General features: G+C 46.9%; 1 protein-coding gene across 2 annotated transcripts; it reads right to left on the bottom strand.

Moving 5' to 3' along the window:
• Positions 1–3,735: 3,735 nt before the first annotated feature.
• On the bottom strand, positions 3,736–41,816 carry LOC137307458 (proteolipid protein DM alpha). Of its 2 annotated transcripts, none has more exons than XM_067976815.1 (7): positions 41,748–41,816; positions 20,106–20,292; positions 18,428–18,584; positions 13,493–13,661; positions 12,564–12,637; positions 11,686–11,751; positions 3,736–4,134 (listed from the first exon to the last, which is right to left on the bottom strand). In XM_067976815.1, exons 1-7 carry the CDS (start codon positions 41,749–41,751, stop codon positions 4,009–4,011), a joined length of 783 nt encoding a protein of 260 aa, XP_067832916.1. In that variant the 5' UTR covers positions 41,752–41,816; the 3' UTR covers positions 3,736–4,008. The 2 variants fall into 2 exon arrangements, with proteins under 2 accessions (XP_067832916.1, XP_067832917.1); XM_067976816.1 differs by lacking the exon at positions 3,736–4,134 and adding an exon at positions 10,801–11,291.
• Between the last annotated feature and the right edge of the window lie 30,273 nt (positions 41,817–72,089).

The raw sequence follows: 72,089 nt of genomic DNA on the forward strand, positions 1-72,089 counted from the left end.
GCGATTCCACAACCAACGGATCAGATCAAAGCTCTGCAGTCCTGCCACATCCAGTCGTGAATGGTGGTGGACAATTAAATAACTAATTGGAGGAGGAGGCTCTGTAAACATCCCCATCCTCAATGATGGCAGAGTCCAGCGCGAGTGCAAAAGACAAGGCTGAAGCGTTTGCAACCATCTTCAGCCAGAAGTGCCGAGTGGATGATCCATCTCAGCCTCCTCCCGATATCCCCACAATCACAGAAGCCAATCTTCAGCCAATTCGATTCACTCCACGTGATATCAAGAAACGGCTGAGTGCACTGGATACAGCAAAGGCTATGGGCCCCAACAACATCCCAGCTGTAGTGCTGAAGACTTGTGCTCCAGAATGAGCTGCGCCTCGAGCCAAGCTGTTCCAGTACAGCTACAACACTGGCATCTACCCGACAATGTGGAAAATTGCCCAGGTACGTCCTGTCCACAAAAAGCAGGATGAATACAATCCGGCCAATTACCACCCCATCAGTCTACTCTCAATCATCAGCAGCAAAGTGATGGAAGGTGTCGTCGACAGTGCTATCAAGCGGCACTTACTCACCAATAACCTGCTCACCGATGCTCAGTTTGGGTTCCGCCAGGACCACTCGGCTCCAGACCTCATTACAGCCTTGGTTCAAACATGGACAAAAGAACTGAATTCCAGAGGTGAGGTGAGAGTGACTGCCCTTGACATCAAGGCAGCATTTGACCGAGTGTGGCACCAAGGAGCCCGAGTAAAATTGAAGTCAATGGGAATCAGGGGGAAAACTCTCCAGTGGCTGGAGTCATACCTAGCACAAAGGAAGATGGTCGTGGTTGTTGGAGGCCAATCATCTCAGCCCCAGGACATTGCTGCAGGAGTTCCTCAGGGCAGTGTCCTAGGCCCAACCATCTTCAGCTGCTTCATCAATGACCTTCCCTCCATCATAAGGACAGAAATGAGGATGTTCGCTGATGATTGCACAGTGTTTAGTTCCATTCGCAACCCCTCAAATAAAGAAGCAGTCCGAGCCCGCATGCAGCAAGACCTGGACAACATCCAGGCTTGGGCTCATAAGTGGCAAGTAACTTTCGCGCCAGACAAGTGCCAGGCAATGACCATCTCCAACAAGAGAGAGTCTAACCACCTCCCCTTGACATTCAACAGCATTGCCATCGCCGAATCCCCCACCATCAACATCCTGGGGGTCACCATTGACCAGAAACTTAACTGGACCAGCCATATAAATACTGTGGCTACAAAAGCAGGTCAGAGGCTGGGTATTCTGCGGCGAGTGACTCACCTCCTGACTCCCCAAAGCCTTTCCACCATCTACAAGGCACAATTCAGGAGTGTGATGGAATACTCTCCACTTGCCTGGATGAGTGCAGCTCCGACAACACAAGAAGCTCGACACCATCCAGGACAAAGCAGCCTGCTTGATTGGCACCCCATCCACCACCCTAAACATTCACTCCCTTCACCATTGGCGCACAGTGGCTGCAGTGTGTACCATCCACAGGATGCACTGCAGTACCTCCCAAACCCGCGACCTCTACCACCTGGAAGGACAAGAGCAGCAGGCACATGGGAAAAAAACCAACCGCACGTTCCCCTCCAAGTCACACACCATCCTGATTTGGAAATATATCGCCGTTCCTTCATCGTCGCTGGGTCAAAATCCTGGAACTCCCTTCCTAACAGCACTGTGGGAGAACCTTCACCACACGGACTGTAGCGGTTCAAGAAGGCGGCTCACCACCACCTTCTCAAGGGCAATTAGGGAAGGGTGATAAATGCCGGCCTCGCCAGCGACGCCCACATCCCATGAACAAATAAAAAAAACCATGATCAGTTTTTAAGGGCCCACATTCCTCTTTTCCCTAATGTAATTGTAATAATATTGTGTGTTGATTTTGATATCCCTTTCAAGTTTCTTTTCATACTACTTTTCGTAGCTCTTACTATCTGTTTTGTCACCCTTTGCTGTACTTTGTATCTCTCCCAGTCACCAGGATCGGAGCTATTTTTCACATTTTTCTTTTAGTTTTATGTTTTTCCTTACCTCTTTTGTCGTCCACGGCTGCTTTTTTTGGCAAGTTCAGCTCTTGCCCCTAGGGGTATAAAGTGGTTCTGGATCACGTTAAATTCTTCTTTTGAACACCTCCCAACTTTCCTTTAACTCCACTCACTTCCTCCAGAGGAAAGGTATCGCTTTGGGAACCCACATGGGTCCAAACTAACGCTGCCCATTTGTCGGACGTGTCAAGCATTCTTTATTCCAGCCTGACTCAGCCCGAGAGAGCAGATGAAACTAACTTTGTTGAGTTGTGTCATGACTTTAGCCTGCAGGCTCTTTGAATAAAGATTTGTTTGTATCTCCCTCTCATATTCCTGTCTTTCATTCTCAATCCTCTTTCATCCCCCGCAATTAATGATCTGTGTCATGCACCTTTTTTAATGCATTTGAATAATCTGGAGAATGCACCTCATGCAGTTTTTTTGTAAGACTAAAAGAAACAATTAATACTCAACATCTTTCTTCCAAAACCTACACCCTCAATGCTCACACCCTCTACCCCTCACAGCATAGTGGCAGTAGCTGGATGGTGGGTCATGGGGTCAGGTCAGGCAGGTGGGGTTCACCTCTGGTAAAAGGGAAGGGTTCAGACTGCTTATGGGATTGACCCCAGAACCCAAGAAACTATTGCGACAGGCCCGAATTTGTATCACAGCATTCTCGCTCAAACCTCCCCCGCAAACACCCCTTCCCTGCTTTTATCTGAATTATGCCCCTCTTGACTGTTCCCCTTTTACTTCTCCTGTTTGTCTCCTTTTGATTTTACTTCTCTCCAGTGTTCCCAGTTACATTTCTATCTCTCTCGTGCCTTCTTTCACTTCTATATCCCCTGGGATCTCCTTTTTTAGTTTGATTGGTCCCCTTTAACACCTCTCGGCTGTTCTCCCACAGTGGAGTATTTGACTGGTAGTTCCTAGTTACCTTCTCTTCCAACACTGCGCTCTCCCACTGGAATCCCATCACCTCCTTTGCCGGATGACCGATGCTGGGTGTCTGCCTCTCGGTGTTTTGGGATTTATTTACAGGATGGTGAGAGTGACCCTAAGGGGGAGCTCCCCAAGAGTTATAGAATAGGTCCTGCTTTGGACTCTTTTAAAAAAAACATTTGTTATTAACCAATCTTGTGTTTCCAAAATACCCAAACTGACTATTGGATGAGTAGATATGGGCTGGACAGACGTGTCCACCATGGCTCAGTGGGCAGCATTCTCTCTCTCTCTCTCTCTCTCTCTCTCTCTCTCTCGTCTGAGTCAGACGGTCGTGGGTTCGAGTCCCACTCCAGAGACTTGAGCACAAAATCAGGCTGACTCTCCAGTGCAGTACTGAGGGAGGTGCCATTTTTTTGGATGAGATGTCAAACTGAGGCCCCATCTGCCCTCTCAGGCGGACGTCAAAGATTCCATGCCACTATTTCAAAGATGAGCAGGGGAGTTCTCCCCGGTGTCCTGGCCAATATTTATCCCTCAACCAACATCACAAACAGGTTATCTGGTCATTATCACATTGCTGTTTGTGGGTTCTTGCTGTGCACCAATTGTTTGCCGCTTTTCCTACATTACAACAGTGACTACACTTCAAAAAGTAGTTCATTGGCTATAAAGTGTTTTGGGATGTCCTGAGGTCATGTAAAGTGCTGTAGAAATGCAAATCTTTCTTTATTTTCTTCCAAAGATACAATATTTTAATCTGCATCAGGCAGTTGAGAGGCCTCCATTGGTGGACAGGTTATTTTAATTTCTACACAATAACAGCCAGGCTTGGGCCAAAGCTTGCTCAGGGAGACTAATCCTCACCTCGAGTTCAGAGGTGAAGTTCTCTGTTCATTAAGGTTCAGAATGCCAATGTTGAACAGCAGTAGACTAGAATCCTGACTGGAGCACGTTGTCTTAAACCCAACGTGTGAGAAATCGAACGTCCCGGCCCGTTTTCAGTGGCGAGTCTCCAGCTGACGCAGCTCCTGGCTCTCCTTCGCCCGTAACTCCTCGCACAGTTTGGTTTCGGTAGCTTCCTTAGCGTACGCCCGGTTGGCCGACAGACAGAGCAGGAAGTTGATCTATAAAGAGAGGTGTGGAGATAGTGGGGGAGGGGGGGGGAAATGGGAGACAGACGATGCTCACAGGGACAGACAGACAGACAGATACAAACACGCACACGTGTAACCAGACTTCAGGCCCACACCTGCCTCTGCTCCAGGGGCTGAAGACATTGCTGCACACTCCGTGAATTCGGGATACTGAGTTATGCGGGCGACTTTTTGCGCTCAGCGAAACTTTGGTAATCTTTTACCAATTTTGGCATCAAGGACAGGCCAGGTGCAGAGTGCAGCTCCCTCCCCTCGGCCCCATCAACATGCCTGAGGAGAGTCAGTACCAATGGGGACTGTTCTCACTATAGTCCAGCCTGGCAGGGCCCAGTGAAGAGACAGCTTTGTGCTGTCACTTACTCCCACTATAAACTGGGTCAAGGCTGCCTAACCACACCTAGCCCAGACTGACATTCCCTCTTGCTTGTTCTCAATGAGGTGAGTTTAAAGAAACACGAGCAATTGTGTTTGATCTATTGGGGCAGTGAGTTACACTGGAGATGGATGTGAAAGTGCCTCTTTAACACACACCACCAGGCCTTGTATCTGTTAATAACAACAAGCTGCCCAGCCAAGTACCAAGTACAGTGTGACTTGCCTCTGTCACTTGTGATGAGATACCAGGTGGGAAGTGACTAGAAAAGAGGTGGGGAAAAACCGATCCGAATCAGCTTCACTGTCCCATCAAACACTCCCAGGGCAGGTACAGGGTTAGATACAGAGTAAAGCTCCCTCTACACTGTCCCATCAAACACTCCCAGGGCAGGTACAGGGTTAGATACAGAGTAAAGCTCCCTCTACACTGTCCCATCAAACACTCCCAGGGCAGGTACAGGGTTAGATACAGAGTAAAGCTCCCTCTACACTGTCCCATCAAACACTCCCAGGGCAGGTACAGCACGGGTTAGATACAGAGTAAAGCTCCCTCTACACTGTCCCATCAAACACTCCCAGGGCAGGTACAGCACGGGTTAGATACAGAGTAAAGCTCCCTCTACACTGTCCCATCAAACACTCCCAGGGCAGGTACAGCACGGGTTAGATACAGAGTAAAGCTCCGTCTACACTGTCCCATCAAACACTCCCAGGGCAGGTACAGCACGGGTTAGATACAGAGTAAAGCTCCCTCTACACTGTCCCGTCAAACACTCCCAGGGCAGGTACAGGGTTAGATACAGAGTAAAGCTCCCTCTACACTGTCCCATCAAACACTCCCAGGGCAGGTACAGGGTTAGATACAGAGTAAAGCTCCCTCTACACTGTCCCATCAAACACTCCCAGGGCAGGTACAGGGTTAGATACAGAGTAAAGCTCCCTCTACACTGTCCCATCAAACACTCCCAGGGCAGGTACAGGGTTAGATACAGAGTAAAGCTCCCTCTACACTGTCCCATCAAACACTCCCAGGGCAGGTACAGGGTTAGATACAGAGTAAAGCTCCCTCTACACTGTCCCATCAAACACTCCCAGCACAGGTACAGCACGGGTTAGATACAGAGTAAAGCTCCCTCTACACTGTCCCATCAAACACTCCCAGGGCAGGTACAGGGTTAGATACAGAGTAAAGCTCCCTCTACACTGTCCCATCAAACACTCCCAGCACAGGTACAGCACGGGTTAGATACAGAGTAAAGCTCCCTCTACACTGTCCTGTAATACTAGATTTCACCCTCTCCAGGGCAGACTGCACCATCCCTTCAGTGAGTTACCATTAATTACTGGTGGACAAGGCCTTGGTCAGACCTCAGTTGATTTCCTCATATGGTGGGTGATAGTGAGGCTTTGGAAAGGGTGCAGAGGAGGTTCACTGGACTAATTCCCAGTTTAAAGCATCTTAGTTATCAAGATAGGCTAAAGGAGGTGGGACTCTACACTTTAGAGAAGTGTAGACGCAGGGGTGATCTGATTGTGGTTTGTAAGATGATGAAAGGAATAGATTGTGTTTCAGTTGACAACTTGTTCCAAATAAATCCTTGAGGGGGGATGCGGGTGATAATTTTAAGTTGTACGAGGCCAGATCGAGGTTCGATGTCAGGAGGCGGTTCTTTTCCCCCCGGAGAATAGTGGGCCTCTGGAACAGGCTGCTGTCTTGAGCGGGTGGACGGTGATTCGCTGAATTCCTTCAAGCGAGAGTCGGATCTGTTTCTGTCTGGGGTGGAGATCACCTCGTGCAAAAGGACGATAATGCAGAGAATTATCAGGGCAGAGTGATCTCCTGGACTAGTTTCGATCGTCTAAGGGGGTCGGGGAACTATTTCCCCAAAGTGGCTTTGGTTTATAATCTGGTTTCTCACCTCTCCCAGGAGATCCCATGGTTTTGGGTGGGGTGGGGAGTGTATATATTGTGATACACAAGGTATGCCAATTGTGTGGGATAGGCCCGATAGACCAGAGGGTCTTTTCCCGTCTGTCATTGTTCGGATGAATCAAAGTTCCTCCCATCTCTGATCTCCCTTCTGTAAATCACTTCCCCGCCTTCGGTTCCCCCTCTTCCTCTGCTCACCGTGGGTCTCCTGATTCTTGGAATTTGTCGCACAACAGCTACTGGTGTGAAACCATGAGAAAAATACTCAACTACAGGGACCCGGCCTTGATACGGTCAATACGGGGACCCGGCCTTTACACGGTCAATACGGGGACCCGGCCTTTACACGGTCAATACGGGGACCCGGCCTTTACACGGTCAATACGGGGACCCGGCCTTTACACGGTCAATACCCGGACCCGGCCTTTACACGGTCAATACGGGGACCCGGCCTTTACACGGTCAATACGGGGACCCGGCCTTTACACGGTCAATACGGGGACCCGGCCTTTACACGGTCAATACGGGGACCCGGCCTTTACACGGTCAATACCCGGACCCGGCCTTTACACGGTCAATACGGGGACCCGGCCTTTACACGGTCAATACGGGGACCCGGCCTTTACATGGTCAATACGGGGACCCGACCTTCATACGGTCAATACGGGGACCCGACCTTTACACGGTCAATACGGGGACCCGGCCTTTACACGGTCAATACGGGGACCCGACCTTTACACGGTCAATACCGGGACCCGGCCTTTACACGGTCAATACGGGGACCCGACCTTCATACGGTCAATACGGGGACCCGGCCTTTACACGGTCAATACGGGGACCCGACCTTTACACGGTCAATACGGGGACCCGGCCTTTACACGGTCAATACGGGGACCCGACCTTTACACGGTCAATACGGGGACCCGGCCTTTACACGGTCAATACGGGGACCCGGCCTTTACACGGTCAATACGGGGACCCGGCCTTTACACGGTCAATACCGGGACCCAGCCTTTACACGGTCAATACCGGGACCCGGCCTTTACACGGTCAATACGGGGACCCGGCCTTTACACGGTCAATACAGGGACCCGGCCTTCACACGGTCAATACGGGGACCCGACCTTCATACGGTCAATACGGAGACCCGACCTTCATACGGTCAATACGGGGACCCGACCTTCATACGGTCAATACGGGGACCCGGCCTTTACACGGTCAATACGGGGACCCGGCCTTCACACGGCCAATACGGGGACCCGGCCTTTACACGGTCAATACGGGGACCCGGCCTTTACACGGCCAATACGGGGACCCGGCCTTCACACGGCCAATACGGGGACCCGGCCTTTACACGGTCAATACGGGGACCCGGCCTTTACACGGTCAATACGGGGACCCGGCCTTTACACGGTCAATACGGGGACCCGACCTTCATACGGTCAATACGGGGACCCGGCCTTTACACGGTCAATACGGGGACCCGGCCTTTACACGGTCAATACGGAGACCCGACCTTCACACGGTCAATACGGGGACCCGACCTTCATACGGTCAATACGGGGACCCGGCCTTTACACGGTCAATACGGGGACCCGGCCTTTACACGGTCAATACGGGGACCCAGCCTTTACACGGTCAATACGGGGACCCGACCTTTACACGGTCAATACGGGGACCCGACCTTCACACGGTCAATACGGGGACCCGACCTTCACACGGTCAATACGGGGACCCGACCTTCACACGGTCAATACGGGGACCCGACCTTCATACGGTCAATACGGGGACCCGGCCTTCATACGGTCAATACCGGGACCCGGCCTTTACACGGTCAATACGGGGACCCGGCCTTTACACGGTCAATACGGGGACCCGGCCTTTACACGGTCAATACGGGGACCCGGCCTTCATACGGTCAATACGGGGACCCGGCCTTTACACGGTCAATACGGGGACCCGGCCTTTACACGGTCAATACGGGGACCCGGCCTTTACACGGTCAATACGGGGACCCGGCCTTTACACGGTCAATACCGGGACCCGGCCTTTACACGGTCAATACGGGGACCCGACCTTTACACGGTCAATACGGGGACCCGGCCTTTACACGGTCAATACCCGGACCCGGCCTTTACACGGTCAATACGGGGACCCGACCTTTACACGGTCAATACGGGGACCCGGCCTTTACACGGTCAATACCGGGACCCGGCCTTTACACGGTCAATACCGGGACCCGGCCTTTACACGGTCAATACGGGGACCCGGCCTTCACACGGTCAATACCGGGACCCGGCCTTTACACGGTCAATACGGGGACCCGGCCTTTACACGGTCAATACGGGGACCCGACCTTCACACGGTCAATACGGGGACCCGGCCTTTACACGGTCAATACGGGGACCCGACCTTCACACGGTCAATACGGGGACCCGACCTTCACACGGTCAATACGGGGACCCGGCCTTCACACGGTCAATACGGGGACCCGGCCTTTACACGGTCAATACGGGGACCCGACCTTCACACGGTCAATACGGGGACCCGACCTTCACACGGTCAATACGGGGACCCGACCTTCACACGGTCAATACGGGGACCCGGCCTTTACACGGTCAATACGGGGACCCGGCCTTTACACGGTCAATACCGGGACCCGGCCTTTACACGGTCAATACGGGGACCCGGCCTTTACACGGTCAATACCGGGACCCGACCTTGATACGGTCAATACGGGGACCCGGCCTTTACACGGTCAATACGGGGACCCGGCCTTTACACGGTCAATACGGGGACCCGACCTTCACACGGTCAATACGGGGACCCGGCCTTTACACGGTCAATACGGGGACCCGGCCTTTACACGGTCAATACGGGGACCCGGCCTTTACACGGTCAATACGGGGACCCGGCCTTTACACGGTCAATACAGGGACCCGGCCTTCACACGGTCAATACGGGGACCCGACCTTCACACGGTCAATACGGGGACCCGACCTTTACACGGTCAATACGGGGACCCGGCCTTTACACGGTCAATACGGGGACCCGACCTTCACACGGTCAATACGGGGACCCGGCCTTTACACGGTCAATACCGGGACCCGGCCTTTACACGGTCAATACCGGGACCCGGCCTTTACACGGTCAATACCGGGACCCGGCCTTTACACGGTCAATACGGGGACCCGACCTTCACACGGTCAATACGGGGACCCGACCTTCACACGGTCAATACGGGGACCCGACCTTTACACGGTCAATACGGGGACCCGACCTTTACACGGTCAATACGGGGACCCGGCCTTTACACGGTCAATACGGGGACCCGACCTTCACACGGTCAATACGGGGACCCGGCCTTTACACGGTCAATACGGGGACCCGACCTTCATACGGTCAATACGGGGACCCGACCTTCATACGGTCAATACGGGGACCCGACCTTTACACGGTCAATACCGGGACCCGACCTTTACACGGTCAATACCGGGGACCCGACCTTCACACGGTCAATACGGGGACCCGACCTTTACACGGTCAATACGGGGACCCGGCCTTTACACGGTCAATACGGGGACCCGACCTTCACACGGTCAATACGGGGACCCGGCCTTTACACGGTCAATACGGGGACCCGACCTTCACACGGTCAATACGGGGACCCGACCTTCACACGGTCAATACGGGGACCCGACCTTCACACGGTCAATACGGGGACCCGACCTTTACACGGTCAATACGGGGACCCGGCCTTTACACGGTCAATACGGGGACCCGGCCTTTACACGGTCAATACCGGGACCCGGCCTTTACACGGTCAATACGGGGACCCGACCTTCACACGGTCAATACGGGGACCCGGCCTTTACACGGTCAATACGGGGACCCGGCCTTTACACGGTCAATACGGGGACCCGACCTTTACACGGTCAATACGGGGACCCGGCCTTTACACGGTCAATACGGGGACCCGGCCTTTACACGGTCAATACGGGGACCCGACCTTTACACGGTCAATATGGGGACCCGACCTTTACACGGTCAATACGGGGACCCGACCTTCACACGGTCAATACGGGGACATTTGTGACCATCGCGAGGTCAGGAATGACTCCAACCAGAGTTGGCAGTCCTCCATTCTCCCCTCCCCTCAGGATGAAGCTGTCCAGCTCCCTCGGCTCCAGTGTTGGTCAGTAATGGAGGATGTTCAGTGACTGCCTTCACTGTGGATGGTACCAATACCAGGACAGGAAGAGGAACCCACATCATCGTGACTAGTTCACAGACTCAAACCTTTTTATTTTCACAACTCTTAAGTTCACACGTGAAGCTGGTATAAGCCCAGAATGCACAAACTACATGGTAGATAAACAGAATCTACACTACTTGCAAAAGGAGATGTTTAAAAACAAACAATTTCAAGCCCTGAGATTCTAGATATATTTTCTCTGCTTGTAAAATGGGTTTGAATACACAAGCTTATTTAATACTAAAACCAGCAGTTAAAAAGTTCCCTTGCGTTACACCTATGTCTTTTGCACTACATTACAGTTTGTTTTGGTTTACGTGGAGGTTACGTGATGAGCTCAGGGTCGGTGTGTGGCGAGGGGCAGCTGTTACTGAGGATTCAGAGGGTGTGAGGAGCCACCTAACAGTCCGTGAAGATTCCCAGATTAAAGCTGTGCAAACGAGGCGGAGGAGAGAGGGGGAGAGGTGGGCGCAGTCTGTGCTTAAGTTAGAATTTCGTGCAGCAGTCATCCCGACTCAGAAACTTCAGAACAGCAAAGTTATAGGTGGAGGACATCATGTAGGTTAGCTGAGGTGGTGAGGGAGGTGAGGGGAGGTGAGGGGAGGGTGAAGAAAAAGAACATTACAGTTTGTACAGTATGTGAAAGCCAAATGTGATCATACAAAGACTATCAGCCACATTAACGGGGCCCATTCACCAGCTGTGCACCATCCTCCAGCTCAGAACAGGTTATCCAGCGTAGGTGATGAGCTCTGAACTCAGGCATGTATACATGTGTGTGCACAAATGGAAGTCTGCACGAATCTGCGAGAGCTTGTACACATGTCTGTCTGCGTGCACGTTACTGGTGTATTTTGTGCTCTATCCATCTTCCGTTGTGGTAGCTGAAAGTTTCTCTTATTTTCACACACACAGTAAATCACACTCACTACACCCCGTATATCTCCCCTTGTTGACTTACCAAAGCAATGACAGTAGCTGCAGCCCCCACAAACGTCGCAATGAACAAATGGTAGGTCGACTCCAACTGTACCCAAAACACGGAGAATTACTGGTCAAAGGAGTTCAACGTTAAACACAACACCAACCGAACAAAAGGGTCAGGCTGCAAGTCAGTTGATTATACAAAGGCTTCCCCGCCCCCCTCCCTTCAATTCAGGAGCATCTGGTACTGGCATGTGCCCTGGAGAGTAATTTTATCTGCTCTTTGAGTTATGCATTCTTGGGGTTCGACAGGCATTGGTCATTTCCTGGCAGCTGAGTCAAGTGGGAATCATTCACTTGTGAATTGTTCCCTCTACACTGTCCCATCAAACACTCCCAGATCAGGTACAGCACGGGTTAGATACAGAGTAAAGCTCCCTCTACACTGTCCCATCAAACACTCCCAGGGCAGGTACAGCACGGGGTTAGATACAGAGTAAAGCTCCCTCTACACTGTCCCATCAAACACTCCCAGATCAGGTACAGCACAGGTTAGATACAGAGTAAAGCTCCCTCTACACTGTCCCATCAAACACTCCCAGGGCAGGTACAGCACGGGTTAGATACAGAGTAAAGCTCCCTCTACACTGTCCCATCAAACACTCCCAGGGCAGGTACAGCACGGGTTAGATACAGAGTAATGATGACTCCCCTCATGCACCAGCATGACATTTCCACAGCCTTTGAGTTACAAGCCATTTTGAGGACTAGACTCAAACTCAAAGCCCAAATGGAAGTGAGTGAGTGAGGGGAAGGGTTTATTTTCTCTGCTGCAGGTTTGAGGCATCAGCTTATTGGGTGAATATGTGGAGAGTGGAAGAAGATGTGAACTGATCTGTTCGGATCAGCACCTACCTCCGAGGTGTTACAAGCAGCCGCTAAAGTCAGGCCGCAGATCTTCCCTGGACTGGCATTCCACGGCAGGATCCCTGAAACAACAAGAGGTAAGGAAATGGGGATGAGATCCAGAAAAAGGTACATTATATCCAATGCAATAAAGGTTTTAGGTTCTGATACAAGCTGGTTGTTGAGTTTCCTTCACACCTTTATTGGATGACTGCAGTACAAACCAGTTCACCATCAGAACCCAACTGAGCTCACCAACCAGAAAGTCACATGAACATTAGGAGCAGGAGGAGGCCATTCAGCCCCTCGCACCTGCTCTGCCATTCAATTAGATCTTGACTGGTCTGTATCTTGACTCCATCCACCCCGCTTTGCTCCATATCCCTTACCTAACAAAAATCTATCAATCTCACTGTTGTAATCTCCAATTGACTCCCAGCATCCAGAGTCTTTTAGGGGAAGATCTGGGTTCCAGATTCCACTACCCAATGAAAGGCCACTGCAATCTCAACCTCTAACACATTCTTTCCCAGGACCTTAATGTTACGCGACACCTCCCTCAATCGTTCCTTCCTCTTATAATCTTAAGGCTTTAAAACCAAAGCTCCTCATCCTCTGACTGCTACTTCTTGATTGACCAGGTGATCTTTTCTGCTGTGTTTAACGCTGCTGATGTCCAGCGCCATGGTCCCTGGCTCTTCCCCTTTGTGCTATCCTGCACTATACAATGTTAGCCATTCCCCCTGGGGGTGTCCTGTACTGTGGCATGTTGACCCTTGCCCCCAGGGTATCCTGTACTGAGAGACAGTGACCTTTTCCCCAAGGGTGTCCTGTACAGTGAGGCTTGTGCCCGTAGGGCACGTGTGCCCACAAGGAAAAAAGTCATAATATTATTTTAAGAAATGTTTTAAACTTTTAAAAGTGGCCCGATTCCATACCGTACTGCCTGGCATCCACACAGATATCATCGAAGCTTATGCCAGTATCGGGCACATTCTTGACCAGCTGGCAAGCGGACCACATAGTGTAGTAAATGTAGACCGGTAACGCAGAGATGGCGAAGACTCCCATCCAGGTCACGCCCAGGGCATAGGTCAGGAAGATGAACTACAAGAAGAGGAGAGGTCAGTGGGAAACATGGCTGAGATCAGCCCGACATGGGGAGAGAAACTGTGCTGGAAAAACGTTATCCCACCCAGGAAACCTCTCAATAATCCAACCGTGCAGAATGGAACTGGACAATCGCAATCACTACACAATTAGACCTTGAACTGGCATTAAAGTCGAAAATGGGTCAAAATGTACTTTAAATAAGTCAGTTATTGGGTGTAATCTTCACCCCTGCAGGACTCACCGTCAAACACGAGCTTGAAGCCAATTACAAGCTAGGCCAAGGTGTTCAGGTGCAATGGTTCAGTTTTTTCTTCATACTGCAAAAGGAGCTTTATCAAAGAGGTTTACTAAACAACACCCCACAGAACAAGTAGGGACAAAGGACCCATTAGATACATTGTACATAGGAATTGCTAGACGAGAAAGACCACGGTCCATCCTGGTAGTCACATGATACAACGATAATGGAGTTGTTGATTAATCACAGCAATCAATCTCCAACAGGCCCAGACATGAGTTGAGGAAAGCCCCCAGTGGGGGAGAGCACAACTTCAAATTCACCTTTTTACTCCCGAGCATGCTACACTGACCACATGTTATGTCTGAAATTACTCAGATACTGAGTCCCAAAATATTATTTTCGGAAAGAAATCTCTCTAATTTGCTCTTGAATGAATCGATACTAACTGATTCCACCATCTCCCCAGGGAGCCTGCTCCATAGATTGACCACTCCCTCACTGAAATATTGTTTCCACAGATTAGTTTTGAATTTTCCCCCTTCAAACACAGGCCGTGTCCTCGGGTTCTACTGTTCTGGACAGGGTGAAACAGCTGGTCACGGTCCACATTATCCAGTCCCTTTAGAATCCGATAAACAGCATCACATCACCTCTCAACCTCCTCTTTTCCAGTGAGAACATGCCCTTTATTGGGCCATTTCTAATCATTTTTATAATTTGTGGCTGGATCTGATGGGAGGAAACTTTGAATCCAGAGCATGGACTTCAGATACTAGGCCCAGGCAGGAATATCCATGGGTTACGCAGATAGTGGGGGGATGACGTAGCTTGAGGCTGGGCTCATATACAAGGCTACCCTGCACAGGGAAGGGCTCTATCAAAGAAGATTTAACTTTAAAACAATACCTTGACTTCCCCCAAAGGTTCAGTTGGTCGAGAGCAGAGAGAGGGAACGTTCCAAACCAGAAGTCCCAGTGGCCATCCTTAGTCTATGCTGAAGTAGTTGATATCAGCTGGGTCACTACATTGGCCTCAGTGCCCATCGAACCTCACTGACTCTTGTTTTGAGGAGGTGACATCCCAAGCAGACAGTGGGAAAACCATGTGATGTGATGTGCTAGGATGTGCTAGATTCCCAAAGGGCCTTTGATAAAGTTCCTTGTGAAAGGCTGCGAATTGATTTCAAGAGCAGTGGGAATTCAAGGTAAATTCTGGGTGGGGACAAAGAATTGTTTGAAAGGGGTACTTGTTAGGATGTGATGTCAGGGTGGTGGGAGCGGAGGGGTGGAGTGGAGTGGCCCCAGTATTTGATGCTGGGACCCCTAGCTGTTCCTAACTTTAGATATGCAAACCCAATACAAACTGGCCAAGATGGCATACAGTAGAGTCCCCACTATGCATAGTGGGCGTGTTGGTGTCGACATGATTTGTCCACTATAAATGATATAACCTGACAGCCGAGGTCCTGGGTGTGGCCAGCAACACACCAGGGGCAAGAAATTCAGCTGCACCGAAAGCACGGAGGGAATCTTCATCCAGTCTCTCCATTTACTGTCTACATAACTCGTGCCATTACTCAGTACCTCCCAGACTCTAACTTCTCTACAAGCCCTGGGACCATTAAAGAGGTGGTCAGACTGTGATGGGGGAGGATGGAAGGAGTCTGTAGGAGGGCGAGTTAGACGGGTCGGGTCCGCGCTCTCATCTTTGTCACTGGTAACAGAAAAGTGACGTGTTAATTTTAAAACGGGGCCAGAATGCGTTCCGTTCCAGGATGCTGTGAATGGGACTAAAGAACGAACAACTATGAACAGCAGCTTGAACTGCCCGAAATAGTCGGCACGCTTAATGCGGCTTAAGTGGTGCCTTTGCAATTGATGCCTATGGTAATGGAAAATGGTCAACACTATTTGCCTGATATAGACAGCTGTGCGGGTAAGTGGTGGGAAGAGTGGGGCTGTGGACATGGGTGAAGCAGCTGGGGAGATAGGGAAAATCTGAAATGAAGCAAATTAGTGGAAGATTGAAACTCAATACAGACAATTGAAAGCTCCCACAAATTGGCAGGATCAATGGATGTCCTTAAATGCTGTAGAAATAGCTACAGTGGAAAGAGATTGATAGCAGATTGGGGCCTTAACATGTTAGGTCATTGGGGCAGCAATAAGCAAATGGAACGGTGAGTGGATCAGTGAGTGCAAATCGGAGGACGTCATTGTAAAACTGTAGTATCCTGGTCAGATCACACCTTCACTCCAGCAACAACTTTGTATTTATATAGTAAAACATCCCAAGGTGCTTCACAAAAGCGTAATCAGACAAAAACTGACACCGAGCCAATGAAAGAGCTATTAGGACAGGTGACCAAAAGTTTGGTCAAAGAGGTAGGTTTTAAGGAGCATCTTAAAGGAAGAGAGAGAGGTAGAGAGGTTTAGGGAGAGAATTCCAGAACTTGGGGCCTCAGCAGTTGAAGGCATGGCCACCAATGGTGGAGCGATGGACCAGAGACCAGAGTTGGAGGAACGCAGAGATCTCTGAGGGTTGGAGGGCTGGAGGAGGTTACAGAGATAGGGAGGGGCGAGGGCCATGGAGGAATTTGAAAACAAGAATGAGAATTTTAAAATGGAGACGTTTGGCGACCGGGAGCCAATGTAGGTCAGCGGTGATGGGTGATGTTTTGGTAACCAGCACATTGGGGAAACATTCAGCTGATGGAGGTAGTGTAGAGCAGGGTCCTGATCCCTGGATGAATTACAGGTGAAGACTGGAGGATCTGCAGAACTTTAACCTAGAAACGAACCAACTGAGTGTGAACCTTATAGAAGTCTAAAGGGATATGAAATAATTTGATGAGGTTAATCTGGAGCACTACAAGGTGTGTCAGCATACTAGAACAAGAGGACACGAGTTAAAAGTGGGCAGATGTCAGGAAGAATTCTTCACACAGAGTGACCAACACTTGGAGTGGACTCTGTGCTGGTATTGGAGGCAAAAACCTCTAACTAATTGAAAGGAACAGTTAGATAATGTGAGGGGGACTATAGATGTCAGGAGTGACTCAGTGGGCAGCACTCTCTCCCGAGTCAGAAGATTGTGGGTTCAAGTCCCACTCCAGAGACTGGAGCACAAAGTTCTAGACTGACGCTTCAGTACAGTATTGAGGGAGTGCTGCACAGTTGAAGGTGCCGTCTTTCAGATGAGACGTTAAAACAAGGCCCCGTCTGCCCTCTCAGGTCGATGTAAAAGATCCCATGGCACTATTTGAAGGAGAGCAGGGGAGTTCTCCCCTGTGACCTGGCCAATATTTATTCCTCAACCAACATCACTAAAACAGATGACCTAGTCATTATCACATTGCTGTTTGTGGGATCTTGCTATGCGCAAATTGGCAGCAGCGTTTCCTACATTACAACAGTGACTACACTTCAAAAGTACTTAATTGGCTGTAAAGTGCTTTGGGACATCCTGAGGCCGTGAAAGGTGCCTTATAAATGAAAGTTGTTTCTTTCTATAAATTTCTTTTATTCTGGATGGATAAGATGGGCTGAATGGCTTCCCATTGGAATCTATCTTGTGAACCGTGGGAAGAGTAAAAACTAAATCAGCCAGGGTGCCCGGTCGGATCCAGAGATATTTGCAGGAGAGTGCAGCTGTGAGGGTGAGGTGAGAACAGCTTTGTGTTTACCTGTGATCCCCCCGGGTCCCAGTTGGTTCGCTCTCTAGGTCCCTCCCACCACCCCGAGCAAAAGTGGTTGGATTCACCCAATAGTGTCCCACCCTGAGCCGGTGGGGGAGGGGGGAATTATTGATCAGTGTCTAATTAGATTTGATATCATTATTTAAAAACAACACTGTGGTGGGACATGAGGTTAGGAAAGCAGATTGTGGAGTCATGACAAGTCTTGGAGAAAATTCACTGGAAAACATGACTTAAAAATAGAGCAACCGGAGAAAAACAGAACGTATTAAATTTCTACTTGCAATGTATCAATGATGTCACCATTGTAAGATTCCCCATCCCAACAATTCACTTACGATGCAAGATTCCCCATCCCAACAATTCACTTACGATGTAAGATTCCCCATCCCAACAATTCACTTACGATGTAAGATTCCCCCATCCCAACAATTCACTTACGATGTAAGATTCCCCCATCCCAACAATTCACTTACGATGTAAGATTCCCCCATCCCAACAATTCACTTACGATGTAAGATTCCCCCATCCCAACAATTCACTTACGATGTAAGATTCCCCCATCCCAACAATTCACTTACGATGTAAGATTCCCCCATCCCATCTATTCACTTACGATGTAAGATTCCCCCATCCCATCTATTCACTTACGATGTAAGATTCCCCCATCCCAACAATTGATTTACGATGCAAGATTCTCTCCCCCCACCCCCATGATTCGTTTATGTCGACACCCTATTGGGGCTCACAGTCCAGCTGCGAGCAGAGGTCAGGGTTCAGGGTCTGGACAGTTCCACGGGGTGCGGGTTTCGAGTGTCTTACCGTTGCGCTGACACACTTTCCACACATGGTGGTCCTGAATTCCCCGAAGAGGGCCTTGATAGCACTGGTGGTGTAGAATCCCTCCGCCAGCAGCAGCACCCCGTACAGGAAAAAGAAAGATGCAGTTCCGTAGATAACGTACTGGAACACCTGGATTCTGGGAGCAGGAGAGAGAACAGGCCATCCAAAGGATTAAAAACATCAACACTCACTCACACATTTCCCACAAGAGGGCGAATCACACGACACACGAGCAGAGATGGCTCGAAACATTCAACTCCTGCTTACAGAGCATTATCATCAAACACTCCCAGGGCAGGTACAGGGTTAGATACAGAGTAAAGGTCCCTCTACACTGTCCCATCAAACACTCCCAGGGCAGGTACAGCACGGGTTAGATACAGAGTAAAGCTCCCTCTACACTGTCCCATCAAACACTCCCAGGGCAGGTACAGCACAGGTTAGATACAGAGTAAAGCTCCCTCTACACTGTCCCATCAAACACTCCCAGGGCAGGTACAGCACGGGTTAGATACAGAGTAAAGCTCCCTCTACACTGTCCCATCAAACACTCCCAGGGCAGGTACAGCACGGGTTAGGTACAGAGATAGAGAAACTATATAAATGAGAGATGTGGAGCTACAGGCATAGAGAGGGGATCACAGGAACCAGGAGGAGGCCATTCAGCCCCTCAAGCCTGTTCTGTCACTCAACGAGATCTTGGCTTATCTGTGGAACTCCTTTTACCTGTCTTAGCTCCCTGGACCTTGATCCCTTTACCCAACAAACATTTATTGATCTCAGTTTTGAAAGCTCAAATTATCCCCCAGCATCCACAGCCTTTGGGAACCGAAACTTCCGGATTTCCACTCCCCTTTGTGTGAAAGTCCTTCCTGATGTCACTCCTGAACGGCCTGGCTCTAATTTTATGATTGTGTCCCTTTGTTCTTCATTCTCCTCTCAGGAGGAAATTCTCTCTCCATATCTATCCCATTGAATCCTTTTAATACTTTAAATTCCTCGATCAGATCACCCCTCAATCTCCCAAACTCAAGAGAATACAAGCCTGGTCTATGCAAACTGTCCTCATAATTTAACCCTCTAAGACCAGGTATCATTCTGGTGAATCTGTGCTGCACCCCCTCCAGGGCCAATATCTCCTTCCTGAGGTGCGGTGCCCAGAACTGAACCCAGTCTCCAGATGGGGTCTAACCAGAGCTCTGTACAACTGGAACATCACTTCCTCCCCTTTGTATTCCGGCCCCCTTGAGGTAAAGGCCAATATTCCATTAGCCTTTTTAATTGCTGTTTGTACCTGTCCACTGGCTTTTAATGATTTGTGAGCTTGGACTCCCAAATCTCTCTGCTCCCCCACTGTTCCGAGCTTTTCGCCATTTAGAAAAAAGTCTAATTTATCTGTCTTAGGTCCAAATTGGATGACCTCACACTTGCCCACATTGAACTCCATCTACCACAGTTTTGCCCAATCACTGAATCTAGAAATGTCTCTTTGCAACTTTCTGATCCCATCTACATTATTTACTGCACCACCCACAAACTAGGGGAAACCTAGGGCCCGATGTGGGGGGGGGGGGGGGGGAGGGGAAGAGACCAGGGGCGGAGGCAGCGAATCAGCGAGTGAGGCAGAGGCAGAAGAGAAAGACATAGGGATACTTACACATTCACCAGGAGAGCATAGTCCATAAAGTCATTGGAGAAGTAATCCTCGATGAGTTTCTCGGTCCCCGACAGGGCCTCATGGCCACAGCCACAGAAAAGGGCCACTCCCACAAAACACAGGATGGTGGCGATGAGAGAGGCATAGGGGACACCCCTGAGACATCTCACACAGCACTCAGAGCAGCCTATGGGGAAACAGAGCGAAGTGAGGGAGATATACATGAACCGACGTTCCCAACCTCTCGAACACTCCGCCCCTCCCCTCCCCTCAAACACCCCACCCCTTCCCCCAAATACCCTGCTACATCCTCGCTCTCCTCCCCCACCCCACCTCACACCCCTCACCCTCCCGCACACCCACCCACCCCTGTACAGTCAATGTAAATACCCATTAATACAACTACTCTGGAGGGCTGGTTCCTGTAATGGGAGACTTTAATTTTCATACAGACTGGGGGAAGGAGAACAGCTCGAGTCATAAGGGCAGCGAATTTCTTGAGTGTATTCGGGACAGTTTTCTGGAACAATATGTTCTTGAACCAACAGAACAGGCCATCTTAGATTTAATAATCAGTAATGAGCCTGAATTAGTCAACAATCTAACAGTAAGGGAGCACCTGGTGAACAGTGACCGTAATATGATCGATTCCAATATTAGGTTTGAGGGGGAGAAGGTGAATCATGAATCAAGGTTTTAAATTTCAGTTCGGCTGATGGAGGGATGAGGCAGGAATTGACCACAATAGACTGGGCAGAACTAGTAATGGATAAAACTACAGATGAACAGTGGGATACAAGACCTGTACATACCCCTAAAGGGTAAGAGCTCTATGTGTAAACAAACAACCAACCTTGGTCAACAAGGGAAGTGAGAGATAGTCTAAAACTAAAAGAAAGGGTTTTTATGAAAGTGAAGAACAGGAGAGATCCTGTGGGAAAGTGTGAGGTCATCCACTTTGGACCTAAGAAAGATCGATCAGAATAGCTCAGAACTATGGAGAGCAGAGAGATTTCGGGGACCATGGACAGAAATCACTAACAGCAAGCGGACAGGTACAAAAAAAATACTAAAAAAGGCTAATGGAATCTCGGGGGCCGGATTACAAATGGGAGGAAGTGATATTACAGTTGTACAGAATCTTGATCAGACCCCATCTGGAGACTGGGTTCAGTTCTGGGCACCGCACCTCAGGAAGGAGAGATTGGCCCTGGAGAGGGTGCAGCTCAGATTCACCAGAATGAGACCGGGACTGAAAGGGTTAAATGACAAGGACAGGTTGCACAGACTGGGCTTGTATTCCCTCGAGTTTAGGAGATTGAGGGGTGATCTAATTGAAGTGTTGAACATGATTAAAGAGAGAAACTATTTCCTCTGGTGGGAGAGTCCAGAACAAGGGGACACAACCTTAAAATTCGAGCTCGGCCGTTCAGGGTGATGTCAGGAATCACTTCTTAACACAAAGGGGAGTGGGAATCTGGAACTCTCTCCTCCAAAGAGGCCGTGGATCAATTGAAAATTTCAAAACTGAGATTGATATGTTTTTGTTGGGTAAGGGTATTATGGGATACAGAACCAAGGGCAATTAAATGGAGTTGAGATACAGATCAGCCATGATCTCACTGAATGGAGCAACAGGATCAAGGGGCTGAATGGCCACCTCCTGTTCACCCTCACCCACCCCAGTATAGTCAATGGAAACACCCAGAGATACAGGAACCTGCCCGCTCTCTGAGTCGTCCTCGTCCTCGTCCTCGTCCTCGTCCTCGTCCTCGTCCTCGTCCTCGTCCTCGTCCTCGTCCTCGTCCTCGTCCTCGTCCTCGTCCTCGTCCTCGTCCTCCTCCTCCTCCTCCTCCTCCTCCTCCTCCTCCTCCTCCGCCTCCTCCTCCTCCTCCTCCTCCTCCTCCTCCTCCTCCTCCTCCTCCTCCTCCTCCTCCTCCTCTCCCCCATTACCCCTGAACAGTTCAGGTTCCAGAATCAGGCCCAGGTGAATTTCCTTTTGCCCAAAACTAATTGTCCCCTCGGCCTGAACAGAGTGATGGGCTGAAGATCTCGATCGATCGATCGATCGAGCCCTGCTGGACACGGTGTGGGTGTGGGTGCTATCAGTGCCATCCATCTGCTGGATCTCACTGTCTAACCGTAATACGAGAGAGGGTTAGGAATGGTCCCAGTGCCTCTGGGGAAAGGGGTTGGGGTGGAGGGAGGAAAGAGAGAGAAAGAAAATTGGTGTGGGGGGTGGGGGGACTTCCTTGAGAATGACAAGAACTCACCCACTATTTGGCCTCCAATGTGAGCAGAACGTAGTCTGAAATACAGGGGGTGAGGACAATGAGGACAGGTTAATAAAGCAGAAGGAATGAATGAGAGTTGTTGGGTAGTGACCATGGGTTTACTGATCCACTGACGGTGAGACCCACTGTATGATAGGTGCCGAGACTGCCCGTCACAGGCTGCGTCAGCACCCGTCTGCACAACAGGTTCAGTTGCCAAGAAAACCAATGATTAGCGGGCTCCTACATCAAGAAAAAGTGTTTGCCAAACCTTTCCTGACACAACAGGATGTGAGTCACATCCAAACATTCACACAAGAGAAATTAATCCATTTGCCAGATAAGTTCTTTGTGGTGAGTGCCCCTCTGGGTCTAGAGGACGACAATAACTTGCATTTATATAGCGCCTTTAACTAGTAAAACATCCCAAGGAGCTTCACAGGAGCAATTATCAAAATTTAACACCGAGCCACACACGGAAATATCAGGACAGTTGTCCAAAAGGTGGGTTTTAAGGAGTGCCTTTAAAGAGGAGAGAGAGGTAGAAAGACAGAGAGGTTTAGGGAGGGAATTCCAGAGCTTAGGACCTAGGTAGCTGAAGGCACGGCCACCAATGGTGAAGCGATGAAAATAGGAGATGCACAAGAGGCCAGAATTGGAGGAGCACAGAGATCTCCGAGGGTTCAGAGGGATCAGGCTCAGAGAAAACAGGTTCATAGAGGACCTGTTACAGCACAGACAGTCGGTCAAAGCCTCACAGTGTCCAACGATTGACTTACTGAAGGGACTTCACTTGGATCTCAGTAACCTGATGGTGAACACCAGGTGGAGCTATTAGAAAGTAGCCTTCAAATTATAAATGTGGGAAATACAGTGATAGGCTGGAAAAAGTCGAGAGAGAATACCAGGGCACTGACACCAGGGTAATATATCCAAGTTTACTGATGATACAAAGCTAGGTGGGAAAGTAAGCTGTGAGGAGGACACAGACTCTGCAAAGGGATATAGACAGGTTAAGTGAGTGGGCAAGAAGGTGGCAGATGGAGTATAATGTGGGGAATTGTGAGGTTATTCACTTTGGTAGGAAGAATAGAAAAACAGAATATTTTTTAAATGGTGAGAAACATTGTGTTCAGAGAGACTTGGGTGTCCTCGTACAAGAAACACAAAAAGTTAGCCTACAAGTACTGCAAGCAATTAGGAATAGTTAAGGGGGAACCAGTATTTGGATTTTCAGAAGGTTTTCGATAAGGTCCCACACAGGAGGTTGGTGAACAAAGTTAGTGCACATGGAATTGGGAGTAATATACTGGCATGGATTGAGAATTGGTTAACAGACAGAAAACAGAGAGTAGGAATAAACGGGTCTTTTTCAGATTGGCAGGCAGTGACTAGTGGGGTACCGCAGGGATCGGTGCTTGGGCCCCAGCTATTCACAATATATATCAATGATTTGGATGAAGGGACCAAATGTAATATTTCCAAGTTTGCTGATGACACAAAACTAGGTGGGAATATGAGTTGTGAGGAGGATGCAAAGAGGCTTCAAGGGGATATGGACAGGCTAAGTGAGTGGGCAAGAACATGGCAGATGGAATATAATGTGGAAAAATGTGAAGTTATCCACTTTGGTAGGAAAAACAGAAATGCAGAGTATTTTTAAATGGTGAGAGATTGGGAAATGTTGATGTTCAAAGGGACCTGGGTGTCCTTGTACATGAGTCACTGAAAGCAAACATGCAGGTGCAGCAAGCAATTAGGAAGGCAAATGGTATGTTGGCCTTTATTACAAGAGGATTTGAGTACAGGAGTAAAGATGTCTTACTGCAATTATGTAGGGCCTTGGTGAGACCGCACCTGGAGTATTGTGTACAATTTTGGTCTCTTTACCTAAGAAAGGATATATTTGCCATAGAGGGAGTGCAACAAAGGTTCACCAGACTGATTCCTGGGATGGCGGGATTGTCGTATGAGGAGAGATTGAGTACACTAGGCCTGTATTCTCTAGAGTTTAGAAGAATGAGAGGTGATCTCATTGAAACATAAAAAATTCTTACAGGGCTCGACATGGTAGATGCAGGGAGAATGTTTCCCCTGACTGGGGAGTCTAGAACCAGGGGTCAGAGTCTCAGAATAAGGGGTCAGCCATTTAGGACTGAGATGAGGAGAAATTTCTTCACTCAGAGGGTGGTGAATCTTTGGAATTCTCTACCCCAGAGGCTGTGGAGGCTCAGTCATTGAGTACAATCAAAACAGAGATCGATAGATTTCTAGATATTAAAGTCATCGAGGGGTATGGGGATGGTGCAGGAAAATGGCGGGAGGTAGAAGATCAGCCATGATCTTGTTGAACGGCGGAGCAGGCTCGAGGGGCCGGATGGGCTACTCCTGCTCCTATTTCTTATGTTCTTATGACCTACACCTCCATCCTGGGCACCAGACCCCGGGCCTACACCCAGCTCATGGGACCTGGGCCTACACCCGCTTGCAGGCACCAGGCCCTGGCATGTTGGGTTGTACAGTACTTACCGTGCAATAGATTTAAATACACTTTGGATGAGGAGAGGCAAAAGCTGGAGGTGCAAATTTGAACATCATTTAACCTCACAGAAGAGAGCTAGCATTTCTACAGCACGCTCAGGACGTCCCAAAACTCTTCACATCCAATGAAATACTTTTGAAGTGTAGTCACTGTTGTAATGAAGGGAAAGCAGCAGACAATTTGCGCACAGCAAGATCCCACAAACAGCAATGAGATAATGACCAGATCATCTGTTTTTCGTGATGTTGTTTGAGGGATAAATATTGACCAGGACATGCCAATAGGACCGTGGGATCTTTTATGTCCACCTGAGAGGGCAGACGGGGCCTCGGTTTAATGTCTCATCCAACGCACGGCACCTTTGACAGTGCAGCACTCCCTCAGTACCGCACTGGGAGTGCATGATGTGCTCAAGCCTCTGGAGTGGAACTTGAACCCACAATCTATTGTCTCAGAGGCGAGAGACAGCACTACCACCGAGTCGGGGCTGATACCAGTTAAAAATGTTAATACATGAATGACTGATTAATACCAGAATTCAAGCACCAGAACAGTTGGCTCTCTCTCTCTTCAAACTGGTCACAGACGGTGTACAACGAGCAAAGATAAAGGACAGGGTCAAAGTGCATGAAGAAACAAAGTACGACCCCCGAATCGTTAGCGCGGACCGAGGGAGGCCCCCGAATCGTTTAGCGCGGACCGAGGGAGGCCCCCGAATCGTTAGCGCGGACCGAGGGAGGCCCCCGAATCGAGTTAGCGCGGACCGAGGGAGGCCCCCCGAATCGTTAGCGCGGACCGAGGGAGGCCCCCGAATCGTTAGCGCGGACCCGAGGGAGGCCCCCGAATCGTTAGCGCGGACCGAGGGAGGCCCCCGAATCGTTAGCGCGGACCGAGGGAGGCCCCCGAATCGTTAGCGCGGACCGAGGGAGGCACATGAAAGATGAAACTGCCCAGCAGATGGATATTCAGTGAATTACAACGGAATAGTGAGTTGCATCTCCAATTTTGCAGACGACACTAAATTAGGAAGGACAGTAAGTTGTGCAGGAGATGAGGAAGTTACAAAGGAACAGCAACAGATTCAGTGAGTGGGCAAAACTGTGGCAAATGGATTTCAATGTGGGGAAGTGTGAGGTCGTCCACTCTGAATCTAAGAAAGACAAATCAAAGTATTTTCTTCATGGAGAGAGACCAGGAGCTGTGGAGGAGCAGAGGGATTTGGGTGTTCAGGTACACAAAATCACAAAGCTAGGGCACAGATACAAAAGGCCAATGGGATGTTGGCCTTTATCTCCATGGGGCCGGATTACAAAGGGGAGGAAGTGATGTTCCAGCTGTACAGAGCTCTGGTCAGACCACATCTGGAGACTGGGTTCAGTTCTGGGCACCGCACCTCAGGAAGGAGATATTGGTCCTGGAGGGGGTGCAGCTCAGATTCACCAGAATGAGACCAGGGCTAAAGGGTTAAATTATGAGGACAGGTTGCACAGACTAGTCTTGTATTTCCTCGAGTTTAGAAGATTGAGGGACAATCTAATCGAGGTGTTTAAAATGATAAAAGGATTCGATAGGGTAGATATGGAGAAACTATTTCCTCTGGTGGGGAAATCCAGAACAAGGGGACACAATCTTAAAATTACAGCCAGGCCATTCAGGAGTGAAATCAGGAAGCACTTTTTCTCCCAAAGGGGAGTGGAAATCTGGAACTCAATCTAAATGTTCAAGACTGTAATTGATAGATATTTGTTAGGTAAGGTTACCAAGGAACATGGATCAACAGTGGGACAGGGAGTTGAGGTACAGTTCAGCCATGATCTAATTGAATGGTGGAACAGACTTGAGGGGCTGAATGGCCTCCTCCTGTTCCTGTTCATATGATAGGACTGCTAAGTGTAGAAAGATGAATCGATTTGCAAGAATGCTTTGTCGAAGTCTAGGCCCAACAGGTATTTGAGGGTAGTAGAAATCTGGAACTCTCTCTCCCAAAAGGCTGTGGGTGCTGGGTGACAAATGGATCTTTCAAGACCGAGATCGATAGATTTTTATTGGGTAAGGGGATCAGACGATATGGGGCTAAGATGGGAAATGGAGGGGAGGCACAGATCAGCTATGATCTAATTACATGGTGGAGCAGGCTCGAGGGGCTGAATGGCCTCCTCCCATTGCCATGTCCCAGTCAGGCCCAACTTAAAGAAAGTGCAGAGCATTGAAGAACACCCTACTATGGGAGGAGAGCTTTAGTGGTTGTAGCCCACAGACAGCTGAAGAGGGCCGTGAAGTTAATCCCAGACTCTGTAATCACGGTCAGGTTCAAACAGGCAAACCAGCAGCTGGGAATCGAGCATGGATCAAATTGGGATGGAAGTGAATGTAAACAGACATTCATTGAGTAGAATCCATTACAAAAGGAAGCAGAGAGCCACACTTCACAGTGTTGTACTTCAACCCTGCACTGAAATGGGAGATACAAAGGGCCTTTCATTGGGCCCAAGCCCAGGCCTGGGGCTGGGGGCAGCAGCTGTTACTGGCCAGGGAGATCCATGGAAAGACTGTCCCTCTCCCCAATAAAGTCAACTGCAAATTAATTAACCTTCTCCTCAGTGACATCTTTTCATCACTTCAAACAACAGCTCGGTGACTCCAAAATGTCCCTGCTTGTACCCAGTCCCCAGTCCAGGATCGAGAGAGTCAGGCCCACATCATCCTGCAGCACACAAATGATTGATGGTTTCAGGATATTTAACAGCATTTCTCAATTTCCACCCCTGGGGAAAGGGTTGGAAAAGTCATCTAATGTTCTATAATAGGAGATAGACAGGTGGGGGGTGGGGAGAGAGAGACCATGATTGAATAATCAGACAGGGGCTCGGATAAAAAGAACTTGCATTTCTACAGCACCTTTCACGACCTCAGGACATTCTAAAGCACTTTACAGCCAATGAAGTATTGCTGAAATGTAGTCACTGTTGTAATGTAGGAAACATGGAGAGGCACAGCAGGGGGGGGGGGGCGGAGAAAGTGTCCTGGATTGAATAATCCTCCCACCGAACTCTACAGCAGAATTGACTGACATATTCCCCGCCTTGGAGTCCAATACCAGGGTCACGGATTAAGTAGAGTTTAGGGAATGGTTACACGTATACTGGACAAACTGAGTACAGCATTCATCATGTGCGAGTCTAAACAGTGTGTCAGCAGGCTATTCAACCACAGGGACTGTCACCTGATATTGTCCTCTCACAGGGGTGTCTGTGAGAGCAGCGATCACTGAACAGTGACCAGGAGCTGGTTTCCACCCACCCCGTCCAAGGATAACTGCAGGTTGGGTCCCACTGCCCCCGGCAATCAGTTAACTCATCGTGGACCGAGGATGGGGTCTGAGACCCTCAGCGAGCCATACTCACAGAGGGAATCTGGCCAGCCACGTCCCACCTCCGCCCGGGCTCTCCCGGTCCCACCTCTGCTCGAGTTCTCACTCACTCTCCCAGTCCCACCTCCGCTCGAGTTCTCACTCACTCTCCCAGTCCCACCTCCGCTCGAGTTCTCCCTCGCTCTCCCGGTCCCACCTCTGCTCGAGTTCTCCCTCGCTCTCCCGGTCCCACCTCTGCTCGAGTTCTCCCTCGCTCTCCCGGTCCCACCTCTGCTCGAGTTCTCACTCTCCTGGCTATGCAAAAGCTGCTCCTAATTGCACTACAAACCGGTCTTCCCATCAGCCGTTGTTCAGTGGGTAGCACTCTCACCTCTGGGTCAGGAGGGTGGGGGTCCAAGTCCCACTCCAGAGACTTGAGCACAAAATCTAGGCTGACAGTTCAGTGCAGTACTGAGGGAGTGCTGCACTGTCGGAGGGTCAGTACTGAGGGAGCGCTGCACTGTCGGAGGGTCAGTACTGAGGGAGCGCTGCACTGTCGGAGGGTCAGTACTGAGGGAGCGCTGCACTGTCGGAGGGTCAGTACTGAGGGAGCGCTGCACTGTCGGAGGGTCAGTACTGAGGGAGCGCTGCACTGTCGGAGGGTCAGTACTGAGGGAGCGCTGCACTGTCGGAGGGTCAGTACTGAGGGAGCGCTGCACTGTCGGAGGGTCAGTACTGAGGGAGCGCTGCACTGTCGGAGGGTCAGTACTGAGGGAGCGCTGCACTGTCGGAGGGTCAGTACTGAGGGAGCGCTGCACTGTCGGAGGGTCAGTACTGAGGGAGCGCTGCACTGTCGGAGGGTCAGTACTGAGGGAGCGCTGCACTGTCGGAGGGTCAGTACTGAGGGAGCGCTGCACTGTCGGAGGGTCAGTACTGAGGGAGCGCTGCACTGTCGGAGGGTCAGTACTGAGGGAGCGCTGCACTGTCGGAGGGTCAGTACTGAGGGAGCGCTGCACTGTCGGAGGGTCAGTACTGAGGGAGCGCTGCACTGTCGGAGGGTCAGTACTGAGGGAGCGCTGCACTGTCGGAGGGTCAGTACTGAGGGAGCGCTGCACTGTCGGAGGGTCAGTACTGAGGGAGCGCTGCACTGTCGGAGGGTCAGTACTGAGGGAGCGCTGCACTGTCGGAGGGTCAGTACTGAGGGAGCGCTGCACTGTCGGAGGGTCAGTACTGAGGGAGCGCTGCACTGTCGGAGGGTCAGTACTGAGGGAGCGCTGCACTGTCGGAGGGTCAGTACTGAGGGAGCGCTGCACTGTCGGAGGGTCAGTACTGAGGGAGCGCTGCACTGTCGGAGGGTCAGTACTGAGGGAGCGCTGCACTGTCGGAGGGTCAGTACTGAGGGAGCGCTGCACTGTCGGAGGGTCAGTACTGAGGGAGCGCTGCACTGTCGGAGGGTCAGTACTGAGGGAGCGCTGCACTGTCGGAGGGTCAGTACTGAGGGAGCGCTGCACTGTCGGAGGGTCAGTACTGAGGGAGCGCTGCACTGTCGGAGGGTCAGTACTGAGGGAGCGCTGCACTGTCGGAGGGTCAGTACTGAGGGAGCGCTGCACTGTCGGAGGGTCAGTACTGAGGGAGCGCTGCACTGTCGGAGGGTCAGTACTGAGGGAGTGCTGCACTGTCGGAGGGTCAGTACTGAGGGAGTGCTGCACTGTCGGAGGTGCCATCCTTTGGATGAGACGTTAAACAGAGGTCCTATCAGCCCCCGTGAAAGGTCCCGCAGCACTATTGGAAGAAGAGCAGGGGAGTTCTCCCCGGTGTCCTGACCAATATTTATCCCTCAACCAACATCACGAAAACAGATTATCTGGTCGTTATCACATTACGGTTTGTGGGATCTTGCTGTGCGCAAATTGGCTGCTGCGTTTCCTACATTACAACAGTGACTACACTTCAAAAAGTACTTTTTTTTTTTAAATTCGTTCGCGGGATGTGGGCATCACTGGCAAGGCGATGGTAATGCCGTTGAATGTCAAGGGGAGGTGGTTAGATTCTCTCTTGTTGGAGATGGTCATTGCCTGGCACTTTTCTGTGCGAATGTTACTTGCCACTTACGAGCCCAAGACTGGTGTTGTCCAGGTCTTGCTGCATGCAGGCTCGGACTGCTTCATTATCTGAGGGGTTGTGAATGGAACTGAACACTGTGCAATCATCAGTGAACATCCCCATTTCTGACCTTATGATGGAGGGAAGGTCATTGATGAAGCAGCTGAAAATGGTTGGGCCTAGGACACTGCCCAATTTCATTGGTTGTGAAGCATTTTGGGACGTCTGAGGTTGTGAAAGGCACTGTAGAAATGTCAGTCTTCCTTTCCCATCAATCAGTGCCAGCTGGTTTTATAAGATCCCACTCCCGAGAACTCAGTGACACTCAGTGTGGGAATACCCAAAGGATACAATGGGACCACCAAGGAGATGTGGTGTTGGAGTGATGGCTGAGGGGCTCCAGCCCACCACTGAACTGACCGAGGCTGCTCACTTGTGAAGAGCTGGGAAGTGAGTGATCAGCATCTGAGGATAAGGAGGCTGCTGGAGATGGAAGTGGAGTTCTGATGGAATCCCATCCCCAACATTGACCTGACTGACCTGCAGAGTATGACCAGAATTGTCCCCTCATGTCAGGTACCAATCACGGACAGGACTTGACAAGAGAAGAACGTGTCACTGGACACCGGCTGTTAAAAGGCCCCCGGAACCCTCACTCCACAGCGAGAATGGGACAATTTTAAAGGGGGTGCAGGAAGAGAGACCTGGGGGTTTACATACATAAATCTTTGAAGGTGGCAGGACAAGTTCATAAGGCTGTTAAAAAGTATATGGGATCCTGGGCTTTATAAATAGAGGCATGGAGTACAAAACCAAGGAAGTTATGCTAAACCTTTATAACTGGTGAGACCTCAGCTGGGTGACAGCCTGAGGCAGAAGGTTGTGGGTTCAAGTCCCACATCAGCGACTTGAGTACAAAATCAAGGCTGACACTCCAGTGCAGTACTGAGGGAGTGCTGCACTGTCGGAGGTGCTGTCTGTCGGATGAGACGTTAAACCGAGGCCCCTCTGCCCTCTCAGGTGGATGTAAAAGAGCCCACGGCCATTATTCAAAGAGCAGGGGAGTTCTCCCCAGTGTCCTGGCCAATATTTATCCCTCAATCAACACCATTAAAACAGATTATCTGGTCATTATCACATTGCTGTTTGTGGGATCTTGCTATGCACAATTTAACTGCCGTGTTTCCTACATTACAACAGTGATTACACTTCAAAAGTTATTTCATTGGCCTGGGGATGTCCTGAGTTGGTGAAAGGTGCTATATAAACACATGCTTTCTTCTTTCTTTATTGTGTCCAGTTCTGGGCACCACACTTTAGGAAGGATGTCAAGGCCTTGGAGAGGGTGCAGAGGCGATTTACTAGAATGGTACCAGGGATGAGAGTGGAGAAGCTGGGGTTGCTCTTCTTACAGCAGAGAATTGTAAACAATTTTACAACACCAAGTTATAGTCCAACGATTTTATTTTTAATCCCACAAGCTTTCGGGGGCTTTCCCCTTCCTCAGGCGGTGTGGAAAAGACAATTTCGAATCCTTTGCATTTTAAGATCACAGAACAAAGCCTGGTGATTACTGCCCGTTGCCAAGGCAATCACAGTGAGCAGACAGAGAGGTGTCATCGAAAAGGCCACTGAATATACAAACCCCCAAAAAAAGAGAGAGAGAGAGAGAGAGAGAGAGAGAAGGAAGACAGTCAATGACCCGTTATATTAAAAACAGATAACATTTGTTCGCTGGTGGGGTTACATGTAGTGTGACATGAACCCAAGATCCCGGTTGAGGCCGTCCTCATGGGTGCGGAACTTGGCTATTAATTTCTGCTCGACGATTTTGCGTTGTCGTGTGTCTCGAAGGCCGCCTTGGAGTACGCTTACCCGAAGGTCGGTGGCTGAATGTCCATGACTGCTGAAGTGTTCCCCGACTGGGAGGGAACCCTCCTGTTTGGCGATTGTTGCGCGGTGTCCGTTCATCCATTGTCGCATGATACACAGGGTCTGCTCAGACGAGGAGGAACGCGATGGACACCTACAGACGCTGAAAGACGCCCTAGTAAGAACGGGATATGATGCTCGACTCATCGATCGACAGTTCCGACGGGCCACAGCGAAAAATCGCGTAGACCTCCTCAGAAGACTAACACGGGACGCAACCAACAGAGTGCCCTTCTTCGTCCAGTACTTCCCCGGAGCGGAGAAACTACGCCATGTTCTCCGCAGCCTTCAACATGTCATCAATGACGACGAACACCTCGCTATGGCCATCCCCACACCTCCACTACTCGCCTTTAAACAGCCAGCCAACCTCAAACAGACCATCGTTCGCAGCAAATTACCCAGCCTTCAGGAGAACAGCGTCCACGACACCACACAACCCTGCCACGGCAACCTCTGCAAGACATGCCAGATCATCGACACAGATACCACCATCACACAAGAGGACACCACCCACCAGGTGCACGGTTCATACTCCTGTGACTCGGCCAACGTTGTCTACCTCATACGTTGCAGGAAAGGATGCCCCAGAGCATGGTACATTGGCGAGACCATGCAGACGCTGCGACAACGGATGAACGGACACCGCGCAACAATCGCCAGACAGGAGGGTTCCCTCCCAGTCGGGGAACACTTCAGCAGTCATGGACATTCAGCCACCGACCTTCGGGTAAGCATACTCCAAGGCGGCCTTCAAGACACACGACAACGTAAAATCGTCGAGCAGAAATTGATAGCCAAGTTCCGCACCCATGAGGACGGCCTCAACCGGGATCTTGGGTTCATGTCACACTACACGTAACCCCACCAGCAAACAAATGTTATCTGTTTTTAATATAACGGGTCATTGACTGTCTTCCTTATCTCTCTCTCTCTCTCTCTCTTTTTTTGGGGGTTTGTATATTCAGTGGCCTTTTAGGTGACACCTCTCTGTCTGCTCACTGTGATTGCCTTGGCAACGGGCAGTAATCACCAGGCTTTGTTCTGTGATCTTAAAATGCAAAGGATTCGAAATTGTCTTTTCCACACCGCCTGAGGAAGGGGAAAGCCCCCGAAAGCTTGTGGGATTAAAAATAAAATCGTTGGACTATAACTTGGTGTTGTAAAATTGTTTACAATTGTTAACCCCAGTCCATCACCGGCATCTCCACATTACAGCAGAGAAGGTTAAGGGGAGATTTGATGGAGGTGTTCAAAATCATGAGGAGTTTTAATAGAGTAAATAAGGAGAAACTGTTTCCAGTGACAGGAGGGTCGGTAACCAGAGGACACAGATTTAAGGTAATTGGCAAAAGAAACAGAGGGGAGATGAGGAAGATTTTTTTTTAATGAAGTGAGTTGCTATGACCTGGAATTCACTGCCTGAAAGGGCGGTGGAAACAGATTCAATAATAACTTTCAAAAGGGAATTGGATAAATACTTGAAAGGGAAAAATTTGCAGGGCTACGGGGAAAGAGCAGGGGACTAATTGGATAGTGCTTTCAAAGAGCTGGCAGAGGCGAATGGCCTCCTTCTGTGCTGTACGATTCCATGAGAATGTAAAATGCTGCACGACCCCGGGCTGAATGGAACTTGTTAAGAGACAGGCAACAATGGGCATTGTTGTGCGAGAGTCGAGATTGAGTACAGCTCTGTCAAGCAGCATAAACAACGCTCAGCGAGAGGAAGGCGGTTGATTCTGAACCCTGACCCTCGACAAAGGGATCATTCAGCACCAGCCAGAAGAGCAGCTCCCACTCAACTCTCAGCAAGAGCATGGCCAGCAAACGTGTAACATCACACTGAGCACAGTACCAGTCACCGCCTCAGCTTCAGTCACAGGGCTCAGGGTACAGTGGGAGACGCAGAGCACAGGGGGTAAAACACATGGACATTAAATGGTTTTCCCACACTGTGCGGCAGCTGGTTTCATTCTCTCAGTCTCACCCTCCCAGATATTCCATATCAAACCCCCTGCAGGTTTACACCCTTTTCCTCCTGAAGATGCAGTCTCCAGCCGGGGCACAGTCCCGCAGGGTCTGGGTGACTTGCGATACCTCATTCAGTGCCCGGACTTTCTGCAACACCCTTCAAGAGTCTGAGGGCAACTTGACCATTGCCCCAATGAGCCCGATACTGTCTTCACCCAAAATCACAGCCACTGCACCCACCTGCTGGGTCAGGGCAGCAGGAGCCTGAGTTCGAGATCAGCACCGTGTGGGAGGCTCTGACAAAGGGTTCTGCAGGTGGGAGCCGAACCCAGCTTTTCCCTTTCAGAGGCTGACTGGCCTGCTGTGTGTTTTTCTGGCATTTTCTGCTTCCAGCATTGTTCTGTACCCTGGTGGGTGAGGCTGATGGGGGAGCATGGACTGGAGAAAAATCCAGGCAATTGGATAGGAGATTCAACAAAATCATTTCATCTCTTTCCCAATTCCCCCTCCTTTGACTCAGCAGGTGAATCCCACTAACCCTTTAATCTGAATCCTTTTATATTTGGAAGGGGGATGTATGGAATTAACAGAGTTAAGCCCATCACCTCCTCCCGACTCGGAGACAGAGGGGTTTCTCAGCACTGTAGGTTCCCTGGGGAAGGGAAATACAGACATTTCTTAGAATCAAACCTCACAGTATTAAAACAACGGCCCTGAATTTGCTGGGAAGGTAACGGTGAGTTCACGCTGCTCACCGTTATTAGCACGTGAAATGTCCAGCAATGTGTGGCAGGCAAGAAATACACCGTGAGGTGTGAATTGCCACAAATTGCAGGACGATTTGCATCGCTGCTTTACTGGACTCACAAAAACACGGAGCTCGTCCCCAATCTGACCCCGAGTGTCAACCGGAGCTCGTCCCCAATCTGTCCCCGAGTGTCAAACCGGAGCTCGTCCCCAATCTGTCCCCGAGTGTCAAACCGGAGCTCGTCCCCGAGTGTCAAACCGGAGCTCGTCCCCAATCTGTCCCCGAGTGTCAAACCGGAGCTCGTCCCCAATCTGTCCCCGAGTGTCAAACCGGAGCTCGTCCCCAATCTGTCCCCGAGTGTCAAACCGGAGCTCGTCCCCAATCTGTCCCCGAGTCTCAAACCGGAGCTCGTCCCCAAGTGTCAAACCGGAGCTCGTCCCCAATCTGTCCCCGAGTCTCAAACCGGAGCTCGTCCCCAATCTGACCCCGAGTGTCAAACCGGAGCTCGTCCCCAATCTGACCCCGAGTGTCAAACCGGAGCTCGTCCCCAATCTGTCCCAGAGTGTCAAACCGGAGCTCGTCCCCAATCTGACCCCGAGTGTCAAACCGGAGCTCGTCCCCAATCTGACCCCGAGTGTCAAACCGGAGCTCGTCCCCAATCTGTCCCCGAGTGTCAAACCGGAGCTCGTCCCCAATCTGTCCCCGAGTGTCAAACCGGAGCTCGTCCCCAATCTGTCCCCGAGTGTCAAACCGGAGCTCGTCCCCAATCTGTCCCCGAGTCTCAAACCGGAGCTCGTCCCCAATCTGTCCCCGAGTGTCAAACCGGAGCTCGTCCCCAATCTGTCCCCGAGTCTCAAACCGGAGCTCGTCCCCAAGTGTCAAACCGGAGCTCGTCCCCAATCTGTCCCCGAGTGTCAAACCGGAGCTCGTCCCCAATCTGTCCCAGAGTGTCAAACCGGAGCTCGTCCCCAAGTGTCAAACCGGAGCTCGTCCCCAATCTGTCCCCGAGTCTCAAACCGGAGCTCGTCCCCAATCTGTCCCCGAGTCTCAAACCGGAGCTCGTCCCCAATCTGTCCCCGAGTCTCAAACCGGAGCTCGTCCCCAATCTGACCCCGAGTGTCAAACCGGAGCTCGTCCCCAATCTGACCCCGAGTGTCAAACCGGAGCTCGTCCCCAATCTGTCCCAGAGTGTCAAACCGGAGCTCGTCCCCAATCTGTCCCCGAGTCTCAAACCGGAGCTCGTCCCCAATCTGTCCCAGAGTGTCAAACTGGAGCTCGTCCCCAATCTGTCCCCGAGTCTCAAACCGGAGCTCGTCCCCAATCTGACCCCGAGTGTCAAACTGGAGCTCGTCCCCAATCTGTCCCCGAGTCTCAAACCGGAGCTCGTCCCCAAGTGTCAAACCGGAGCTCGTCCCCAATCTGTCCCCGAGTCTCAAACCGGAGCTCGTCCCCAATCTGTCCCCGAGTCTCAAACCGGAGCTCGTCCCCAATCTGACCCCGAGTGTCAAACCGGAGCTCGTCCCCAATCTGACCCCGAGTGTCAAACCGGAGCTCGTCCCCAATCTGTCCCAGAGTGTCAAACCGGAGCTCGTCCCCAATCTGTCCCCGAGTCTCAAACCGGAGCTCGTCCCCAATCTGTCCCAGAGTGTCAAACCGGAGCTCGTCCCCAATCTGTCCCCGAGTCTCAAACCGGAGCTCGTCCCCAATCTGTCCCAGAGTGTCAAACCGGAGCTCGTCCCCAATCTGTCCCCGAGTCTCAAACCGGAGCTCGTCCCCAATCTGTCCCCGAGTGTCAAACCGGAGCTCGTCCCCAATCTGTCCCAGAGTGTCAAACTGGAGCTCGTCCCCAATCTGTCCCCGAGTGTCAAACCGGAGCTCGTCCCCGAGTGTCAAACCGGAGCTCGTCCCCAATCTGTCCCAGAGTGTCAAACTGGAGCTCGTCCCCAATCTGTCCCCGAGTCTCAAACCGGAGCTCGTCCCCGAGTGTCAAACCGGAGCTCGTCCCCAATCTGTCCCCGAGTCTCAAGAAATTGCTGCATTTGCGCTGTAAATATGAATGAATCTCACAGCAGATATGCAGGGCTGGTATTTCATATTGTAAGGACCCTGTTACATTTCTGCAATGTTACTTAATCTCTCCAGCTCAGAAAGCGAACAACTGAAACTGTGGAGTCTCACTCCTGCAGGTACAAATTCTTCCTGGAGGTTTTTTAAATTTAAAAAAAATGTTTTTTTCTCACTTTTCCCTTCTCTTTTTTCATCTCTCTTAACCTAATCTTCCTTTCCTTATTTCTCTTTCTGTATCTGATTTGACTCTAATTCACCCTATTTCCTTCTCAGTCCTTTCTCTGTTTCTTTCTCTGTCCTTAAATCTCATTAATTAAGGAGATAGACAGTTAGTCCCGTCGTTCACCAAGGTCCCAGATGGCCCGTGGCCCTCATCATTATCAGCTCGCACTCCCTGCAATTTGCAGCACAAAAATAATACGATCTGAAGGCTGAGGGAAAAAAATATATATAATTCACATTGCTGGCCATGAGATGTGCCACCGCAGACGTCCAACAGACACAGCTGAAAACCAGACACCGTGAGAGCTTTACACAGGCTTAATCAGACAAAACGGATTCCTGTGACGGAGGAGATGATATTAGGTAGGGTTGACTAAAGGCTTGGCTGACGAGCTGGGTTTTAAGGAGGGTCATAAAAGGAGGAGAGTGAGGTGGAGAGATTCAGGGAGGGTAGGGATACCAATGGTGAGGTGAAGGGGAAGGGGGGGGGCGCGGGGTTGATGCACAAGAGGCCAGAGTCGGAGGAAGTGGGATATGAACTGGTCGGGATTTAGGAGAGAGAGTTATTCCCAGTATTCCATCAGTTGTATTAGAGGAAAAACTAAAGTACACAAAACAGTAATTTCTGCAATGGTGGATTTTGAATTCTCTGAAGGGAGACGTTGGCTTTGATGGTGAAAAATGTATTTCCTCAAGAGCTTGGGATCTTAGATCTTCACTCCCTCTACATTTCCATTTCCCTCCACTCCCATCCCAAAATATTTTGATTTTACATATTTCAGTATTTTGAAGTGTACTGAGGGGAGAGAGTGAGAGAGAAAGAGCTCAGGGACACCGAGATATTATCCCATTCTATTACAAAATCATCATCATCCCCTCCTCAAAAAACCCACCCTTGTCCCGTGTCCTTGCAAACTATCACCCCATCTCCAACCTCCATTTCCTCTCCAACCTCCTTGAACGTTTTGTCGCCTCCCAAATCCATGCCCATCTTTCCAGCACCTCCATGTTTGAATCCCTCCAATCAGGTTCCCGTCCCTGCCATGGTACTGAAAAGGCCCTTATCAAAGTCACAAATGCCATCCTATGTGACTGATCATGATAAACTCTCCCTCCTCATCCTTCTCCACCTGTCTCCAGCCTTTGACACGGTTGACCACACCATCCTCCTCCAACAGCTCTCCTCCATCGTCCAGCTGGGAGGAACTGCCCTCACCTGGGTCCATTCTTATCTATCCAGTCATAGCCAGAGAATCTCTTGCAATGGCTTCTCTTCCCATTCCCACAAGGATCTATCCTTTGCCCCCTCCTATTTCACATCTACATCTCACCGAGGGGCAGCATCATCGAAAACATGACGTCAGATTCACATGTTCGCTGATGACACCCAGCTCTACCTCATCACCACCTCCCTCGACCCCTCCACTGTCTCTGATTGGTCACACTGCTAGTTTGACATCCAGTACTGGATGAGCAGAAATTCCCTCCAATCAAATATTGGGAAGACTGAAGTCATTGTCTTTGGTCCACGCCACAAACTCCGTTCCCTCGCCACCGACTCCATCCCTCTCCCTGACCTCCGTCTGAGGATGAACCAGACTTTTCGTAACCTTGGCGTCCTATTTTGGCCCGGAGATGAGTTTCCGACTCCATATCCGCTCCATCACCAAGACCGCCTACTTCCACCTCCATAACATCGCCCGTCTCCGCCCCTGCCTCAGCTCATCTGCTGCTGAAACCCTCATCCGTGCCTTTGTTACCTCCAGTCTGGACTATTCCAATGCTCTCCTGGCCGGCCTCCCACCTTCCACCCTCCATAAACTTCAACTCATCCAAAACTCTGTTGCCTGTATCCTAACTCACACCAAGTCCCATTCATCCATCACCCCTGTGCTTGCTGACCTATATTGGCTCCTGGTCCAGGAATGCCTCAAATTTAAAATTCTCAACCTAGTTTTCAAATCGCCTCCATGGCCTCGCCCCTCCCTATTTCTGTAACCTCCACCAGCCCTACAACCCTCCGAGATCTCGATGTTCCTCCAACTCTGGCCTCTTGTCTATCCCCCACTTCCTTTGCTCCTTCATTGGCGGCCGTGCCTTCAGCCATCTAGTCCCTAAGCTCTGGAATTCCCTCCCTAAACCTCTCCCCGCCCACCTCCTTTAGGACGCTGCTTGAAACTAACCTCTTTGACCAAGCTTTTGGTTGCTCCTCCCAATACCATTTCTTTGGCATGATGTAAATTTTTGTCTGATTACACTTCTGTGAAGCCCCTTGGGACATTTTTTGACATTAAAGGCACTACATAAATGCAAGTTGTTGTTATTCTGCCAGGGACAAGCGAGTGACCAGAGTAAATCAATCGTCACACCCTCCTAGAAGGACGCAAGCATCTTCTTGTACTTGACTGGCCAATCCAGCCCTTGAACACTAAAGAGACACACTATCAAGAGATGCCATCCCATAATTAAACAAAAATGACCAACAAGGCAACAAAACCCCCTCAATTTGACTGAAAGACTTGAGAATCTCATTCTGGCCAAGAGTTCAAAAATGGGACTTCTCAGCATGCTGAGAATATAACAAAGACTTGGATCTCCTTAACCTTCATGGAAATGGTCAGCTCAGAGACCCTGCCTGATATGGCATCATTGTAAACCCATTAGCTCCCATGCCTAGCTACCTCACCCCAAACTACAAACAAGCAGACACAAAAAAAAGTGAATACAAACAGCATCCGAATTCCTCTCCCTTCTGGCTCTCTCCATCCCCAGGGTCTGAGATAAGGGACATATCCACAGCCCTTGCCATGAACCAGGAACAAAACCGATTCACCAACAACCCTTAACAGCAATGACAAAGCTCATGAGGAAACAGTCCCATCAACCAATGGAACTAACTGCTCCGCATCCAACAATCACTCCCATTTATATCGCACCTTTAACGTAGGAAAACAGCCCAAGGTGCTTCACAGCAGCGTAATCAAACAAAATTTGACACCAGGCCAAAGGCGGAGACATTAGGACAGGTGATCAAACACTTGGTAAAAGAGGCAGGTTTTAAGGAGGGTCTTAAAGGAGGAGAGAGGGGTGGAGAGACATCCAGCATCAGTGAAAGGCCGAAGCCCCTGCTATGGCAAAACTGAAGAGACTAAAGAATAACAAAAAAAAAGTGGTAAACTCAAAATGGCTGAAATAAGCCCAGATGCCTTGATTTTTTTTTAACAGGTGGGGAGAGGAGTTAATGAAAGGCTTGCTAAACTCTCCTAGTCCAGCATTGCCAAAGAGCACAGGGCATCTTGGTCTGATGCCATCCTGGAGGCCCCCTCATCCTCCTTCCTCTCCCTGTATCCTCCTTCCCTCCCCCCTCATCCTGTGCTGGCTCTGGTCTCCGGGGTACTCCCAGTATCCATTGCACCATGAAATTACTGTATTAAAAACCCGGTAAATCCTGGACTGGCAGTGTCTGAGGGTAAAGGCTGGGTTTCTGTTTGCAGTAGGATCTTCCGGCATCAGAACTGGCCTGAAAGATCAAAGCCATCATTTCTCTCTCAGATGGCTAGTTCCAATGTCCAGCAGGGGAGGGGTTAATGCGGCAGGAAAGGCACTCTCAATATGAAGTCCGTTATTTTCTGAACAATACAATTACTTTATTGAGTTTGCTCAGCCAGAGCCTCCACACGTCATGGGAATAAAAAGGGGAAAACAAAAGAGACATTCTGACCCAAACAGGGTGGGAATCTGAGGAGGTCGGAGGGAGTCTGCAACAGGCCCCCAGATAGAACTCACCAAATTACTGCTCAACACCCACCGCACAATCACTGGGACAACACTAGAACAAGATACTGCCCCACAGACAGGGGGGAGTGCTGGCACTCACAATCCCAGCAATAATTCACATCTTATAAAGATCACAGAGCAAACCTGTCCGGGAAAATCGTTCACTGTTTGGGGGTTCTCACTGCACCGAGCAATGAGAGAGGGAATTCGGGGCAAACTTTAACCCAAATGGGGAATGGAGTAATTGGAATAAGTTAGAGGGTCACCGGGAGAGGGGGATTAGGGAATATCGAGAGAAGGGGGACTGAGGACCGAAATACTGACTCCAACATCAAAACACCCTCATAGAGGGAGGGGGCAGTCCCCGGGGCACCCGACCCGACCCCGGACCCGACCCCAGACCCGACCCCGACCCCGACCCGACCCCGGACCCCGGACCCCGACCCGCTCAGTCTCCAAACTCCGCGATTCAACGGACAAAACTTTCCGGAGATTGGAGCGGGTTCCCGAGCCCAGGACCGACTGTCTGTGGGAGAGGACTTCAACAAAGACTTCCCATTAAACCCGCAGGTGGTCCTCACTCTCCTCCTCCTCCCCTCTCCCTCTCCTCCTCCCCTCTCACTCTCCCCTCTCCCCTCTCCCTCTCCCTCTCACTCACCCATCTCCGCTCCCCTCCGGCTCTCTCACTCTCTGTTCTGACCGCAGTCTCTGCCGCTGATTGAGTGACAGCTGCGGGGAATTAAAGGGCTCAGCCTTTCGCTCTAAACCTTTAATCTCGGCGAAAACAAAACAAACCCGGGGGGAAAATTCACTCCTCAAAAAAGCATTAATGACATGTTGTCAACAAAGAGCAAACTTTTAAAGTGTCCGCTCCTGGGATTAGTGCACCTCCTGGACCAGCATTCTCCCACATTCCCAGTCTCACTGGGTCCCTGCTCCTGGGACGACTGCACCTCCTGGACCAGCATTCCCCCACACTCCCAGTCTCACTGGGTCCCTGCTCCTGGGATTACTGCACCTCCTGGACCAGCATTCTCCCACACTCCCAGTCTATTGAGCTGGTGAGAAGGACCAACAGTCAGAATACACCGGGAAGTTTTATACAACATTAGAGCAAGTTGGGGAGATTGTGAATCATTCTCACCAACAGCCCATGGTCAGATATTACACAGACTCGATGAGGTTGAAAAGTAAAGGAACAGGTCAGTTTGCAAATAATTCTAATCCCTCCCTGTGTCTCTCCCTCCATCCCCAATCTCTCCCTCCATCCCCAATCCCTCATTGTATCCCTCCCTCCATCTTCAATCCCTCAGTGTGTCTATCCCTCCATCTCCAATCCCTCAATGTGTCTATCCGTACACCTCTAATCCCTCAGTAATGTCCAATCCCTCCATCTCCAATCCCTCAATGTGTCTATACCTCTCCAACTCCAATCACTCAATGTATCTCTCCTTCCATCTCCATTAATTCTTGTTCTGGACAGTGACACATGACCCCTTGTTCTAGATGGTACAGTGACACATGAGCCCTCATTCTAGATGGTACAGTGACACATGAGCCCTCATTCTAGATAGTACAGTGATACATGAGCCCTCATTCTAGATAGTACAGTGATACATGAGCACTTGTTCTAGATGGTACCGTGACACGTGAGCCCTCATTCTAGATAGTACAGTGATACATGAGCACTTGTTCTAGATGGTACAGTGACACGTGAGCCCTTGTTCTAGATGGCACAGTGACACATGAGCCCTCGTTCTAGATGGTACAGTGACACATGAGCCCTCATTCTAGATAGTACAGTGATACATGAGCCCTCATTCTAGATAGTACAGTGATACATGAGCACTTGTTCTAGATGGTACAGTGATACATGAGCCCTTGTTCTAGATGGCACAGTGACACATGAGCCCTCGTTCTAGATGGTACAGTGATACATGAGCCCTCATTCTAGATAGTACAGTGATACATGAGCCCTCATTCTAGATAGTACAGTGATACATGAGCCCTTGTTCTAGATGGTACAATGACACATGAGCCCTTGTTCTAGATGGTACAGTGACACATGAGCCCTTGTTCTAGATGGTACAGTGACACATGAGCCCTTGTTCTAGATGGTACAGTGATACATGAGCCCTTGTTCTAGATGGTACAGTGATACACGAGCCCTTGTTCTAGATGGTACAGTGATACATGAGCCCTTGTTCTAGATGGTACAGTGATACACGAGCCCTTGTTCTAGATGGTACAGTGATACATGAGCCCTTGTTCTAGATGGTACAGTGACACATGAGCCCTTGTTCTAGATGGTACAGTGACACGTGAGCCCTTGTTCTAGATGGTACAGTGATACACAAGCCCTTGTTCCGGACGGCAGATGAAGTAAGATGCAAAAAGCTAAATGGGGGGGTTTGAAACAGTGACCAAGTTTCCAAGAGTGCTGAGGTTGGAGGCACTTGCTCTTCTTAGAGCCCCATTCTTCCTCTTTATTTGTAATGTTACCATGGTGACCTATTTTATAGGCCTCTTCCCCAGACTCTGGGTGTCTGGACACAGGTTACAGACAACAAAGACTGACCCCCCAGGTTACACTGCCCCAGCTACCAGGGAAACAATCACTATACAGTCCCAACAGAAACTCAAGCCAGCACATTCCATCCCATTAGACTATTAACCCCTTACTGCCTACATTTCAGTTGATGTCCAGAATAAACTGACAGCTTGGTGACCTGATTTACCTGAGTTGCTGAAAAGCTATTAAGTAAACTCAAAGCTCTGCGCAGGATAAATGCCGGGAATGGATATGAAACTGGTTGAAGGGTGGGAAATAACAGGTACTCCTCAGAGGAGTTACGAGGGAGTGGGGGAAATACTCAGGGTTTGGTGCTGGGAACAAGATCTGGATTCTGTGCAAAGTAATTCAACCTGTAGATGATGCCAAACCAGGAGGGGCCTTGGAATCAGAGGGGGGGAGCTCAGAAATTATCGAATGAGTTGGAGAAGATGTGTAAATGTGCAGAATAATGGCAGATGGAGTTTAAAGCAGACAAATGTAAAGTATTGTGCCTAGGAAGGAAAGATCGACAACAGTTGTACTCTATGAATGGTGCTGAAATAGCGAAGGAAGAGACCCAGGGGACTTAGAAAACTCGACAATAAACATGTCCAACCAATGCAGAGCCAATAGATCTACAGTGCCATAAGAACATAAGAAATAGGAGCAGGAGTAGGCCATACGGCCCCTCGAGCCTGCTCCACCATTCAATCAGATCATGGCTGATCTTCAACCTCATCGGCCAAATAGTGAACTACAAGGCAGAGGAGATAGCAATCAAATTATAGTGTTCTGGTCAGACCAAACCTTGAGCACTGTGTCCAATTCTAGTTGGAGACATTCAAGTGCTGGAGACTGTGCGGAGAAGGGCCACAAGGCTGATCCCCAGTGTCACGGGTCTGAGTCTGCAGAATGACAGGAGAAACTTGGTCATTTCAGTCTGGACAGGAGAGATCTGAGAGGTGATAATATAGGCGATGTATTTAAGATGGTTATGGATATAGAAAAAATTGACCCAGTAAATTACTTTAAATTGAACTGCTGGAGTAGAACGAGGGGTCCTGGTTTCAAACTAGTCAATGGTAATTTTAGGCCTGAGATCAGGAATTTGTTCTTCACACAGAGTGATGAACCTGTGGAATGAATTTTCAGTTAGAACAGCGGAGGCAAAAAGTCTGAAAACATTGAAGAAACGATTCATGCTGCAATGGCAGAAGGCGAGGCTCTCAATCATCCATACTGTGCTAGTGAGAGTTAATCCAGTCCACAAATTTTCAGCTGCAAGATCCTTGTAGACATTGAATGGAATGTCACAGGAATAAGTCATTATACAGACCTGTACACCAGGAGCAACATGACAGCAACTCTGCTTGAGCAGATGCACACGTGTATACAGTTCACCAGCCAACAGCGGAGCAGAGGCAGCTTCAGGTTTAATGCTCTGCTCACATCCGAGTGTAAAGGTAACATTTCCTGCATGCACGGACATCTTCAACATTCCCTGTATACACGGACATCTTCAACATTCCCCGTATACACGGACATCTTCAACATTCTCTGTATACATGGACTTATTCAACATTCTCTGTATACACGGACATAATCAACATTCTCTGTATACATGGACTTATTCAACATTCCCCGTATACACGGACATCTTCAACATTCTCTGTATACATGAACTTATTCAACATTCCCCGTATACACGGACATCTTCAACATTCTCTGTATACATGGACTTATTCAACATTCTCTGTATACACGGACATCTTCAACATTCTCTGTATACATGGACTTATTCAACATTCCCCGTATACACGGACATCTTCAACATTCTCTGTATACATGAACTTATTCAACATTCCCCGTATACACGGACATCTTCAACATTCTCTGTATACATGGACTTATTCAACATTCCCCGTATACACGGACATCTTCAACATTCACTGTATACATGGACTTATTCAACATTCACTGTATACATGGACTTATTCAACATTCACTGTATACATGGACTTATTCAACATTCACTGTATACATGGACTTATTCAACATTCACTGTATACATGGACTTATTCAACATTCACTGTACACACAGTCTTATTCAACATTCACGGTATACACGGATTATACAACATTATCTGTGTACACAGAATTATTCAACATTCACTGTACACACAGATTTTTCAACATTCTCCATATACACGGACATCTTCAACATTCACTAAGTACACGGACTTAGTCAACATTCACTGTATACATGGACTTATTCAAATTCCCCATGCACACAGATTTATTCAGCATTCACTCGACACAAGGACTTATTCAACATTCACTGTATACACAGACATATTCAGCATTCTCTGTATACACGGATTATTCAACATTCTCGGTATACACAACCTTATTTAACATTCACTGCATACAAGGACTTATTCAACATTATCCGTGTACATGGACATCTTCAACATTCAATGTATACACAGACATTCAACATTCACTGTTTACACAAACTTATTCAACATTCCCTGTAGAAGAAGGATTTATTCAACATTCACTGTTTACACAAACTTATTCAACATTCACTGTACACACGGCCTTATTCAACATTCACGGTATACACGGATTTTACATTTTCGTTGCACACAGAATTATTCAACATTCACTGTATACATGGATTTATTCAACATTCCCTGCATACACGGATTTATTCAACATTCACTGTTTACACGGATTTATTCAACAGTCATAGTATACAAGATCTTATTCAACATTCCCTGTATACACGGATTTATTCAACATTCACTGTATACAAAGACTTATTCAACATTCACTGTATACAAAGACTTATTCAACATTAACTCAATACATTGACTTATTCAACATTCACTGTACAGACGGATTATTCAACACTCTCTTTATACATGGATTTATTCAACATTCTCTGTATACACAGTCATATTCAACATTCTCTGTATACACAGTCATATTCAACATTCTCTGTACACACGAACTTATTCAACATTCTCTTTATACAAAATCTTATTCAACATTCACTGTATACAAGGACTTATTCAACATTATCTGTGTACATGGACATCTACAACATTCACTGTATACACGGACATTACAACATTCACTGTATACATGGACTTATTCAACATTCTCTGTAAACATGGACTTATTAAACATTCCCTGTATACACGGACTTATTCAACATTATCTGTGTACACGCACTGATTCAATACTCCCTGTACACATGGACTTATTCAACATTCTCTGTATACACGGACTTATTCAACATTATCTGTGTACACGCACTGATTCAATACTCCCTGTATACAGGGACTTATTCAACATTCCATGAATACACGGACATCTTCAACATTCACTGTACAAAAGGTCTTTTTCAACATTCTCTGTATACATGGACTTATTCAACAGTCACTGTACACGTGGACTTATTCAACATTCCCTGTATACATGGATTATTCAACATTCCCCGTAGACACGGACATCTTCAATATTCACTGTATACACGGACTTATTCAACATTCACTGTATACATGGACATCTTCAATATTCACTGTATACACGGACTTATTCAACATTCACTGTATACACGGATTTATTCAACATTCAGTGTATACACAAACTTATTCAACATTCACTGCATACACGGATTTATTCAACATTCACTGTACACACAAACGTATTGAACATTCACTGTGCACACGGACTTATACAACATTCTGTGTATACAATGATTTATTCAACATTCACTGTGTACAAGGACTTATTCAACATTCACTGTACACACAGCCTTATTCAACATTCTATCTATACAAGGACTTATTCAACATTCACTGTACATGCTGCCTTATTCAACATTCACAGTATATACGGACTTATGCAACATTATCTGTGTTCACAGAATAATTCAACATTCACTGTATACACGGATTATTCAACATTCCCCGTTTACATGGACTCATTCAACATTCACTGTACACATGGACTCATTCAACATTCACTGTATACGTAGACTGATTCAACATTCCCTGTATACATGGCCTTATTCAACATTCACTGTATACATGGCCTTATTCAACATTCACTGTATACACGGACATCTTCAACATTCACTGCATACACGGATTTATTCAACATTCACTGTATACACGAACTTATTGAACATTCACTGTACACACGATCTTATTCAACATTCTCTGTATACAAGGACTTATTCAACAGTCACTGTGTACATGGACTTGTTCAACATTCACTGCATACATGGATTTATTCAACATTCACAGTATACATGGATTTATTCAATATTCAAGGTATACACGGACTTATACAACATTATCTGTGTTCATGGAATAATTCAACATTCACTGTATACATGGACTTATTCAACATTCCCCATATACACGGACTTATTCAACATTCACTGTATGCGAGGACTTATTCAACATTCACTGTACACACAGTCATATTCAACAGTCTCTGTATACACAACCTTATTCAACATTCACTGTATAAACGGACATGTTCAACCTACACTGTATACATGTAGTTATTCAACATTCCCCATATACACAGACTTATTCAACATTCCCCGTATACACGGACATCATCTACTTTCACTGTATACATGGACTTATTCAACATTCACTGTATACACGGACATATTCAACATTCTTTGTACACATGGTCTTATTCAACATTCTCTGTATACACGGACTTATTCAACAGTCACTGTACACATGGACTTATTCAACATTCACTGTATACACGGACTTATTCAAAATTTTCTGTACACATGGTCTTATTCAACATTCACTGTATACACGGACATCTTCAACATTCACTGTATACACGGATTTATTCCACATTCAGTGTATACACAAACTTATTCAACAGTCACTGTACACATGGACTCATTCAAAATTCACTGTATACATGGACTTGTTCAAAATTCACTGTTCACACTGCCTTATTCAACATTCACTACATACATTGACTTATTCAACATTCATTGTACACACGGATTTATTCAACATTCACTGTGCACACGGATTATTCAACATTCACGATATACATGGACTTATTCAACATTCACTGTACACATGGACTTATTCAACATTCCCCATATACACAGACATCTTCAACATTCACTGTATACATGGACTTATTCAACATTCATTGATTACACGGACATCGTCAACATTCACTGTATACATGGATTTATTCAACATTCAGTATATACACAAACCTATTCAACATTCACTGTACATATGGATTTATTCAACATTCACTGTATACACGAATTATTCAACATTCACTGTGCACACGGACTTATACAACATTCTGTGTATACAATGATTTATTCAACATTCACTGTGTACAAGGACTTATTCAACATTCACTGTACACACAGCCTTATTCAACATTCTATCTATACAAGGACTTATTCAACATTCACTGTACATGCTGCCTTATTCAACATTCACAGTATATACGGACTTATGCAACATTATCTGTGTTCACAGAATAATTCAACATTCACTGTATACACGGATTATTCAACATTCCCCGTTTACATGGACTCATTCAACATTCACTGTACACATGGACTCATTCAACATTCACTGTACACGTAGACTGATTCAACATTCCCTGTATACATGGCCTTATTCAACATTCACTGTATACATGGCCTTATTCAACATTAACTGTATACATGGACATCTTCAACATTCACTGCATACACGGATTTATTCAACATTCACTGTATACACGAACTTATTGAACATTCACTGTACACACGATCTTATTCAACATTCTCTGTATACAAGGACTTATTCAACAGTCACTGTACACACGGACTCATTCCACATTCACTGTGTACATGGACTTGTTCAACATTCACTGCATACATGGATTTATTCAATATTCACGGTATACACGGACTTATAAACGTTATCTGTGTTCATGGAATAATTCAACATCCACTGTATACTTGGACTTATTCAACATTCCCCATATACACGGACTTATTCAACATTCACTGTATGCGAGGACTTATTCAACATTCACTGTACACATGGACTTATTCAACATTCCCCATATACACGGACATCTTCAACATTCACTGTATACATGGACTTATTCAACATTCACTGTATACACGGACATCTTCAACATTTAGTGCATACATGGCCTTATTCAACATTCACTGTATACACGGACATCTTCAACATTCACTGTATACACTGATTTATTCAACATTCAGTGTATACATTGACTTATTCAACATTCACTGTATACACGGACATCTTCAGCATTCACTGTATACACTGATTTATTCAACATTCAGTGTATACATTGACTTATTCAACATTCACTGTATACACGGACATCTTCAACATTCACTGTATACACTGATTTATTCAACATTCACTGTATACATGGACTTATTCAACATTCACTGTATACATGGACTTATTCAACATTCACTGTATACATGGACTTATTCAACATTCACTGTATACATGGACTTATTCTACATTCACTGTATACACGGAATTGTTTAACATTCACTGTATACAAGGATTTATTCAACATTCACTGTATACACAAACTTATTCAACATTCACTGGGTACACGTATTTATTTAACACTCTGTATACAAGGACTTATTCAACAGTCACTGTACACACGGACTCATTCAACATTCACTGTATGCACGGATTTATTCAATATTCAAGGTATACACGGACTTATACAACATTATCTGTGTTCACGGAATAATTCAACATTCACTGTATACTTGGATTTATTCAACATTCCCCATATACACTGACTTATTCAACATTCACTGTATATGAGGACTTATTCAACATTGACTGTACACACAGTCATAGTCAACATTTTCTGTACACACGGACATCTTCAACATTCACTGCAAAAACGGTCATATTCAACATACACTGTATACATGGAGTTATTCAACATTCCCCATATACACGGACATCTTCTACTTTCACTGTATACATGGACTTATTCAACATTCACTGTATACATGGACTTATTCAACATTCTCTGTATACACGGAATTATTCAACATTCTCTGTATACATGGACTTATTCAACTTTGACTGTATACACGGACTTATTCAATATTCACAGTATACATGGAGATCTTCAACATTCACTGTATACACTTATTTATTCAACATTCAGTGTCGACACAAAATTATTTAACATTCACTGTACACACGGACATATTTAACATTCTCTGTATACATGGACTTACTCAACAGTCACTCTATACACGGACTCATTCAACATTCTCTGTATGCATGGATTTATTCAACATTCTGTGTATACATGGATTTATTCATCATTCATTATCTACAAGGATTTATTCAACATTCACTGTACACATGGCCTTATGAAATATTCACTCTATACATGGATTGATTCATTATTCTCTGTATGCATAGACTTATTTCACATTCTGTATACATGGATTTATTCAACATTCACTGTACACACAGACTTATTCAACATTCACTGTATACACGGATATCTTCAACATTCACTGTATACACAAATTTATTGAACATTCAGTGTACACATGGACTCATTCAAGATTCATTTTATACACGGACTTCTTCAACATTTACTATACACAGTGCCTTATTCAACTTTCTCTGTATACACGGACTTATTCAACAGTCACTGAACACACGGACTTATTCAACATTCACTGTATACACGGACTCATTCAACATTCACTGTATACACCGATTTATTTAACATCCACTGTAAACGCAGCCTTATTCCACATTCAATGTATACACGGACTTATTGAACCTTCACCATATACACGGACTTAATCAACATTCACTGTACACGCGGACTTATTCAACATTCACCGTATACACAGATTTATTCAACAATCGCTGTATACATTTATTTATTCATTCAACATTCAATGTATACATGGAATTATGCAACATTCACTGAATACACAGACTCATTCATCATTCAGTGTACACTCAGACTCATTCAACATTCATTGTGTACACGGATTTATTCAACATTCACTTTATACATGGATTTATTCATCATGCACTGTATACACAGACATATTCAACATTCGCTGTGTATACAGTCATATTCAACATTCACTGTATACATGGAGTTAGTCAACATTCAATGGGTACACGGATCCATTCAACATTCACTGTATATCTGGAATTATTGAACATTCACTGTATACACAGATTTATTCAAGATTTACTGTATGCATCTTAAACCGATCTTTTTCACAAATGTCCTTTAGGGAAGAAAACCTGCCATCCTTACCCGGTCTGGCCAATATGTGACTCCAGACCCACAGCAATGTGGTTGATTCTTAATTGCCCTCTGAAATGGCCAAGCAAGACACTCAGTTGTAAAATCTCGCGAAAAAAAGACATAATAAGAATAAAATCGGACGAACCACTAGACACCGGACACGACAAAGGCAAACCAAGCCCAGTCGACCCTGCAAAGTCCTCCTCACGCACATCAGGGGACTTGTGCCAAAATTGGGAGAGCTGTCCCCCAGACTAGTCAAGCAACAGCCTGACATAGCCATAATCACAGAATCATATCTTTCAGACAACGTCCCAGACTCTTCCATCACCATCCCTGGGTATGTCCTGTCCCACCGGCAGGACAGACGCACCATAGGTGGAGGTACAGTGATATACAGTCAGGAGGGAGTGGCCCTGGGAGTCCTCAACATTGACTCTGGACCCCATGAAATCTCATGGCAAGGAAACCTCCTGCTGATTACCACCTACCGTCCTCCCTCAGCTGATGAATCAGTCCTCCTCCATGTTGAGCACCACATGGAGGAAGCACTGAGGGCAGCAAGGGCACAGAATGTACTCTGGGTGGGGGACTTCAATGTCCATCATCAAGAGTGGCTCGGTAGCACCACTACTGACCGAGCTGGCCGAATCATGAAGGTCATAACTGCCAGACTGGGCCTATGGCAGGTGGTGAGCGAACCAACACGAGGGAAAGACCTACTTGACCTCGTCCTCACCAATCTACCTGTCACAGATGCAACTGTCCATGACAGTATTGGTAGGAGTGACCACCGCACAGTCCTCGTGGAGATGAAGTCCCGTCTTTGTACTGAGGACACCATCCAACGTGTTGTGTGGCACTACCACTGTGCTAAATGGGATAGATTCAGAACAGATCTACCAGCTCAAAACTGGGCATCCATGAGGCACTGTGGGAAATCAGCAGCAGCAGAATTGTATTCCAGCACAATCTGTAACCTCATGGCCCGGCATATTCCTCACTCTACCATTACCAACAGGCCAGGGGATCAACCCTGGTTCAATGAGGAGTGTAGAAGAGCATGCTAGGAGCAGCACCAGGCGTACCTAAAAATGAGGTGCCAAGCTGGTGAAGCTACAACTCAGGACTACATGCATGCTAAACAGCAGAAGCAACATGCTATAGACAGAGCTAAGCGATTCCACAACCAACGGATCAGATCAAAGCTCTGCAATCCTGCCACATCCAGTCGTGAATGGTGGTGGACAATTAAACAACTAACGGGAGGAGGAGGCTCTGTAAACATCCTCAATGATGGCAGAGTCCAGCACGTGAGTGCAAAAGACAAGGCTGAAGCGTTTGCAACCGTCTTCAGCCAGAAGTGCCGAGTGGATGATCCATCTCGGCCTCCTCCCGATATCCCCACCATCACAGAAGCCAGTCTTCAGCCAATTTGATTCACTCCACGTGATATCAAGAAACAGCTGAGTGCACTGGATACAGCAAAGGCTATGGGCCCCGACAACAACCCGGCTGTAGTGCTGAAGACTTGTTCTCCAGAACTAGCCATGCCTCCAGCCAAACTGTTCCAGTACATCTACCCGACAATGTGGAAAATTGCCCAGGTATGTCCTGTCCACAAAAAGCAGAACAAATCCAATCCGGCCAATGAAGTCAATGGGAATCGGGGAAAACTGTCCCGTGGCTGGAGTCCTAGCTAGCATAAAGGAAGATGGTAGTGTTTGTTGGAGGCCAATCATCTCAGCCCCAGGACATTGCTGCAGGAGTTCCTCAGGGCAGTGTCCTAGGCCCAACCATCTTCAGCTGCTTCATCAATGACCTTCCCTCCATCATAAAGTCAGAAATGGGGATGTTCACTGATGATTGCACAGTGTTCAGTTCCATTCACAACCCCTCAGATAATGAAGCAGTCCGTGCCCGCATGCAGCAAGAACTGGACAACATCCAGGCTTGGGCTGATAAGTGGCAAGTAACATTCACGCCAGACAAGTGCCAGGCAATGACCATCTCAAACAAGAGAGAGTCTAACCACCTCCCCTTGACATTCAACGGCATTACCATCGCCGAATCCCCCACCATCAACATCCTGGGGGTCACCATTGACCAGAAACTTAACTGGACCAGCCACATAAACACTGTGGCTACAAGAGCAGGTCAGAGGCTGGGTATTCTGCGGCGAGTGACTCACCTCCTGACTCCCCAAAGCCTTTCCACCATCTACAAGGCACAAGTCAGGAGTGTGATGGAATACTCTCCACTTGCCTGGATGAGTGCAGCTCCAACAACACTCAAGAAGCTCGACACCATCCAGGACAAAGCAGCCCACTTGATCGACACCCCATCCACCACCCTAAACATTCACTCCCTTCACAACCGGTGCACTGTGACTGCAGTGTGTACCATCCACAGGATGCACTGCAGCAACTCGTCAAGGCTTCTTCGACAGCACCTCCCAAACCCGCGACCTCTACCACCTAGAAGCACAAGGGCAGCAGGCACATGGGACCAACACCACCTGCACGTTCCCCTCCAAGTCACACACCATCCTGACTTGGAAATATATCATCGTTCCTTCATCGTCGCTGGGTCAAAATCCTGGAACTCCCTTCCTAACAGCCCTGTGGGAGAACCGTCACCATACGGACTGCAGCGGTTCAAGAAGGCGGCTCACCACCACCTTCTCAAGGGCAAATAGGGATGGGCAATAAATGCTGTCCTCGCCAGCGATGCCCACATCCCATGAATGAATTTTTAAAAATGGAGTTATTCATCATTCTGTATGCATGGAATATTCAACACTCACAGTATACATGGACTCATTCAACATTCACTGTATTCACGGATTTATTCAACATTCGGTGAAGACACGGATATTTTCAACATTCACTGCATACACGTAATTTTCCAACATTAACTGTATACACGGATTTATTCAACATTCACTGTGTACACAGATTTATTCAACTTTCACTGAATACATGGACTTATTCAACATTCAATATATCCACAGACTTATTCACCATTCGCTGTATTTACGGTCATATTCAACATTTGCTGTACAAGTGGACTTATTCAACATCCACTGTGTACATGGACTTATTCAACATTCCCTGTATACACGGACTGATTGAACATTCACTGTATACACGGACTTATTCAACATTCATTGTATACACGGATTTATTCAACATTCACTGTATACATGGATTCATTCATCATTCACTGTATACACGGACTTATTCAAATTTCTATGTATACACGGTTTTATTGAGCATTCACTGTACACAGGGACTTATTCAACATTCCTGCCCTCACCCTTCCCCTCCCTCCCAGAACCACGATAGGGTCCCCCTTGTCCTCACCTTCCACCCCACCAGCTTCCACATTCGATGTATCATCCTCCGATATTTCCGCCACCTCCAGCGCGATCCCACCACCAAACACATCTTCCCCCTCCCCTCCCCTTTCAGCATTCCGAAGGGACCGTTCCCTCCCTGACACCCTGGTCCACTCTTCCATCACTCCCAACACCCGCTCTCCTCCCCACGGCACCTTCCCATGTGAGCGCAGGAGATGCAACATCTTCCCCTTTCACCTCCTCCCTTCCCACCGTCCAGGGCCCCAAACACCCCTTCCAGGTGAAACAGCGATTTACTTGTACTTCTTTCAATTTACTATACTGTATTCACTGCTCACAATGCGGTCTCCTCTACACTGGGGAGACCGAACACAGACTGGGTGATCACTTTGCTGAACACCTCCTGCAACCGTGACCCTGACCTGCCGATCGCTTGTCATTTTAATTCCCCATCCCACTCCCACTCTGATCTCTGAGTCCTCGGCCTCTTACACTGTTCTAATGAAGTTCAACGAGGAACAGAACCTCATCTTTTGATTAGGCACTTTATAACCTTCTGGACTCAACACTGATTTCAATAACTCAGATCAGAACCACTGCTCCCACTTTTTCGGCGAGCAAGTGCTGGTAATGGTTCTGCTGTTGCCATTTACAGCTCCTTTGGACCCATCTTTTGATCCTTAAATTACCACCCTCCTTGTCTTGCACCATCATCCCTATTGTCATTTAATCACTGTTGTCCTCCACCCTATCAGTGACCTTCCCTTTTGTTCTTTCCTCCCCTTCCCCTTCTTTCGCTGGCTCTGCATTTGCAAAAACTGATTAATTTTCATTTCTTTCCAGTTCTGACAAAGAGTCATCGACCTGAAACATTAACTCAGTTTCTTTCTCCGCAGACACTGCCTGACTTGTATTTCCAGCATTTTCTGATTTTATTTCATCATTGACTGTTTGCTCAGAGCAATTCACTGTATGCTTGAAGCCAGTCAACATCGAGCCATTGATCATTGAATGTATACATGGAGACATTCAGCATTTATTATTGTCTATATGCATGGAGCCATTGATCATTGACTGTATGTAGGAAGCCATTCATTATTGTCCATTTATATGGAGCCATTCAACACCGGCTGTATCAATGGAGCCATTCATCATTGACTGTACACAGGGAGCCATTCATCATTGACTGTACACAGGGAGCCATTCATCATTGACTGTACACAGGGAGCCATTCATCATTGACTGTACACAGGGAGCCATTCATCATTGACTGTACACATGGAGCCACTCATTGACTGTACACATGGAACCATTCATCATTGACTGTACACAGGGAGCCATTCATCATTGACTGTACACAGGGAGCCATTCATCATTGACTGTACACATGGAGCCACTCATTGACTGTACACATGGAACCATTCATCATTGACTGTACACAGGGAGCCATTCATCATTGTCTGTACACATGGAGCCATTCATCATTGACTGTACACATGGAGCCATTCATCATTGTCTGTACACATGGAACCATTCATCATTGACTGTACACAGGGAGCCATTCATCATTGACTGTACACATGGAACCATTCATCATTGACTGTACACATGGAGCCATTCGTCATTGACTATACACAGGGAGCCATTCATCATTGACTATACACATGGAACCATTCATCATTGACTGTACACATGGAACCATTCATCATTGACTGTACACATGGAACCATTCATCATTGACTGTACACAGGGAGCCATTCATCATTGACTGTACACATGGAGCCATTCATCATTGACTGTACACATGGAACCATTCATCATTGACTATACACAGGGAGCCATTCATCATTGACTGTACACAGGGAGCCATTCATCATTGACTGTACACAGGGAGCCATTCATCATTGACAGTACACATGGAGCCATTCATCATTGACTGTACACAGGGAGCCATTCATCATTGACTGTACACAGGGAACCATTCATCAGTGACTGAACACATGGAGCCATTCATCATTGACTGTACACAGGGAGCCATTCATCATTGATTGTGCACAGGGAGGCATTCATCATTGACTGTACACAGGGAGCCATTCATCGTTGACTGTACACATGGAACCATTCATCATTGACTGTACACATGGAGCCATTCATCATTGACTGTACACATGGAGCTATTCATCATTGACTGTACACATGGAACCATTCATCATTGACTGTACACAGGGAGCCATTCATCATTGACTGTACACAAGGAGCCATTCATCATTGACTGTACACATGGAACCATTCATCATTGACTGTACACAGGGAGCCATTCATCATTGACTGTACACAAGGAGCCATTCATCATTGACTGTACACATGGAACCATTCATCATTGACTGTACACACGGAGCCACTCATTGAATGTACTCATGGAGCCATTCATCATTGACTGTACACATGGAACCATTCATCAGTGACTCTACACAGGGAGCCATTCATCATTGACTGTACACACGGAGCCATTCATAATTGACTGTACACATGGAACCATTCATCATTGACTGTACACATGGAACCATTTATCATTGTCTGTACACATGGAGCCATTCATCATTGACTGTACACATGGAACCATTTATCATTGACTGTACACATGGAGCCATTGTTCATTGTCTGTTCACATGGAGCCATTCATTGACTGTACACAGGGAGCCATTCATTGACTGTACACATGGAACCACTCATCATTGACTGTACACACGGAGCCACTCATTGAATGTACTCATGGAGCCATTCATCATTGAATGTACACATGGAACCATTTATCATTGTCTGTTCACATGGAGCCATTCATCATTGACTGTACACATGGAACCATTTATCATTGTCTGTTCACATGGAGCCATTCATCATTGAATGTACACATGGAACCATTTATCATTGTCTGTACACATGGAGCCATTCATCATTGAATGTACACATGGAACCATTTATCATTGTCTGTTCACATGGAGCCATTCATCATTGAATGTACACATGGAACTATTTATCATTGTCTGTACACATGGAGCCATTCATCATTGACTGTACACATGGAACCATTTATCATTGTCTGTACACATGGAGCCATTCATCATTGACTGTACACAGGGAGCCATTCATCATTGACTGTGCACAGGGAGGCATTCATCATTGACTGTACACATGGAACCATTCATCATTGACTGTACACATGGAGCCATTCATCATTGACTGTACACATGGAGCCATTCATCATTGACTGTACACAGGGAGCCATTCATCATTGACTGTACACATGGAACCATTCGTCATTGACTATACACATGGAGCCATTCGTCATTGACTGTACACATGGAACCATTCATCATTGACTGTACACATGGAACCATTCATCATTGACTGTACACAGGGAGCCATTCATCATTGACTGTACACATGGAGCCATTCATCATTGACTGTACACATGGAACCATTCATCATTGACTATACACAGGGAGCCATTCATCATTGACTGTACACAGGGAGCCATTCATCATTGACTGTACACAGGGAGCCATTCATCATTGACTGTACACAGGGAGCCATTCATCATTGACTGTACACATGGAGCCATTCATCATTGACTGTACACAGGGAGCCATTCATCATTGACTGTACACATGGAGCCATTCATCATTGACTGTACACAGGGAACCATTCATCAGTGACTGAACATATGGAGCCATTCATCATTGACTGTACACATGGAACCATTCATCAGTGACTCTACACAGGGAGCCATTCATCATTGACTGTACACATGGAACCATTCATCATTGACTGTACACATGGAGCCACTCATTGACTGTACTCATGGAGCCATTCATCATTGACTGTGCACAGGGAGCCATTCATCATTGACTGTACACATGGAACCATTCATCATTGACTGTACACATGGAGCCATTCATCATTGACTGTACACATGGAACCATTTATCATTGTCTGTACACATGAAGCCATTCATCATTGACTGTACACAGGGAGCCATTCATCATTGACTGTACACAGGGAACCATTCATCAGTGACTGAACATATGGAGCCATTCATCATTGACTGTACACATGGAACCATTCATCAGTGACTCTACACAGGGAGCCATTCATCATTGACTGTACACATGGAACCATTCATCATTGACTGTACACAGGGAGCCATTCATCATTGACTGTACACATGGAGCCATTCATCATTGACTGTACACATGGAACCATTCATCATTGACTGTACACAGGGAGCCATTCATCATTGACTGTACACATGGAACCATTCATCATTGACTGTACACATGGAGCCACTCATTGACTGTACTCATGGAGCCATTCATCATTGACTGTGCACAGGGAGGCATTCATCATTGACTGTACACAGGGAGCCATTCATCATTGACTGTACACATGGAACCATTCATCATTGACTGTACACATGGAGCCATTCATCATTGACTGTACACATGGAACCATTTATCATTGTCTGTACACATGAAGCCATTCATCATTGACTGTACACATGGAGCCATTCTTCATTGTCTGTTCACATGGAGCCATTCATTGACTGTACACAGGGAGCCATTCATTGAATGTACTCATGGAGCCATTCATCATTGACTGTACACATGGAACCACTCATCATTGACTGTACACACGGAGCCACTCATTGAATGTACTCATGGAGCCATTCATCATTGACTGTACACATGGAACCATTCATCATTGTCTGTACACATGGAGCCATTCATCATTGACTGTACACATGGAACCATTTATCATTGTCTGTACACATGGAGCCATTCATCATTGACTGTACACAGGGAGCCATTCATCATTGACTGTAAACATGGAACCATTCATCATTGACCGTACACATGGAGCCACTCATTGACTGTACTCATGGAGCCATTCATCATTGACTGTACACATGGAACCATTCATCATTGACTGTACACATGGAGCCATTCATCATTGACTGTACACACGGAGCCATTCATCATTGACTGTACACATGGAGTCATACATCATTGACTGTACACATGGAGCCATTCATCATTGACTGTACACAGGGAGCCATTCATCATTGACTGTACACACGGAGCTTTTCATCATTGACTGTACACATGGAACCATTCATCATTGACTGTACACACGGAGCCACTCATTGAATGTACTCATGGAGCCATTCATCATTGACTGTACACAGGGAGCCATTCATCATTGACTGTACACATGGAGCCATTCATCATTGACTGTACACACGGAGCCATTCATCATTGATTGTACACAGGGAGCCATTCATCATTGACTGTACACATGGAGCCATTCATCATTGACTGTACACATGGAACCATTCATCATTGACTGTACTCATGGAACCATTTATCATTGACTGTACACATGGAGCCATTCTTCATTGTCTGTTCACATGGAGCCATTCATTGACTGTACACAGGGAGCCATTCATTGAATGTACTCATGGAGCCATTCATCATTGACTGTACACATGGAACCACTCATCATTGACTGTACACACGTAGCCACTCATTGAATGTACTCATGGAGCCTTTCATCACTGACTGTACACATGGAACCATTCATCATTGTCTGTACACATGGAGCCATTCATCATTGTCTGTACACATGGAGCCATTCATCATTGACTGTACACAGAGAGCCACTCATTGAATGTACTCATGGAGCCATTCATCATTGACTGTACACATGGAACCATTCATCATTGACTGTACACAGGGAGCCATTCATCATTGACTGTACACATGGAGCCATTCATCATTGACTGTACACAGGGAGCCATTCATCATTGACTGTACACATGGAGCTATTCATCATTGACTGTACACAGGGAACCATTCATCAGTGACTGAACATATGGAGCCATTCATCATTGACTGTACACATGGAGCCATTCATCATTGACTGTACACATGGAACCATTTATCATTGACTGTGCACAGGGAGCCATTCATCACTGACTGTACACATGGAACCATTCATCATTGACTGTACACATGGAGCCACTCATTGACTGTACTCATGGAGCCATTCATCATTGACTGTGCACAGGGAGCCATTCATCATTGACTGTACACATGGAACCATTCATCATTGACTGTACACATGGAGCCATTCATCATTGACTGTACACATGGAACCATTTATCATTGTCTGTACACATGAAGCCATTCATCATTGACTGTACACAGGGAGCCATTCATCATTGACTGTACACAGGGAACCATTCATCATTGACTGTACACACGGAGCCATTCATCATTGACTGTACACATGGAACCATTCATCATTGACTGTACTCATGGAACCATTTATCATTGACTGTACACATGGAGCCATTCTTCATTGTCTGTTCACATGGAGCCATTCATTGACTGTACACAGGGAGCCATTCATTGAATGTACTCATGGAGCCATTCATCATTGACTGTACACATGGAACCACTCATCATTGACTGTACACACGTAGCCACTCATTGAATGTACTCATGGAGCCTTTCATCACTGACTGTACACATGGAACCATTCATCATTGTCTGTACACATGGAGCCATTCATCATTGTCTGTACACATGGAGCCATTCATCATTGACTGTACACAGAGAGCCACTCATTGAATGTACTCATGGAGCCATTCATCATTGACTGTACACATGGAACCATTCATCATTGACTGTACACAGGGAGCCATTCATCATTGACTGTACACATGGAACCATTCGTCATTGACTATACACATGGAGCCATTCGTCATTGACTGTACACATGGAACCATTCATCATTGACTGTACACATGGAACCATTCATCATTGACTGTACACAGGGAGCCATTCATCATTGACTGTACACATGGAGCCATTCATCATTGACTGTACACATGGAACCATTCATCATTGACTATACACAGGGAGCCATTCATCATTGACTGTACACAGGGAGCCATTCATCATTGACTGTACACAGGGAGCCATTCATCATTGACTGTACACAGGGAGCCATTCATCATTGACTGTACACATGGAGCCATTCATCATTGACTGTACACAGGGAGCCATTCATCATTGACTGTACACATGGAGCCATTCATCATTGACTGTACACAGGGAACCATTCATCAGTGACTGAACATATGGAGCCATTCATCATTGACTGTACACATGGAACCATTCATCAGTGACTCTACACAGGGAGCCATTCATCATTGACTGTACACATGGAACCATTCATCATTGACTGTACACATGGAGCCACTCATTGACTGTACTCATGGAGCCATTCATCATTGACTGTGCACAGGGAGCCATTCATCATTGACTGTACACATGGAACCATTCATCATTGACTGTACACATGGAGCCATTCATCATTGACTGTACACATGGAACCATTTATCATTGTCTGTACACATGAAGCCATTCATCATTGACTGTACACAGGGAGCCATTCATCATTGACTGTACACAGGGAACCATTCATCAGTGACTGAACATATGGAGCCATTCATCATTGACTGTACACATGGAACCATTCATCAGTGACTCTACACAGGGAGCCATTCATCATTGACTGTACACATGGAACCATTCATCATTGACTGTACACAGGGAGCCATTCATCATTGACTGTACACATGGAGCCATTCATCATTGACTGTACACATGGAACCATTCATCATTGACTGTACACAGGGAGCCATTCATCATTGACTGTACACATGGAACCATTCATCATTGACTGTACACATGGAGCCACTCATTGACTGTACTCATGGAGCCATTCATCATTGACTGTGCACAGGGAGGCATTCATCATTGACTGTACACAGGGAGCCATTCATCATTGACTGTACACATGGAACCATTCATCATTGACTGTACACATGGAGCCATTCATCATTGACTGTACACATGGAACCATTTATCATTGTCTGTACACATGAAGCCATTCATCATTGACTGTACACATGGAGCCATTCTTCATTGTCTGTTCACATGGAGCCATTCATTGACTGTACACAGGGAGCCATTCATTGAATGTACTCATGGAGCCATTCATCATTGACTGTACACATGGAACCACTCATCATTGACTGTACACACGGAGCCACTCATTGAATGTACTCATGGAGCCATTCATCATTGACTGTACACATGGAACCATTCATCATTGTCTGTACACATGGAGCCATTCATCATTGACTGCACACATGGAACCATTTATCATTGTCTGTACACATGGAGCCATTCATCATTGACTGTACACAGGGAGCCATTCATCATTGACTGTAAACATGGAACCATTCATCATTGACCGTACACATGGAGCCACTCATTGACTGTACTCATGGAGCCATTCATCATTGACTGTACACATGGAACCATTCATCATTGACTGTACACATGGAGCCATTCATCATTGACTGTACACACGGAGCCATTCATCATTGACTGTACACATGGAGTCATACATCATTGACTGTACACATGGAGCCATTCATCATTGACTGTACACAGGGAGCCATTCATCATTGACTGTACACACGGAGCTTTTCATCATTGACTGTACACATGGAACCATTCATCATTGACTGTACACACGGAGCCACTCATTGAATGTACTCATGGAGCCATTCATCATTGACTGTACACAGGGAGCCATTCATCATTGACTGTACACATGGAGCCATTCATCATTGACTGTACACACGGAGCCATTCATCATTGATTGTACACAGGGAGCCATTCATCATTGACTGTACACATGGAGCCATTCATCATTGACTGTACACATGGAACCATTCATCATTGACTGTACTCATGGAACCATTTATCATTGACTGTACACATGGAGCCATTCTTCATTGTCTGTTCACATGGAGCCATTCATTGACTGTACACAGGGAGCCATTCATTGAATGTACTCATGGAGCCATTCATCATTGACTGTACACATGGAACCACTCATCATTGACTGTACACACGTAGCCACTCATTGAATGTACTCATGGAGCCTTTCATCACTGACTGTACACATGGAACCATTCATCATTGTCTGTACACATGGAGCCATTCATCATTGTCTGTACACATGGAGCCATTCATCATTGACTGTACACAGAGAGCCACTCATTGAATGTACTCATGGAGCCATTCATCATTGACTGTACACATGGAACCATTCATCATTGACTGTACACAGGGAGCCATTCATCATTGACTGTACACATGGAGCCATTCATCATTGACTGTACACAGGGAGCCATTCATCATTGACTGTACACATGGAGCTATTCATCATTGACTGTACACAGGGAACCATTCATCAGTGACTGAACATATGGAGCCATTCATCATTGACTGTACACATGGAGCCATTCATCATTGACTGTACACATGGAACCATTTATCATTGACTGTGCACAGGGAGCCATTCATCACTGACTGTACACATGGAACCATTCATCATTGACTGTACACATGGAGCCACTCATTGACTGTACTCATGGAGCCATTCATCATTGACTGTGCACAGGGAGCCATTCATCATTGACTGTACACATGGAACCATTCATCATTGACTGTACACATGGAGCCATTCATCATTGACTGTACACATGGAACCATTTATCATTGTCTGTACACATGAAGCCATTCATCATTGACTGTACACAGGGAGCCATTCATCATTGACTGTACACAGGGAACCATTCATCATTGACTGTACACACGGAGCCATTCATCATTGACTGTACACATGGAACCATTCATCATTGACTGTACTCATGGAACCATTTATCATTGACTGTACACATGGAGCCATTCTTCATTGTCTGTTCACATGGAGCCATTCATTGACTGTACACAGGGAGCCATTCATTGAATGTACTCATGGAGCCATTCATCATTGACTGTACACATGGAACCACTCATCATTGACTGTACACACGTAGCCACTCATTGAATGTACTCATGGAGCCTTTCATCACTGACTGTACACATGGAACCATTCATCATTGTCTGTACACATGGAGCCATTCATCATTGTCTGTACACATGGAGCCATTCATCATTGACTGTACACAGAGAGCCACTCATTGAATGTACTCATGGAGCCATTCATCATTGACTGTACACATGGAACCATTCATCATTGACTGTACACAGGGAGCCATTCATCATTGACTGTACACATGGAGCCATTCATCATTGACTGTGCACAGGGAGCCATTCATCATTGACTGTACACATGGAGCTATTCATCATTGACTGTACACAGGGAACCATTCATCAGTGACTGAACATATGGAGCCATTCATCATTGACTGTACACATGGAGCCATTCATCATTGACTGTACACATGGAACCATTTATCATTGACTGTGCACAGGGAGCCATTCATCACTGACTGTACACATGGAACCATTCATCATTGACTGTACACATGGAGCCACTCATTGACTGTACTCATGGAGCCATTCATCATTGACTGTGCACAGGGAGCCATTCATCATTGACTGTACACATGGAACCATTCATCATTGACTGTACACATGGAGCCATTCATCATTGACTGTACACATGGAACCATTTATCATTGTCTGTACACATGAAGCCATTCATCATTGACTGTACACAGGGAGCCATTCATCATTGACTGTACACAGGGAACCATTCATCAGTGACTGAACATATGGAGCCATTCATCATTGACTGTACACATGGAACCATTCATCAGTGACTCTACACAGGGAGCCATTCATCATTGACTGTACACATGGAACCATTCATCATTGACTGTACACAGGGAGCCATTCATCATTGACTGTACACATGGAGCCATTCATCATTGACTGTACACATGGAACCATTCATCATTGACTGTACACAGGGAGCCATTCATCATTGACTGTACACATGGAACCATTCATCATTGACTGTACACATGGAGCCACTCATTGACTGTACTCATGGAGCCATTCATCATTGACTGTGCACAGGGAGGCATTCATCATTGACTGTACACAGGGAGCCATTCATCATTGACTGTACACATGGAACCATTCATCATTGACTGTACACATGGAGCCATTCATCATTGACTGTACACATGGAACCATTTATCATTGTCTGTACACATGAAGCCATTCATCATTGACTGTACACATGGAACCATTTATCATTGACTGTACACATGGAGCCATTCTTCATTGTCTGTTCACATGGAGCCATTCATTGACTGTACACAGGGAGCCATTCATTGAATGTACTCATGGAGCCATTCATCATTGACTGTACACATGGAACCACTCATCATTGACTGTACACATGGAGCCACTCATTGAATGTACTCATGGAGCCATTCATCAATGACTGTACACATGGAACCATTCATCATTGACTGTACACATGGAACCATTTATCATTGTCTGTACACATGGAGCCATTCATCATTGACTGTACACAGGGAGCCATTCATCATTGACTGTAAACATGGAACCATTCATCATTGACCGTACACATGGAGCCACTCATTGACTGTACTCATGGAGCCATTCATCATTGACTGTACACATGGAACCATTCATCATTGACTGTACACATGGAGCCATTCATCATTGACTGTACACACGGAGCCATTCATCATTGACTGTACACATGGAGTCATACATCATTGACTGTACACATGGAGCCATTCATCATTGACTGTACACAGGGAGCCATTCATCATTGACTGTACACACGGAGCCATTCATCATTGACTGTACACATGGAACCATTCATCATTGACTGTACACACGGAGCCACTCATTGAATGTACTCATGGAGCCATTCATCATTGACTGTGCACAGGGAGCCATTCATCATTGACTGTACACATGGAGCCATTCATCATTGACTGTACACACGGAGCCATTCATCATTGACTGTACACATGGAACCATTCATCATTGACTGTACTCATGGAACCATTTATCATTGACTGTACACATGGAGCCATTCTTCATTGTCTGTTCACATGGAGCCATTCATTGACTGTACACAGGGAGCCTTTCATTGAATGTACTCATGGAGCCATTCATCATTGACTGTACACATGGAACCACTCATCATTGACTGTACACCCGTAGCCACTCATTGAATGTACTCATGGAGCCATTCATCACTGACTGTACACATGGAACCATTCATCATTGTCTGTACACATGGAGCCATTCATCATTGTCTGTACACATGGAGCCATTCATCATTGACTGTACACACAGAGCCACTCATTGAATGTACTCATGGAGCCATTCATCATTGACTGTACACATGGAACCATTCATCATTGACTGTACACAGGGAGCCATTCATCATTGACTGTACACATGGAACCATTTATCATTGTCTGTTCACATGGAGCCATTCATCATTGACTGTACACATGGAGCCATTCTTCATTGTCTGTACACATGGAACTTTCATCATTGACTGTTCACATGGAGCTATTCATCATTGACTGTACACATGGAGCCATTCATCATTGACTTTACACATGGAACCATTTATCATTGTCTGTACACATGGAACCATTCATCATTGACTGTGCACATGGAACCATTTATCATTGACTTTACACATGGAACCATTTATCATTGTCTGTACACATGGAGCCATTCATCATTGTCTGTACACATGGAGCCATTCATCATTGACTGTACACAGGGAGCCATTCATCATTGTCTGTTCACATGGAGCCATTCATCATTGACTGTACACATGGAGCCATTCTTCATTGTCTGTACACATGGAACCATTCTTTGTTGACCGTTATCGTGGAGCTATTTGTTATTGACTGTATAAATGGAGGGATTCAACATCGACTGTATTTATACTTCAACTTTGATGACAAGCCTATTATGCGGCACTTTATCAAACGCCTTTTATAAGTCCACATACACTACATCAACCATATTGCCCTCATCGACCCTCTAACACAATAGGCTTGTCAGCAAAATTGAAGCCCATGGAATAAAAGGGGCAGTGGCAGCTTGGATATGAAATTAGCTAAGTGACAGGAAACAGAGAGTAGTGGTGAATAATTGTTTTTTGGACTGGAGGAAGGTATACAGTGGTGTTCCCCAGGGGTCGGTACTAGGGCCACTGTTTTTTTATATATATATTAATGATTTGGACTTGGGCACAATTTCAAAATTTGCAGATGACACAAAAGTTGGGAGTGTAGTAAACAGTGGGGAGGATAGTGATAGACTTCAGGAGGACATCGACAGGCTGGTGGAATGGGCCGACATATGGCAGATGAAATTTAATGCAGAGAAGTGCGAAGTGATACATTTTGGCAGGAAGAACGAGGAGAGGCAATATAAACTAAAGGGCACAACTCTAAAGAGGATGCACGAACAGAGAGATCTGGGGGTATATGTGCACAAATCTTTGAAGGCGGCAGGACAGGGTGACAAAGCGGTTAAAAAAGCATACGGGATCCTGGGCTTTAGAAATAGAGGCATAGAGTACAAAAACAAGGAAGTTAAGTTGAACCTTTATAAAACACTGGTTCGACCACAACTGGAATATTGTGTCCAATTCTGGGCACCGCATTTTAGGAAGGATGTGAAGGCCTTAGAGAGGGTGCAGAAAAGATTTACTAGAATGATTCCAGGGATGAGGGACTTCAGTTATGTGGATAGACTGGAGAAGCTGAGGTTGTTCTCCTTAGAGCAGAGAAGGTTGAGAGGAGATTTGATAGAGGTATTCATGAAGGGTTTAGATAAAGTAAATAAAGAGAAACGGTTCCCATTGGAGGAAGGGTCGAGAACCAGAAGACTAATACTTAAGGTGACTGCCAAAAGAACCAAAGGCCACATGAGGAAAAACTTTTTTACACAGCGAGTAGTTATGATCTGGAATATGCTGCCTGAAAGGGCGGTGGAGGCAAATTCAATCGTGGCTTTCAAAAGGAATTGGATAAATATTTGAAGGGAAAAATTTGCAGGGCTATGGGGAAAGAGCAGGGGGATAGGTCTAAATGGATTGCTCTTACAACTGGGCCAAATGGCCTCCTTCTGTGCTGTAACAGGACGATTCCATGATTCTATGATTCGAGTGGAAGGGAAATGGAGGATGAAATATGTGAGCAAATCGATGAAATGAGTAAAAAATATTGAATAATAATCATGGGAGATTTAAACTACCCCCAAATAAACTGGCAAAAAGAGGTAGGGAAAGGGGAAAAGGGAATGGAGTTTTTACAGGGTGTGTACAGGACTCCTTTCTTATCCAGTAAGTGAGAAGCCCAACAAGAGAGGAATCACTGCTGGATCCAGTAATGGGAAATGAACCAGAACAGATCAGAGAAGTAACCATAGGGGAACATCTGGGCAATAGCAATCATAACATAATAAGGTTTAAAATAATGATTTGGTAAGACATAAGTAAAAGAGAAGACATAAGTAAGGAGAATAGACAGGATGAATGCGTGGCTGCAGGGATGGTGTAGGAGGGAGGGATTTAGATTCTTCGGACATTGGGACCGGTCCTGGGGAAGGTGGGACCTGTACAAGCGAGACGGGTTACACCCGAGCAGGACCGGGACCAATGTCCTCGCGGGGATGTTTGCTAGTGCTGTTGGGGAAGGTTAAACTAGAATGGCAGGGGGATGGGAACCTGAGCGGGGAGTCAGAAGGGAGTAAAGTTGAGAGCAGCAAGAGGGGGGAAGACCCAGGGGAAATTTACAATACAAATAGTACAAACAGTTGTTCAAGAACAAGTGAAAGGGAAAAGCGTAGAGCAGCAGAAAGAAAGTGTACTTTAGGCACGACAGATAAAGTGAAAACTAGAAGGCGTAAGGCGATTAACCCAGCATCAAAGCTGAAGGTCAGGCTAGGGTGTGTGGCCCAACTAAGAGTTCTATATACAAATACACGGAGTATAAGGAATAAATTAAATGAACTGCAGGTTCAAATTCAAATTGGAGGGTATGACATGATAGCTATTACTGAGACTTGGCTGCAGGATGGTCAGGATTGGGAACTAAATATACCGGGTTATAAGGTCTACTGGAGAGATAGGGAAAATGAAAGAGGGGGAGGAGTAGCCTTAATGATTAGAGATGAAATCACTTCAATGATAAAGGAGGATATAACGAGAGGTAAGCAGCCAACAGAGACCTTATGGGTTGAATTGAGAGATAGGAAAGGATCTAAGACTATGGTGGGAATTGTGTATAGGAGCCCTGGCAGCAGCTCTGAAGTTCTAGATTGTATAAATGCAGAGATTAGACAAGCATGTAACAAAGGCATAGTGGTCTTAATGGGAGACTTTAACCTTCACATAGATTGGGAAAAGCAGACTAACAACTGTCAGAAAGGTAGTGAATTTCTTGAGTGTGTCCGGGATAGTTTTCTACAGTATGTCCTAGTGGGGAAAATGCTGGAGTCTATAATTAAGGATAGGGTGACTGAACATCTTGAGAATTTTCAGTTAATCAGAGAGAGCCAGCATGGATTTGTGAAAGGTAGGTCGTGCCTGACAAACCTGATTGAATTTTTTGAAGAGGTGACTAAAGTAGTGGACAGGGGAATGTCAATGGATGTTATTTATATGGACTTCCAGAAGGCATTTGATAAGGTCCCACATAAGAGACTGTTAGCTAAGATAGAAGCCCATGGAATCGAGGGAAAAGTACGGACTTGGTTAGGAAGTTGGCTGAGCGAAAGGCGACAGAGAGTAGGGATAATGGGAAGGTTCTCACGTTGGCAGGATGTGACTAGTGGAGTCCCGCAGGGATCTGTCTTGGGGCCTCAATTATTCACAATATTTATTAACGACTTAGATTAAGGCAGAGAAAGTCTCATATCTAAGTTTGCCGATGACACAAAGATTGGTGGCATTGTAAGCAGTGTAGATGAAAACATAAAATTACAAAGCGATATTGATAGATTAGGTGAATGGGCAAAACTGTGGCAAATGGAATTCAATGTCGACAAATGTGAGATCATCCACTTTGGATCAAAAAAGGATAGAACAGGGTACTTTCTAAATGGTAAAAAGTTAAAAATAGTGGATGTCCAAAGGGACCTTGGGGTACAGGTTCATAGATCATTGAAGTGTCATGAACAGGTGCAGAAAATAATCAATAAGGCTAATGGAATGCTGGCCTTTATATCTGGAGGACTAGAGTACAAGGGGGCAGAAGTTATGCTGCAGCTATACAAAACCCTGGTTAGACCGCACCTGGAGTACTGTGAGCAGTTCTGGGCACCGCACCTTCAGAAGGACATATTGGCCTTGGAGGGAGTGCAGCGTAGGTTTACTAGAATGATACCTGGACTTCAAGGTTTAAGTTACGAGGAGAGATTACACAAATTGGGGTTGTATTCTCTGGAGTTTCGAAGGTTAAGGGGTGATCTGATCGAAGTTTATAAGATATTAAGGGGAACGGATAGGGTGGATGGAGAGAAACTATTTCCGCTGGTTGGGGATTCTAGGAGTAGGGGGCACAGTCTAAAAATTAGAGCCAGACCTTTCAGGAGTGAGATTAGAAAACATTTCTACACACAAAGGGTTGTAGAAGTTTGGAACTCTCTTCCGCAAACGGCAATTGATACTAGCTCAATTGCTAAATTTAAATCTGAGAT

This window comes from Heptranchias perlo (assembly GCF_035084215.1).
Source record: "Heptranchias perlo isolate sHepPer1 chromosome 15 unlocalized genomic scaffold, sHepPer1.hap1 SUPER_15_unloc_1, whole genome shotgun sequence".
Taxonomy (NCBI): domain Eukaryota; kingdom Metazoa; phylum Chordata; class Chondrichthyes; order Hexanchiformes; family Hexanchidae; genus Heptranchias; species Heptranchias perlo.

What these genes read in the sequence shown, in the direction of transcription:
- LOC137307458 (XM_067976815.1), bottom strand. An exon ending in GAAAGTGTGTCAGCGCAACG is followed by an intron (nt 13,662 to 18,427) that starts GTAAGACACTCG and finishes CTCTTCTTGTAG; the next exon opens with TTCATCTTCCTGACCTATGC. An exon ending in TGTGGATGCCAGGCAGTACG is followed by an intron (nt 12,638 to 13,492) that starts GTATGGAATCGG and finishes TTGTTGTTTCAG; the next exon opens with GGATCCTGCCGTGGAATGCC.